The following is a 72,089-nucleotide window of genomic DNA, read 5'->3' as shown; positions in this document are numbered from 1 at the left end:
GCAGGTTTTATGCAAACACATAAAGGGTATTAAACTTTTGACATTAGTTTGTGTTTGGGAGACAGATAAAAATCTGTTTTGCTACAGAATCCGTCATAATATATCATTTTAAAATATTTTGGCTATAACATATATATATAGAGAGAGAGAGAGAGAGAGAGAGATTTATATTAAATGTGCTTGTAAGAGTAAATTATTTATTATATTATTTTATTAATATAATTGCTTTTTTTTTTTTTATGTTTTTTTTTTTTTTAAAAAAATTTAATGAAGAAAAACTTCTTTCTTTGCAGCTGATTGATTGAGGAAGAAACCTATGTACATGATGCCTTCTTGAGTTTTGCAAAAAAAAATTGAATTGGTATTGTGAAATATATTATAAAAATAGTATTGTACCACTGTAATTTTTATAATTTTTATTATGACGTAAAAGTTAAATTATAATGAATCCCAGGGGTCATTTTTGTTCCTCATGTCTTGCACAAGTGAGCTTCCCCCATATCTAGTTATGTTTTCTTACAAAAGATTTAAGAGCTCCTTTATTATTATTTTAGTCTGTCGTTATTGCTGGTTCTTGGGCTTTGGTGTTTCACCATTTTAGTCTTTGCTGTATCCAGGCATTTTGCCTAGAAATTGTTCAGTGCAATATATTCCTTTATGGGCTCTATGCCCAGAAAAGCAGTTTGCTTTTAATAGGTACTGTAAATGGGGTACTTAAGGCCTTTTGCTGAAGTAGCGCTGTTTACAAACTCCCTTCCCCACCGGCTGGCCTGCTACAAGTGTACTTAGAACCCATAGCCCACAAAGTACTACTTCTATGAGATTACTATCCTGAACCTAAATGGACAAGTTGTGACCCCATGCCAAACTGATTCAGCTAATGGCTCCTGGCTGCCTTGCCAGTTGTTTGACTACACTTGCGGTTCATTCTTTAAACTGTTCAAGAGACAAAATAACCCAACTCAGCCAAATGTATTGTCTGAAGACAAAGCAGTACAATATGAAAAGGAGACATACATACCCTCCTCTGGGAAGCAAATTCTCACAGTGAGTTCACCTTACACAGAAGGTGTGCTTCAAAGATCCACATTGAAGCTAGTAGTCTTTTTAGTGTGATTTTACAAATGACAAAGCTCTTTACATATCATTAAAATCAATCTCGCCAGTTTGTAACAGTTCCTTAACTTCTTGGTTTGTTTTGTACTTTTCTTATCTTTTGTTTTGGATATTACCTTCCAAACCATCTGGGCATAGATGTACATCCTAGTCTGTGCTGGACAGCGCATTTATGTACCTTGGTTTTGACAGGCTTCCTATTTTCTAATGTCAAGGCTGCCTTCAGCTTTGCAAAGTGTGGTGGGATATCCGACATGCGTGAACAGAATGGTGAAGAGAGTGTAATATGTTCAGTTAACATAGCTTCCAAACACTTACTTATATGTAGTGTATATTACATTAATACCATGCACATAATTCCCATTAATGTGATGTAAACTATACCTAATATAAATCTTTAGCAGTGACCTTTGGTGTTTTTTCCCCTTTCTCTGTAGCATGGGGTGCAGATCACTTGCCAGTTATCTGGGTATATCTTTCTTCATTATTTCCCTGCCACTTCAGGGGGCCTCAGACACTGATGTGCCTCAGTCTCTCCTGGTCTCTGCCTGTGGCACGTGGTAGTCTAGTCTCCTGTGTGCCGTAATACTTTCGTGTAATTTGGGTTGTTGGCTTTAGCATGCAGGTGCTGGATGGTGCTGATAGCCTGTGATATACAGGAGGTCAGACCAGGTGATCTGGTGGTCCCTTCTGGCCTTAAACTCTATGACTCTGTCTATATGTATTGGCTAATATGGCTGTTCACATGAATAGGCCCATTGATTTGAATGTGACAAGTAATGTGAGTGAGGGCTGCAGGACTGGCCCTAATCCAGCAATGTTACCAAATCTTAAAGCAGAAAATGATTTCTGCAGTCTAAAGAAAATTCCACTCTGGCTAATTTCCCTGGACATTTTAGAAATGCAGCTTTCCTGTGTAAGGTTTATATGGGGCAGGCAAGATTTTATCAGTAACTGGCATTTTATGAGAAAAATAATACATTCTCTGCTTCTGTCATCAGTTTTTTCTAAAGCTGATTCCTATTTTCTCGAAGTTACTTAAAAACAAATAAATCAAGGAGTCCAAGATTTAGTGTGTGTGAATATCCTTCAGCCTAGTTTGTGTGTTTCAGTCATGAAACTAGATCCGCCAGCATTGGGTTGTCATACCTTGTTCATTAATTCTTTTGGGGCTGGATTGGCACGTCACAATCCACCCTGAGTAAAGGGCAGTGTGTGGCTGAGCTGTTTCAGGAGCAGACCAGGAAACAGACTGTGCCTTTAACAAGGGAGAAGCAGGGATGGAGTGTTGCGGCTTTAACAGGCACAATTGCTCCATGGGATAAATAAGCTGCACCAGCCCTTTTCCTGGCACATTTTCTCCTAGCTCACAGGGCTCAGATGATTGGTTGGTTGACATGTTGTGGGGAAGGGTGAGCCATGGCTTCACCTGCTTCCTGTCCACCTGCATGGGAGAAGCAGTAGTGCCTCAAGGAAGGTTACTTTGTTACAGGACAGTTCTATCTCTGGGTATAAGTAACCAGTTAGTTATAGATAAGGTGTCAATAGATGACACTTGAAAATATGTAGTATTGTCTTAAGTTTGGTAAAATCAATAAACTTCTTGTTGTGCTCTACAGTTAGACCTCTGATGTCGGTAGCCCACACAGTGCAGTAAGAGGATGCCTCATGCCCCCTTACTTGCCAGCTCATGCATGTAAACAAGCTTACAATTGAGCCTTAAATCTTGTACTAAAATTCCAGGTCTTCAGGGCAGTCTCAGGGGAAATTGAATAAGATGGCTTACAGGACACAAAAAATGAAATTTTTGCAAAGGCCAGTATTCTGGATTCATCTGTCTTCTACAAAAATATCTCTACTTATTTTTAAGTCTTTAAATTTAAAACATTTGCTGCAGACTGGAATTGTGTTGTACCTACCAAACTTTTAAACAAGAGACAGAATTCAAGGTCCCTTGGCTTCTTATTAAGAAAGCACTTGCACTGATGGAGAGAAGTTGTTGTTTTATGTGATAATGAAGGGAAGGGCTTATTTTAGCAGTTACCTCTAAAGTGAAATCCTAAAATGTTTATCATTAATAAAAATCCCTACTGAAATCTGTCCCATGGACATTCATAGCATTGTAGTTGAGGAGAGTGGAGTGTTTCTCATGGCAATAGACAGGTTTTGGTTTTTCCTCAGGTCTTTTATTAGTACTACCAGTTGCAATCTCAATAGTTAACTCACCCATTGTGTTAGAAACTGCTGAGGTTTGAAGACAACAGGGTTAGCAGAGTCTCAGCATCTCTGAAGATCAGGTTCTAAGTTATTATTAGAGCTGGTGAAAAATATTTTGTGCAAAATTTTGTGTATACTTTGAGCCACTTTTCAACAAGTTCCAGGGCCGCCCAGAGGATTCCGGGGGCCCGGGGTCTTCGGCGGCGGGGGGCCCCGCTTCGGTGGTAAGTCGGCGGCGGGGGGTCCTTCCGTTCCGGGACCCGCCGCCAAAGTGCCCCAAAGACCCACGGCGGGGATCCCCCTTTGCTGAATTACTGCTGAAGTGGGACCCGCCGCCGAAGTGCAGCCCCCACCGCGGGTCTTCGGGGCACTTCGGCGGCGGGTCCCGGAACGGAAGGACTCCCCGCCGCCGAATTACCACCGAAGACCCGGCTGCACTCTGGCAGCGGGTCTCGCTTCGGCTGTAATTCGGCGGTGGGGGGGTCCTTCTATCCCCGAGAGGAAGGATCCCCCCGCCAGCGAAGACTGGGAGCGAAGAAGCTCCGGGGGCCTGGGCCCCATGAGAATTTTCTGGGGCCCCCGGAGTGAGTGAAGGACCCCGCTCTAGGGGCACCAAAAAACTCTCATGGGGGGGCCCCTGCTGGGCCCGGGGCCTGGGGCAAATTGCCCCACTTGCCCCCCACACCCCTCTGGGCGGCCCTGACAAGTTCTAGTTATGTTGAATAGCCTGGTAGTAGCCTGTGAAATTGCACAAGATTTTGCAGTTCTGTGGTTGGTTCGTTGGTCCTTTCCAGTTCTAGTGGAAATGGTATCAGATCACTGAAAATGGATTAATGCACTTGATTTAATTTTTTGAAGATCCTTATCCAGTGTTTGGCTTGCTGACATCTGTTTTCATGGGAACAGGAACTGAAGCTGTCAGCTCTATCAGTTTTCTTGTTAACTCCAGTGAATTTTATTGGCTACTGATGGAAAGATGTAAGTGCCATATGACACACAGTCCCTGCAGACATGGGGATTGATCTGGTCCCTAAATTCTCTAATGGTTTCACTTCAGGGGAAAAAGCATAATATTTTAAATTTAAAATATTTTAAAGAATTATTCTGATCTGTTTTATATCAAAATTTAAGAAAAATCAAATGTGTTAAAATATTTTTAATAAAAACTAATTAATAAAAACAAGAGCATACCTGAAGAACAGTTGTTTGAGGCAGTACCTCATTTTGCCAGTGACTGAAGGCCAAGAGCCTTCAGGAGCACACTCCATAATTTTCATGAGCTCCTCAGCTGGTAAACCGCAGTGAGTTATTATCACACAATAATAGTGAAATGACAGATGTCTACAGGTAAGGCCTTGCCTACATTGAGAATTTGCCCTGATTTCAGCCATCAGTTTATAGCCATTGATGTAGCTACACCAACCCCCTAGTGGAAAGAAGGTTAGTCATGCTTTGCATTGATGCAGTTTATCCCTGCTTGAAACAACTCTAGTGTAAAGTGCTTGCTTTGTCTGCATTTGGGGTTTAGACTGCTGCAGCTTGCATTAGTGGTTGGCCACTGAGAGGTTAAATCACCTATATCTAAGGCTTTGTCTATACTGGTATCTGTCTCGAACATGTTTTAAACTACTATGATGTCATTTCCTGTGCACCTCATAAGAATGGCCTGGGGATTGGGTGTCAGTGATCTTTCCTTAGGATTTGCCATGGTAGCTGAAGGTCAGCTGAGGGGTTTGAGCTAACAGTACTAAGATTTAAATTTGAGAGGGCTAATGGCAGAATGTTTTCTGTAGAGGATCCTTGATATGGTACATGGCCCATCTCTTCTCTCAGGCATTTGCCTTTGACGAATGGGATGGAGAAATTCCTTGGGCCAAACACACCAGCTAATGTAAAGTGCCATGGTGATACTGGAGTCAATGGAACTATACTGATTTATATCAGTTGAAAATTCTGGCCCTTTGTTTGTAGTAGGTTATTTTGTCCACCTCCGAAAAAAGATGCAGCTGTTAATTTAATAAACACAGATAAATAATGTACCTGAACCCTGACCGCAATAAGAAGGTGCATTAGATATATCAAATCAGTAAATAAATGAGAAACACTTTCCCTCTTTTCCCAATAATATGTTCCTCAGTTCCATTTACTCAGGTCTGACTTTTCTTCTCCATCTTCAGATCATTATCATTTATTATTTTGCAACACACAAGAATGAATGTAATAGGCACCTCACAGTACAAATTGATAGCCAGGTCTCTGCCTCAAACAATTTGCAATCTTTTATTAGACATGACACTGAGTGGGGGTGACAAACAGGGAGAGGAAATCAGGTTTACAGTCTGTCATTTCAAACGAATATTTTTGTGGTGGCAATTGACAGGTATTCAGCTTTTGGAAAGCTCAGTAGAGCCCCTCAGGAAAGATGCACAAACCAACCATCACCTGGAGAATTTGTGTTCCCTGTTCTCGATCAGAATTAAATACCTGCCAAAGTACATTAGGACTGCAGTGCTCCTGAGTTGCTCAGTACCATAATATTCAGAGCTGACTGAATCTTCCATGTATTGAGTGCCCTCACGCTCATAAGCTATGTGAACACAACAATGCCTTTATAGACTAGATGACCTTCTACTATCCTGCAGTCATGTTATAAAAGTATATTATGGGCCACTGTCACTTGTAAAGTTTGTTTTTGTAATAAATTATTTAAGTGTGTGTCAACACCCTAGACAGTTAAAAATGGGGGTGGGGGAAATATAAATGTAACTTACCCATTCACTCTTCCTTTGGTTTTCTTTTGTTCTCCTTTTAGGCTGGACAATGAAACTACACTATGTTTTCCATTCAGTGTCCGTTTCTAATTCTCCTGCACCTGGGACCCAATCCTGTGAGAGTATTGAGTCCCACTGAAGTCAATGGGGGTTGAAAGTGCTCATCACGTCAGAGGATCAGGCTCCAGCTGAGTGCTCCTGTCTCTGAGTTTCAAATACTACAGAGGGATGTTTAACCCCCCCCCGCCCCCCCCGCCCCGGAGCATGTTCAATATTGTTTGTCAGAAGTATTTTTACTTCTTTTTTAAAAAAAAGAAAACAAACTTTATTTTGTGCCTACATTAATTGACTGTATTGCTTTAGAGAATGAGGATCAACTGTATCTACTTGTGGGGGCCCTATTTTGCCTACTGTCCCACCACAATGAAATATCATTTATGGAAGTCTTGGCTTCATCTCAGTGCTAGACTGTTAGAAATCTCCAGTGGTGATCAATAAGGTAGAGGATATTAAAACTGCCTCAGCACAACCAGACAGGACTAAAAACTGTCATGTGAAAGCTGTCTCCCTGCTTGTGTTTTTTCAGGGAGTTCTGGTGATTGGTTACTTATTAGGCACTATAGATAGATTCATGATCTTCTAAAATATCTGAGGAGTACCAGAAAATACCCACTTTTGTTGATAATTCTGCTAAAAGATCCTCATCAGTTATTGCCTGAATGTCATGAGGATTTTGAAATGGTGTCAAGGTAAAACACATGATCCAGACTGGCTATAAGCACAATCAAACAATCAGATAAAAGCAGGGCTGCCCAGAGGATTTAGGGGGGCCTGGGGCAAAGCAATTTTGGGGGCTCCTTCCATTTAAAAAAAAGTTTCAAAACTATAGAATATTGTATTCTTGTGGGGGCCCCTGCAGGGCCTGGGGCAAATTGCCCCACTTGCTCCCCCCCCCAAGGTGGCCCTGGATAAAAGGGTTGCTTGGGGCCATACAGCAGCCTCACAACTCATACTTCTCCTCTGGCAGTGACAGAGGTCCCATGCTTTTGGATCCTTCTATAGTTTAAATCATTGGCACCTGATCCCTCCCTGCAGCAGTTAGTACTGTATTCTTTTGTGTGGCCCCAAGATAACTTTCTTACTTGGATTCCTACAAATGAGTGGCTGGTGTAATTAGTGTTCCCTCCAGCCACTTTGCCATGGCTAGATTAAAAATCCTGCCTGAAATGTAGTTGTGACTGCAGAAGGTTTCACCTCACTAGGATTACTTTTTTCTGTTCCTTATCTTTTCTGTCTCTCTTCTTACTTACCAGCCCTAGGCTGACAGGAATCTGCAAGAGCCACATAAGTAATCAAAAGAGAAGCAATTAGAGAGGCTGGACAATGTCTGACCTTCTCTAGAGACCACAGGGCAATTCACTATAAAGCATAGTTCTGGAGACACATACATTCAGTTTCTTCATATAATAAGGTACTTTATTTACATAATGTTCTGTTGAGGAATTAGGCTGATTTTGAATAGATGGAATTACTGGGAAGTATTTTTATTTACCTGGCTTTTGCAATGAAAAGATTCATTTGCATTGACTGGTAAGAAATAAAATGTTCTCTGCTGAGTGAGATAAATGTGCATGAACCACTAAAAGCCAGTGCTGGACTTGGACTCCTAAATCCCTCAGGTACTTTTGAAGATCTTCTCTGGACTGTTCATAGAAGTTGGCACTTGTGCATCTCAGGTTTGAATATGGCACCAATCACCAGAGTATTTAGGTGTGGTAAATATTTCTGGATGCAAATATTCATATACAATGAACTGCAGAGATTATTTGAACAATGTCTATTGAAAGTCAACGTTCCCCCAAGCCAGTGGCTCTTCAGGCTGGTACAGTTAAGGCACATCAGTTTCATAGCCAAAGGAAGTGTGGCCAGCATCAAATCCAGCCACCTTTGACTGCCTGGACCCAATGGATCAGGTGACTATGCTATGGCCTCTTCCCCTCATTTTAACAGCCTTTATAGGTCTGTTTGGGAATTACTTCAAAGGGGAAATCCTGCTGTAATAGAGTTGTGGCTCTGTTTGCAGTGGTTGCTTTTTTTTCTGCTATTTAAATGTCAGTAGATTTGGAAAGATGTAGTGCTCTAACACTGCTACAGTGAATACCACAATTTATAGATCTTAGAAGCAAAACTGTTTCATGGTGAATTTGGGGGTGTGGGAATCCCTGTTTTTCAAGTCCACTGTAGTACAAACGACACCATCACCATTGCGAAATGCTACTGTATCTGGCTTGCTGACAATGAGTGCACTGACCAGGAGATTCTACAGTGTGAGAAACAACTTTGAACACCAAGGGGTAAGAACAGAAATCTACAAAGTAGGCATTAATAAATAAATAGCGTTCTTTAGTCAAACTTCAACACCTTTCAATGAGGAGTAGGAAAGGATGTAACTAGAGGCAGGCCTGAGTCCTCCCCCTGAATGCTAACATACGTACTGTTGTATGTGTTTTTTGTCATGTTTATTCTTTTGCATAGATTGTTGTTTTAAATAATTGTTGGGGGCCTGCAGCCTTCAACAGGTGCCCCTTTATATTTAAATCCAAATAAGTAGTCTGCAGCCATACTAACAAAAGGCTGTGATGTTCTACATAACACTTTGGTAAGAGACACTACATCACCATATATAAAATCTCATAGAAAATCAGTGAGCTGCCATTTCCATTTCACAGGAGTAATAAGATAAGCAATAACCATGAATGATTATATACTTTTTATAGATTATGAGTACTGTGCCCTAGCAGACCAGAATACTGTACATTGAAAGAGGGGCCTGTAAGGAGCTTAAATTGTCATATTTACTCATCCCACAAATTGCAAACAGGTGTTGCAGGAACAAAAGTGGTATTATATATGAAATGGATCAGAGGAGGTTACTTTCCCTGATTTTAGTCCTACGACCCAAGCCAGAAGAAAATAACTATAAGGTACTCTAGGCAGCAGTTTATGGCAGAATATACCAGCCAGCGATAATGTTTCTAGCTAATTTGAAAGAAAGTAGACCTATTTTAACATGGGGAAGGCAATGGCGTTTATTCACCTCTAGGAGATTCTCAATCAGAGTTAGAAGGGAAATAGTTATGAATGAGAACTATAAACCTACAGAAATTCTCTGTACTATGTAGTTTGCCTTTTGAATGTGTTGAGCGTTTGTTTCACTTTTTCCTTCCATATTATATACTTGTGGTCATTCATAAGCAAAGCTTAGATAGTAGTCTTCCTTCTGCATTGTTAGAACTAAGAAAGCAGATGAATTAGATTGTTAAACTTAATGAGTTCCTGGCCCTTTTTTTTAACTCACTCTGATTACAGATAACTATGTAAACTGTGAAACTGCATCTATGAAACAATCAAACTGTAGACAACAAGCCCTCCCCTATTATATGCCGACCTCTTTCCTCATCTGTAGTACTGGTAGTTGTTGCTGCAATTATTTGTGGCTTAGGATGAGACGCTCAAGATCTCAATAATATAGACCAAAACTATTCTGCTGTGCTGTCCAAAGCATTTCCAATCAGCTAAGGAAACAGTCTTTAATTAGTTAGAGAGCTGGTGTGCTGTGACTATGGCTCATCATTCTAACCAGTATGAGTTCATTACTTCCTGGTGTCCGCCTGTCTGTCCTTCAACTCTTACTTAACTTGTAAGATCTTGGGGCAGAGATTCTTTGTTACCTGTTTATAGTTCCTAGCACAATGCTACCATTAAAAAAAATAATAATCAGGCTGGTGGTGTAGGCAGCAGAACCCTAGTGTATTGGGTTTTCTTGTTCCTGCTCACTATTCTTGTGGTCTGGAGGTTAGAGCCGGGGGATAGGGTGGGCTATGAGTCACAAGATATGGGTTTATAGATTCCAAGACCAGACTGGTCCATTATGATCATCTAATCTGACCTCCTGTATAACACAGGTTATAGAATTTCCTCAGAGTAATTCCCATAGCATAGACTTGAAATTAGACGAAGGTTTCTAACCATTAAAGGAGTGAAGTTCTGGAACAGCCTTCCAGGGGGAGTAGTGGGGGCAAAAGACATATCTGGCTTCCAGACTAAGCTTGATAAATTTATGGAGGGGATGGTATGATGGGATAGCCTAATTTTGGCAATTAAGTCATCTTTGATTATTAGCAGGTAAATATGCCCAATGCTCTGATGGGATGCTAGATTGGGTAGGAGCTGGGTTACTACAGAGAATTCTTTCCTGGGTGCTGGCTGGTGAGTCTTGCCCACATGCTCAGGGTTTAACTGATCGCCATATTTGGGATCAGAAAGGAATTTTCCTCCAGGGAAGATTGGCAGAGGCCCTGGAGGTTTTTCACCTTCCTCTGCAGCGTGGGGCACGGGTCACTTGCTGGAGGATTCTCTGCACCGTGAGGTTTTTAAACCATGATTTGAGGACTTCAATAACTCAGAAATAGGTTAGGGGTTTGTTACAGCAGTGGGTGGGCGAGATTCTGTGACCTGCATTGTGCAGGAGGTCAGACTAGATGATCATAATGAATGGTCCTTTCTGACCTTCAAGTCTATGACTCTATGTTAGAAAAATATCCACTCTTGACTTAAAAATTGCCAGTTGTGGAGAATCCACCACAAGCCTTGCTGAATTAATCCAATGGTTAATTACCCTTGTTAAAAATTTACACTTTATTCCCAGTCTGAATTTGTCCAGCTATTGGATCATGTTATACCTGTCTCTGCTTGATTGAAGAGACCTCTATCAAATATTTGTTTCCCATGTAGGTACTCAAAAACTGTTATCAAACCACCCCTTAACCTTCCATTTGTTAAGCTAAATAGATAGACTCAAGGAGCTCAATCACTATAAGTCCTGTTTTCTAATCTTGTCCTCATTCTTGTGGTTCTTCTCTAAACCCTCTCCACTTTATCAGCATCTTTCCTGAATTGTAGACACCAGAAGTGGACACAGTATTTCAGCAGCGGTTGCACCAGTGCCAAATCCAAAGGTAAAAATACTCTCTACACTCCTGGTCAAGATTCAACTCAGTCACTGGTCACTTTATTGGTTGTGCTTCCATTTTCCCATCTGTAAAATGGGGCTCATAATGCTTATCCATCTTTGTAAAGAGTCTTGAGATCTTTGGATGAAAAGCAAAGTGCAAAGAATTATTATTACTCCAGCTTCCCAGAAGTGGAGGGAAGCACTATATTGATGGCTAGTATCCCAGAGACCAGTGGCCTAGTTAATGCCTGCAACCTAAATTTTTCAGTTACGTGCTACTGTCAAAGCATGTGATAAATAGTCCTTCGTTGGAGCTACAGTATGGACAAGCAGATGAATGGGTTTAAACAGACTGCTGTGAAATACAGCATAAACTATGACCAATATGAAATGCCTTGACCAAATCTATACCTAGCATTTAAATACTTTGCTTTACTGTAGGATCTCCATTATTTTCCACAATATTATTCTACAATTTAAAAGGAAGTTTCTCCAAAGATCTGTCTCCCTCAAAGTTCTGACTAATATTACATTTAGTAAGGAATTCATATAGGAAGAAGTGATTAATTTTAATACCTCAATCCTGTGAGGTTGTGCTTGTGTGCTGTGCCTTAGCTAAAAGACTCCTAAATAAATGGAAAACAGATAAAACCTATTCATGTTCTAATTTTTTTTTTAAAAAGCTTGAGTAATTGAAAAATAAATCTTCTACTTTCATTAAACAGCATCCCTATAATCTTAGGTATGAAATCTTCTTTATTTTCAGAGCCTCCCCTAGCTGATAATATAATTGTCACAAATGTTGCATCCAGACTGAAACTTATTTTTATAACCCAGCTATCTGGACCATTTTGATATAATCAGCCAGTAGTTGTTTTGGCCTAAATCTTGATAAAATGTGTGAATGCACGAAGTGCTTTTGTGGTATGGCACAAGCAGTGGCAGGTCCTTGCATTCAGGAAATGCTCTCCTAGTTGTTCACAATCCTTCACAGTTTGAAATGAACTCCCATTGAGTTCTGGGAAATAATTAGCTCCTCTGCTTGAGACAGCAGAGACGAGATTGCAAACAGTGGGGAAAAATCTTAATTTGTCTGGCCAACAAAAGGGTATTTGGATTTTTAAAAGCCCACAGAGCTGAGCTTTCCAGCTTATAGATGTATGTCGTGAGGGTGGGGAGCCTAACAGGGTGCTGCAGGGATTGAATGTCATGTGTGGAAACTCTTGTGAGCTAATTTTTTTCAAATGATTAATTCTCAAAACTGAAGTGAAATCTGACTGAAGTAATAGATGGAAGGTGCACATCCTTTAGGTTCTGCAAAAAAACACTAATAATGGGCAGAAGCAAGGGAGTTGAGATTTCTTTATCTCCAGAGTCTGGTGTGAGTGACTCAGCCAACCCATTCCCCAGCTGAGACTGAAATCATGAGTAACCAGGAAAGCTCCCTGAAATTCTAGACAGAAGTGTGTCCAATCTGATCAGAGTGGCTATAACATCTGTGTAAATGAGACTGAAAAGCTTGACAACACGAACAGTTTTGACAAATGAATGGAAGGGCTGAAAGGACAACAGAGAGATGTGCAAATCAGCTGCAACCCCATGGTGTGGTTGTTGAGAAGAACAGTAACTTCTTTAGTCCTGACGTTACAAGTGTCAGAATATTGGAGAACATGCAGAGTCAAGTAAGAGTCAAGAATACCCATGTTTGACTCCTAGGAAGCCTGAATTTTAATACCAACCTTGAGCAGTCCAACATAGACATTCTTGAAGTAGGTATGTAGCATCGTCCAGCAGAATGAGCGCAGCAATGGGAGTCTCAAATTCTAATCCATCTCTCCTACTGGCTCACCATGTGACTTTCTGTAGCTCTCCGCCTCCGCTTGCCCACCTTTAAAACGGGCAATCATAGAGCTACCTGGCCCAGGTATCAATTCATTAATGTGCATACCAAGCTTTGAAAGTGTCATGTGCTAAATCTACTGACAGGAAATGCAGCTCAGAAACCCACTTTGGCTTTCAGATCTGGAGACAAATACAGCATTTACAAAGCTGCCAGACTGAAGTGTGCTTTGTCCTCAAAAGGACAGAAAACCTTGTCTCTTCCTCTCTTTTGTTTGGTTCTCTTTTGGGAAGTTAAAACAGACTTCTGGCATGAAGGAACAGATGCAGCTGTCCAGTAATAGCCAAGTGGTACTATATAGTGCCTAACAGCCAAAAGTCCTTCTATTCTGCAAGTCCAGTGCTACCAACTTTGTTTCTAAAATTAAAAAAAACCAAGCAGATGATTTGGATACTTAATTATAATACTGGCGGGCACAACAGCCCTTTTTCCTAAAAGACTTTAAATTATTTCGTGTGAGTACTGTGTATCTAAATACTCCTATGTGAAAAATGCTCATTATGTTGATTGTAAACTAACCTCTTTAAAATGTTCATTATAGGTAGACCTAAATATAATAGATGTGATTATTTTTATTTGCCTTTCAATAGACAGTAAAGGCCTGATTTTTAAAGGTATTTAAGTGCCTAACGATGCAGATAGGCCTTCGAGGACTTTTTGAAACCTGCCTAGCTGCATCTTCAGGTAACTAAACACCATTAAAAAAATCTGGCCCTGAGAGAGAGAAGCCTGCTTCCCCCTCTCAGTTACATTAGGTTTACACCACTGTAATTTCATGGATATCAACAGTTACTCCTGAGCTATACCACTGTAATGTAAAAAGGAATTAGGCCTCTGTCTGTATTTTGTTTTGTGGTGCTTGATACTCAGGTAGCTAAATGCCAAATCCACCCCTGGGGACTCACTGTATGGATTTATACAGAAAAAGTCTCTGAGGGAATTTTGAGTCCATAAAGCAATGAATGGATTACACTAAGCTGTATGTGCAGCATTTGTTTTCATGTTTGACAGATATAATACAGTTTTCACTGAATTACTAATCCAAGTGTGATTTAATGCAAATCACTAATATATTGGAAATATCTGCATTTTATTAGACTTTTACATAGAAGACATGACTATACAAGGCACAGGTCTATGGAGAATCAGGGTATGTCTACACTGTAATATAAGCCCAGGGCTAGTGGGACCCGAGTCAGCTCATGCAGGTTATAAAAACCTGGGCCTAGGCTGATTCTTAACCCGATGTTAAGATTTTTCTAACCAGGGCTCAAACCTGTGGCTCTGACATCCACATTTAAGCATGGAGTCAAGCTAACCAGATTCCCTAGCACCTCAGCCTTTCTGCAGCCCCTCAGCATGCCATTGTACCAATCTTATATCCCTCTGCTTCCAATATTGGACTTGCTTGACAGCCCTCCCAACCATAACTTCAAGGAAATGCTTCCTCTTGGAATGGTCCAGTTGGATTTCCAGCACAGGCCCCCTGCCAGACAGGGTCCAGGCTTCCAGCCCTACCAGCTGCACTCACCTCAGCTGTGGATCAGGGGTTCCAGCCACTGACCTTCTACCAGCCGGTTATCAGCTTATAACTCAGAAGCCTGTTTGCAGCTTAAAGTATCTAAATAGGTGGCACCAGACATCGAAAAACTCAGCAAGGAAAAGCAAGGGCAAGGATCATACTAAACTAATAAGATCTGAATTTTAATTTAATTGTAAATAAAGCTTCTGAAACATTTTGAACACCTTGTTTACTTTACATATAACAGTAATTTGGTTATATATTATAGACTTATAGAGAGACCTTCTAAAAAATGTTTAAATGTATTACCGGCACTCGAAGCCTTAAATTAGAGTGTATACATGAAGACTTGGCACACCACTGCTATAGATGCTCTCCAGATACATCCCATAGGTGTAGTTTGACTGCTATAGTTGAGGGACACGTGCATGCTGAGACCAGTTTCCTTGGCTCACTGGCTCTCTCCCCTCACCTGGAGTGGTAGCTGGGCCACGGGTGCTCAGGGTGCGGGGGGATGAGCCGGCTTAATGGGGGAGCCTGTTACTGCTGGCAGCCACTCTGGCACAGCCTGCTATGTCACTGTGCTGGTGCTGCTGCAGAGGGCACACCACAGGCTGGGCTCCGCTTCCTATTCCCATATCCCCTTCTCATGTCCCTGCCCTATCCCACTATTTTCTCCACCCCACTCTTCCCCCAACCCCATCCCATCCCCCTTGCTCTGCCCCCCATACCATGGGCACTCACCATGGTACAGGAAACAGGCAAGCACTAGGACCAAAAAGGCAGTGTCCAGCTGCCAAGGCAGCCATGCAGAGCGCAGAACAGCCGCCCCCTCCATTCCCTGTGAGTTGAAAGTTGTGTGTGGTGCAGGGAGCAGATGCAGCATGGGAAGGACAAAGCCCTCCTCCTCCTCCTCCACCCCCCCTCTTCCACTCTCTCCCCCAGAAGGCCCTAGCAGAGCAAACCCTGCAGGGAAGCTTGGACCCTCGGTCAGCATAATTTGTGTGTAGTCAGAAGCAGGGTTAGACTTGAGTGAGCCTGGGCTTACACTGAGTGAAGACATGCCCTCAGTTCCTATATTCTTATCCCCAGCCCTATACAGCTATGTAATTTTTTGTGCAGTTCTACAGCACCACAGAAAATGACACATCTGAAAAAGTACCATCAGCTTCTTGTGCATAACTGGTCCCCCTATTTTAATTGCATATAATGTCATAACTATTTTTTTTCAAATTCACACACTTAGGCCTTGTCTACACTACAGGACTATTTCGAATCTACTTAAGTCGAATTTGTGGATTCGACCTTAATAAGTCGAATTTGTGTATCCATACTAAATACACAAATTCGAACTTCTGAGTCCACATTCACGGGGCCAGCTTCGACTTTGGAAGCGGTGCACTGTGGGAAGCTATCCCACAGTTCCCGCACTCCCCGCTGCCCATTGAATTAGGGATTTCCCCAATGCATGCTGGGGGGAAAAATGTGTCGAGGGTGGTTTTGGGTAACTGTCGTCATTGAACCGTCAATCACGCCCTCCCTCTCTTCCTTGAGAGCGCCGGCGGGAAATCTGTTCGCGCCCTTGTCTGGTCGGTTACAGCGCGGACGCCACAGCACTGCGAGCATGGAGCCCGCTGCGATCATCGCTGCACTTATGGCCGTTGTCAACTCCTCGCACCTTATCGTCCACCTCTTCCACAGTCAGCTGCTGAGAAACCGGGCGAGGAGGCTCCGGCAGCGCGGTGAGGAGAGTGGCACAGACCTCTCAGAAACCAGGGTATGCCGGGCAGTGGAGATCATGGTGGCAATGGGTCACGTTCATGGTGTGGAACGGCGATTCTGGGCCCGGGAAACAAGTACAGACTGGTGGGACCGCATAGTGCTGCAGGTCTGGGATGACACAGAGTGGCTGCGAAACTTCAGGATGCGTAAGGGCACTTTCCTTGAACTCTGTGACTTGCTGGCCCCTGCCCTGAAGCGCCAGGACACAAGGATGCGAGCAACCCTGAGTGTGCAGAAGCGAGTGGCCATAGCCCTCTGGAAACTAGCCACGCCAGACAGCTACCGGTCAGTAGCGAACCACTTTGACGTGGGCAAATCTACCGTGGGGATTGCTGTCATTCAAGTAGCCCACGCAATCGTTGAGCAACTGCTCTCAAAGGTAGTGACTCTCGGAAATGTCCAGGTCATCATAGATGGCTTCGCCGCGATGGGATTCCCAAACTGCGGTGGGGCTATAGATGGGACTCACATCCCTATCCTGGCACCAGCCCACCAGGCCAGCGAGTACATTAACCGAAAGGGCTACTTTTCAATGGTGCTGCAAGCTGTGGTGGACCATAGGGGACGTTTTACCAACATCAACGTTGGGTGGGCGGGCAAGGTTCATGACGCGCGTGTGTTCAGGAACTGTGGTCTGTTTAGACGCCTCCAGGCAGGTACTTTCTTCCCGGACCACAAAATAACGGTTGGGGATGTGCAGTGATCCTCGGGGACCCGGCCTACCCGCTAATGCCCTGGCTCATGAAGCCCTATACAGGCGCCTTGGACAGTGAAAAGGAACTCTTCAACTACCGGCTGAGCAAGTGCAGAATGGTGGTGGAGTGTGCTTTCGGACATCTCAAGGGGAGATGGCGGACCTTACTGACTCGCTCGGACATCAGCGAAAAGAATATCCCCGTAGTTATTGCTGCTTGCTGTGTGCTCCACAATCTCTGTGAGAGCAAGGGCGAGACCTTTTTGGCCGCTTGGGAGGTTGAGGCAAATCGCCTGGCTGCTGTTTACGATCAGCCAGACACCCGTGCTGAGAGAATATCCCAGCGGGAAGCGATATGCATGAGGGAGGCTTTGAAAGCGAGTTTCCTCGCAGAGCAGGGTAACCTGTGACTGTCCACTTGATTTTAAGAGAGCCTGATCACAAACCAAGTTTCCCCCACTTCCAAAGGACGTTTTAAAACTAAGGACATGTTTTAGTAATTAATAATAAATCTTTCGTTGACTTTGCATTTCTGTTTCTTGGTTGAAACATGGAAGCATTCTGTGCTGGGTAAGGTGTGCACTGATGGGTGGGTTTGCAGGAAGGGGCGAGGGGTGCCGTCTTTGGATAGGGGTTAACATGACGGCTGTGGGTTTGGGCGTTGGAAAGGGTGAGGGGTATGGGGGAAGGGTGAGTATCTGCCCCTGGATGAGGTCTCTTTTTGGGGCTCAGGGCACCGGGGAGGATCGTGGCTACGGTCCAAGTGCATGTGAAGGGAAGCCTGCCTTTACATTCGGGGACGGCAGGCACCAGGACCCTGGACAAGCATACACATCAAGGAAAGACCCGGAGCAGCATACACCACACAGACTGTCCCTGGTGCCTAGTGACTGCAGTCTGTGTGTGCCCTGCAGTTGACCCTGCAGCCAAGTCTGTAGCATGGCACTGTGGGCTATGCACTGAAATTACAATTCCCCCCCCACACACACACCACAACAGAAAGTCTTCTGACACCAGAAACGTGACGGAAACAGTCAGTAACACCAAACCACTTTTAATAATGTAGTACACAGTGGGGGGTTTGAACTTGGAGTTGGGACTGGTTGATGCTGTAAGGAAAGAGCTTGTACAAATTTACAGTGCGAGAGTTGTCTCGAACATTATCGGTGTGCTGCGGTGCAGGGACAGTTCTCACGGCCCCTACCGCCCCTCCTTCTTGTAACTTTGGGTGAGGGGGGGACAGGACTTTCTGGCGTTGGAGGGCGGTTGCAGATGCACTGCAGGGGGGCTCTCTCCTCCTGCCTGCGGTCTTGCAGAACATCTACAAGGCGCCGGAGCGTGTCCGTTTGCTCCCTCATTAGACCAAGCAGCGTTTGAGTCGCCTGCTGGTCTTCCTGCCGCCACCTATCCTCCCGTTCCAGGTGTGTGCGATGCTGCTGACACAGGCTCTCCCTCGACTGTCTCTGCTCTGCCGCCTCCGCTCTGGAGCTGGCCATCAGTTCCTGGAACATGTCGTCCCTAGTCTTTTTCTTTCGGCGTCTAATCTGAGCCAGCCCCTGCGAGGGGGATGCGGGGGCAGTCCGGGAAGGAGCCGAAGCTGTGTGATGCGAAAAAGTAGGTGATTTCCTTGAACACATACATGTTTGCCAACAGTAAACACAGTCTAGTCAGTTTCAGTTAAGAAGACCAAAGAGGGAACCAAGTCTCAGGAGATCTCAGAACTAGTCCGAGATTTCGGAATACGCTCTCATTGGCGGCGCCAGCGCACTGGATAGCGCACAAGCGAGGAGAGACAGCTGCATCCCTCTTGCACAAAGTCCTGGTAAGCCTTACAGTACAGAGTGCTTATCAGTTAGTGCTTAGCTGTGCTCTCCTGCTGAAGGCAATGTGCAAAGCAGAAAAGATGACCGTTTTGCGGCCCCTCCCGCCAGTGCACGGGAAAGATCACTGTATGCTTTTCCTCTGTGGCCTCCAACACGTGGCTGTTAAGCGAGGGTCATTCTTATGCAAAGTAAAAGTCTGTTAAGCGAGGGTCATTCTTATGCAAAGTAAAACTCTGTTAAGCGAGGGTCATTCTTATGCAAAGTAAAAGTCTGTTAAGCGAGGGTCATTCTTATGCAAAGTAAAACTCTGTTAAGCGAGGGTCATTCTTATGCAAAGTAAAAGTCTACCATTCACAATAGTAACAGTACACTAATTCCACTAATTAGATGCAGCACTTCCACAACGACATCACCCTGAGGCGTGTCAGGCGGACTCAGAGAGAGCGGATGCTAACAGAAGCCCTGCACAGACCAGGACCATACGCTGCCATGCTCGTCGAGGCGATGGTCCCCCTTTACCTTAGGATGGCCTGGCGCGGAAGAGTGTGCTTCAACGGAGCACCCAACAAGGCACCTCTACCAAGGAACCTCCTGCTGAGGCTTTTCCAGCTGCTCTCTGAGAGCTTTTTTGAACTGTCCCCAGAGGACTATTGCTCCATTCCTATATGTGTAGACCTACTGTTTGTATAGTTTGATATTTAAAAATTTTTATATAGTATTTCTATTTTTTATATATATCCCTGTTTCTTAAAAAAATAAATGTTTCCCTGTTTGTAGCACTTACCGCCTGATCCTTCCCCTGATTCCGAGTCCGGGTTAACGGGCGGGGAGGATTGGTAGGGGATCTCTGTGAGGGTGATGAAGAGATCCTGGCTGTCAGGGAAAGCGGGAGTGGGTTCGATGTCGCCTGCGCCGTCCTCAAAAGACCCTTCCTCATCTTCCCCATCGGCGAACATGGAGGAGGAACTGTCCCGGTACACTATTCCGTCCTCGGAGTCCACCGTCACTGGTGGGGCACTGGTGGCAGACCCACCTAGAATGGCATGCAGTGCCTCGTAGAAGCGGCATGTCTGGGGCTGGGCTCCGGAGCGTCCGTTTGCCGCTCTGACTTTTTGATACCCTTGTCTTAGGTCCTTCACTTTCACGTGGCACTGCATCGCATCCCGGCTGTATCCTTTCTCTTTCATGGCTTTAGAGACCTTCTCGAAGGTCTTCGCGTTCCGCTTGTTGGAGCGCAGCTCCGAGAGCACAGACTCCTCGCCCCACACAGCGATCAGATCCTGGACTTCCCGGTCAGTCCATGCTGGGGACCTCTTTCTATTCTGGGATTGCCCGGACTCCTCTGCTGGAGAGCTCTGCATCGTTGCAGGTGCTGCGGAGCTCGCCCCGATGTGCAACCAGAACGTCAGATTCAAACCGCCCAGACAGGAAAATGAATTCAAATTTTCGCGGATCATTTCCTGTGTGGCTGGCCAGAGAATCCAAGCTCGGACTGCTGTCCAGAGCGTCAACAGAGTGGTGCACTGTGGGATAGCTCCCGGAGCTGCTAAGTTCGATTAGCATCCACACCAAGCCTAATTCGAGCTAGCCATGTCAAATTTAGCGTTACTCCACCTGCTGGGGTGGAGTACCAAATTCGAACTAAAGAGCCCTCTAGTTCGAATTAAATGGCTTCCTGGTGTGGACGGTTGAGCGGTTAGTTCGAATTAACGCTGATAAATTCGAATTAAAGTCCTAGTGTAGACCAGGCCTTAGTTCCTGTTCATTCATATTTTGGCTGAATGATATGGAGACTGCAGTTCTAGGTAAAAACTGTTTAATTCTCATTAATGCCAATCTCATTTACAATTCTGGTATTGGATTGTCCAGTGGTTAGAGCACTATCCTGGTACTTAGGAAACCCAGGTTTAAGTTCCTGCTCTACTAGAGACTTCTTGTGTGACGCTAGCAAGTCACTCAGGGCATATCTACATGTGCAGCGGCGCAGCTGTACCGATGCAGCTGCAGCACATCTGGTGAATACACTATGCTGAGAGAGCTTGCCCATCAGCATAACAAAATCACCTCCGCGAATGGCAAACGCTGTGTTGGCAGGAGAAGCTCTCCCACTGACATAGGGGTGTGCACACAAGTGCTTTTGTCAGAGTTACTTATGTCGCTTGGGGGGGGGTGGACTATTCACACCCGAATGACACAAGATATGCCGACAAAGGCTGTAGTGTAGAAATAGCCTTAGTCCCAGTCCCACTGAATGCAATGGGAGTTAGTCAAGTAGGTACTTTTGAGGATCTGGGTCTTAACCTCTCTCTTCCTCAGTTTCCCACCTATAAAATGAGAATAACAACACTTCACTATTTTACAGCTGTATTGTGAGAATATATACATTAAAAGATTTGAAATACTCAGATTTACAGTAAGTGGGGCCATAGAGAAGTACCATAGATAGATAATGCATCAGTAAATGAAAGATTAGGATGTCCCTTCTGAATTTGACATGAATGAAGCACATGATAAACAAAAATATGTACTTAGTTAAGTGTACAGGGTAAAAATTGCTCACATTTGGTAGATGCAGTTGGATCTACACAGAGAGACCTGCCAGAATAAATTGCAATAGATAAGGGATTGATCCTGAAATCCTCATATACTCATGAGTGGGAGCTTTAGATGCACCTGGAAAACAGGATTGGACTGATAGAAAATGTGCCATGGCCTTCCTATGGGAACAGAGCATTGTTGGGCAGATTCTTATTGACGCTACCAGATGCTTTACACCTCTCTGGTAAGGTAAAGGTGCTTTGAAACAGATGTCAATGTAATTTATACCCAGTTTGAGGCCCCTTCACCAGGTGATGTAAAGCAGCCATAATGTAACTGAAAATCGGGCCTTCAACTGTAATTTTAGCACAACACAGTAATAGTTACTTTAAAACTGTCTATATATAAAGCTCAAGAGATTTGAGTCAGAACATTTATCTAAAGAGTTGTGGGGCTGAAAGCTTTTTGGGGGCAGGATAAACATTTTAATGTGTTTTTCATAAAGAGCTCACACACTTGACTGTAAATGAATTATATTGCTGTCTATAATAATAATTATACATCATAGGATTGAAACTTCAGTAATCTCTCCCAGTAATTCCTTGCCTGTAATTTTTTTAACAGCGTGGGCTAACTACAAACATTTTGGGCACTGTTATCACTGAGACAAAAATTAATTTGGTGAAGCACGTGTAAAAGTGATGGATATCTTTCCTTACTTGAGTAAATGCCAGTTTAGTCCCTCTCTCTTGCCCCCTCCTTCTCTGATTGTGAAGATATACATCTGAATGATGTCACAGCAGTGTAAGAAACAAAGGCAGGTTACTGTATATATAAAGATGAATCTCCCCCCACAATAAAGATCTGTGATGTAATGACATCTCACACTAAAATACGAAATAGATCATATGTAAAAAAAGTTCACCAACAATTTAGAGGACCATGAGAAATAGAAAAATTAAGGAATTTGAGTGAAATTTAGCTATGGAAAATCTCTCTGAGAAGTGGAAAGTATCGCAGCTTGTTGGGGTTCCTCCTCCCACAAAGATAGGCAGCAAAATTATCTAGGAAAAAAGTGGTTGAAATTAGCTTGAACTCTTTAACTTTAATGAGTTCAGTGAGGCTAGACAAAGACACAGAAAAGTTGCACGTTGCCATATACAGTACAGTAAACAGAGTCAAGTTTTCTACCTGAACCAAAGAAATGTAACTAACTATTACTATAACATTCAGAGTTCACTGGTTAATATACATAAACTGAGCATACTGTTACTAGGTTACACTTCATTCAGATATTTTTAATCTTATAGAGGCTGATGATGGGAAAAGATCCAAGGCAGGATATGTGTGACATAAAACCACAAACACTGAAAAGCACATTAATATTTAGAGCCTTTCTAAAGTATCAAATTTTGTCCTACTTTATTATGTAGGAATAAAGCAGGAATAATTCAAAACCTGTAGAGTTAATGGTACTTCAGACACTGGAGCTGTGCCTAGTTGTTCAAACACTAGCGGTTCCCTCAACTTAAGAAGTGCTCACAAAAGACCTGAGTCTGCATTCACTACCTGCTCCAAATTCCCTTTTAAGTGTGCTGGCCTATTTAGTGATCTCTAATGCAAAATGAAAGCTCTAGGTATGTTGTGAATACAGGATCAGACCCCAAATTTGTGTTTTTCTCCTCAGCATAACTGTGGCTGAGTCATAAGGAATTAGTTATTACTCCACTTGTTTTAGCAGAAACCAGATTACAAATTAGATAGAAACTTTAACTTTCCTGACCTAAATGCTCTAGTAGTAGTAGCAGTTTGATTTTAGGAATTATTTTATGGTAACAATATTTATATTACTTAAATATGAAGCAAAAATGGTGGTATATCTTCTCCTTAAGGAAACCCTCATTTTGCAGAGTAGTTGCAGTGGGGAAGATATGGAAAGTATGAGCTTCTACACTGATCCCCAGCCTCACTCTTAGAGCATGCTTTAAGCTTCTGAAGGAGTCCCTATTTGCAGCCTACCATGTCCACACTACCAACTTCCAGTTTTGAGACTCTTGAGGAACAATTAATCTATTCACCCTCTTTAGGGCAAGAATGGCAAACACTTTTCTTGCCTTTGTCATTACTGCTGCCTTAGCAAAAGGTTGGGACAGAGACTTCTTTCCAACCACAATACAGACAGCCATACATGAAATATCTTTTATATTTCTTTGTAAATGTGTAATTGTATATGGTTGATGGCAACCAACTCTCTCTGGAATCATAGAACAGACACTTTAACTTGCTGATTTTCTTCCATCTTATATGATTAAAACTATGTATAAAAATGCATCTGTCAAAACAGATCTTTCTCTGGCCAGAGTGTATTCCTTTTTTCTTCTATGCCTGACATTCTTAGACATTGGTAGGGGTTCCCGTGCAATTATTCTTTTTTGCTTCCAAGTTCTTCTTGGCTTTGAATGCTCCTGATACCTCAGGGTGAATGGAATCCAGTCGCTGCTCACATTGGAAGGCTGCGAGGAAGGCTGTCCTGTAGTTGTTGTTCATCCAGCCATAGAGAAGGGGGTTAACAAAGGTTGAGCACATGGCAATGACATGAAACACTGTGTAGATTAGCTTGTACTCCTTCAGATCTAACACCTTACTGTCAATGTCACTGACAAGCTGGAAAGTGTGAAAGGGCAGCCAGCTTACAGCAAACACCACAACCACGCACACCAGCATCTTAGTGGTCTTCCGCCGCCGATGGTGGTAGTTGTCATTCCCAGCCCCAGGGCTGATATGGTTCTTTAGTTTGGTCCAGATACGGGCGTAGGCATAGGAGATGATTGCCAGAGGCAAAACGTATTGGATCAGGAGCATAGAGACACTGTAGATGGTGCCATAGTTGAGTTGCCCCTCACCAGGCCACTTCTCAGAGCAGACCACAATCTGGAAATCAGGAATGATCTCAATCAGAGAGTACTCACGGAAGATGGCTAGGGGACTAGCCAGTAGCGCACTGACGGCCCAGGCCACTCCAATGACCAGGAAGCTTATTCGCTTGGAGATTTTGCTCTCCAAGTGATAGACAATGCAGCGGTGCCGGTCCAGGGCAATCACAGTCAAGGTAACAGTAGACACATGCACTGCAAGGCCCTGGGCATAAGGCACCAGGTGGCACAGCACTGGGCCCAGCTTCCATTCTCCCAACAGTGTGTAGACTAAGGTAAAGGGCAGGCACAGCGTATTCACCAGCAGATCAGCTACAGCCAGGTTGGCAATGAAAAAGTTAGTCACGGTGCGCATGCTCTTGAACTTAATGACCACATGGATCACCAGGGAGTTGCCCATCACACCCAGCAGGATGATGAAGCAATAGGCAATGATGAGGACTATCTGCACCTCGACCAGGTTGGTACTGTCTTTCAGTTCTGGTTTGTGGTCAGATGCCAGCTCACTGGGTGGTGTGGTGAGGCCTGGCAAGTATAGCCTGGTGTACAGCTCCATTTTCACTTCATTTGTGCGGTTCTTTTCACCCAGTACTCCTATAGGGCCCATGGTTGCAGCTAACTGGACTACTCCAAAATAAACAGTGCAGCTGCCTCTGAAACACAGCAAAAAACACACAGCAAATTGGAATAAACCAAAGATTGTGTATGCAGACTTCATCGGAAACATACAAAAAATTAAAGTTAAATTACAATAAACTAAGTAGAGTTAGCAGTAGGATTTTTTTAGTTAATAAAGTCTAGTTTCAAAAGAAGGTTAGACTTTCAGATAAGTGACAGTATCATCTGAAGTAACAATAACTAAATTAAGACCACGAGAGATATGTGGTTAGGCTGTGGGGGAATAAATGCCACTGGCTGGGTTCAGCAAGAAGTTTCCCCAAAGTTACAGTATTTCCTTCCTCTGAGGCTGGGGGCATTGGTCACTACCAGAGGTAAGATACTGGACTTCAGAAGATGGGCCAATGATCTGTTCCAAGATACACTTGGTACGTCCACACTTTCTCACTCATTCATTTGAAGCCCAATCCTTTAATTTTTACTCAGACATAACTGGCATCCCTAGCTTCTGTTTGCCAGAAGCTGGATTGGGTGACAGGGCATGGATCACTTGACAATAACCTGTCTGTTCATTTCCTTTGGGGCACCTGCCATTGGCCACTGTCAGAAGACAGGATACTGGGCTTGATGGACCTTTGGTCTGACCCAGTATGGCCGTTCTTATGTTCCTGCTGAAAAATTGAGATACAGCTCTGTCATAGGTCTCACCCCCACTTGGAGCTGTTGGGTTCCAATGTGGGGACCTGCATGAATTTATCTAAACTTAAAAATCCTAGTTTAGATCTGGTTCTTGCTGCCACCAGTCAGTTTTTAAGTGTCTGACACACTCCCTGTTCACCCAAAAACTTCCCCTGGGGAACACAGATTCAAACACCTTGAATCTCATCAGAGAGAGAGAGAAACAGCCAGTTCCCCTCCCCACTTCCCTCTCTCCAGCCTGCTTTGGAGAGATTACACCGAGTCAAATCCTTGACTCAACACAAAGAGGGACTCACCTCCCCCTCCCCTTCCCTTGAATCTCCACAAAAGAAGGAATTAACCAAGTCCAAAGAAAAGAAAAGAATTTATTAAAGAATAAAAAGGAAGTAACTGTCTCTGTGATACCAAGCTGGAACAATACATAGGGTCTAAACTTATCAATCTCTGGAGAGAATTCCCCCTCCCCCTTTCTCAGTAAAAGCAATATCAGCAAACAGGAATAAAGAATTTCCTTTAGCAAACACACAATTGCAAATATAGAAAGCAACTCAAAAGACTAATCCGCCTTTCTAATTAATACTCACTATTAAATAGTAGTAACTACTCCAGGAGAACTTGGAGACATGACTGGCCTCTCTTAGATCCAAAGAGAGCTCTAAAAAAGAACACAGACAAAGGCTTCCCTCCACGGAGATTTGAAATTATGTTGTCTCTGATTGGTTCTCTGGTCAGGCGGTCATCAGGTACTGTATGTTAACCCTTTACAGGTAAAAGAGACCTTAACCCTTAACTATCTGTTTATTTATGACAAGCTCAAATGCAGTTTGAAGACAGTGGAGTATATACTTGAGCAAAGGAAGGATTTTGATCCTGCTGAGCAACACATCCTTTGTCATAAACTAATAACCCAAACCATTATTGAATTCTACAGGTGGATCTGTAGATCAATATAGCCCTATGTAAACACAATGATCTTCCAAACTTTCCTCAAAGTATTTTCAATATTCAAGTTTTTATTCAGATATTCTTAGCTAGTAAATACAAACCTGCTGCTCTAAACCATTAGGGCTAATTCCTGACATTTTTCTTTAAGAAAGCCAGTATCACAAGGCAGCTACAAACACCACTTTAACTGCACATCGCAATAAGAAGCAGAATAGCTGAAAAACATTACTAATGTTCTGGATTGTCTATGTAACCCATTAACTTCTAATTTAAACCAAGAAATAAAAAGTATGTAATGTTTATTTTATTATAGAAGAATACCACCATTCTTCTCAGAGGAAGTTGCCAACCAAGTTTCTGACTACAGTGAAAGAGAACAGCAGGTCATATCCTCCTCCCTTTGAGGATAATGGGACTTGTGGCACTGATATCAAAATCATATTGTTGGCTTCCTTGCACCTATTGAGCCAAATTCTACTCAGCTACACCAATGCAACCCTATGATTTCGACAAGCTTGCATGGATATAACTGAGTGCTCTGTATTTAAAGCATTTTAATGTTGGTGCTCTATATTTGGTGCTCTGTAATTAAAGCATTTTAGGGTTAACTTGTAACTTGCACTATAATACTGTGCAAAGTGAGTAAGGACAAGTAAGGGCCGTAAAGCTAATTCTGTGTGAGCTGCCCAGATCGATGAAAGAACAAGTGGGCACTATGCACCTGCTTACTCCTCCTCCTGGAGTAGGTAGGTAGTGTTGGATGGGGAATAAGCAGAGCCTTGGCTCTACTCTGCAATGCACTGGACAGCATAAGTGAACCAGTGTGGGGGTGTCAGAATTTGCTGCTGGTAGAGGCCAATTGCAAATTATTAATTCTTCCTCCCACTCCCACCCCCTACCTTTTCAGAGTTGGGGGAAGCAGAGAAGGAACTGTGCTTCATAGGGGATGTCTCTGAGAAACAATGCCTCCTGGGATTACTCCTTCACTCCTGGGATGGTGCAAATTATGCCCTACCCCTCAGTCAGGTCTATGCCTAAAGACATAATTTTGCTATTAATGTCTGAGATTTAATATTGCTTTTATTTACATAAGTTTTACTGTAGAAATATTTTTTTTTAATTTACAGGGGGAAAGTGTTTTAACATATAATTGTATGTCTTTGATGGGATTTCCTACACTAGTTGGATTGTCTTTACATTTGCAGTTGTTTCAGGTTATTGGGGTTTGGACACTATATCAGGCATCTACAATGAGTGTTGTCCCCTAACAGGCGACTAGGCCTTCTGTGCTATGGGTGCATCCCATACAATAGCACAAGCAAAATTTGAATGAAGGATCTTGTGGATTAAAAGCAACAGTTTGACTACATGAGCTGAAAAGTAACTTCCTTCAGGCTAAGCCAGTAAGAATTGTGTTATCCTCTACATACTGTGCAACAAAAGGAGGTTTAGGCCCGATCTACATGGCATTATTCAGACAGCAGCTCATTGGGCTTCATCCTGCAACTCTTATTTACATGATCAGTCCCAAGACTTCAGAGACCCTACTTCCTGAACAAGGGTGGCAGGGCTAGGTCCCTAATTACCGTATTTTTTGTCAATATTGTTGAAAAATACAGGTGATGTTTGTATAATCTACAAAGATAATGCTACACAAAACCTCGGAACTGCCTTTTCCTTCTCACTGTGTCCTGATAACTGAGAACGATCTGTATCTGTTATTACAGTGGAGATTTGATAAGAGTCCAATACTGCTAGACTCCCAAAGATCTCAGAATTATGCACTGGAGAACAGACTAGCTCATGTTTACAAACAACAGCAGGAGAATTACCGTTTGATGAGTGCAGGGTTCAAACCCTTTGTATTGTGAGACATTGGCCAGACCTTGGAGGAAAACATACACTATCAAATCATTTATCCTTCCTTTTCTCAAAATATTTCTCTCTATTTTTTTCTCTATTCCCCTCCCTTCACCTTCTTTTAAGCAAAAAAGCAATTAGCTTTCATCCTGCCACTTTTTTTCTTTGTTCCTGTACTGTGTGGAGTTTGCTCCTTTTGAAGGTAGTATTTCTTGTTAACACAGCACAGTTGGAAGAGGAGGTTTGAAACTCCAGCAGAGAAGAAATAATGTTCGGTTAACAAATGAGATAAATTGGACAAGTTCTACAATATTAACTTGCACAGCTGGTGACGAATCAAGCTCTCCCACAGTACTATAGAAACTACACGTTCCTCTGATCTATACTATCTACTGTGTCCCCTCTGCTCGAACCTATCTATTCTTTCCCACTGTAAGCTCTTCAGTTGTGATAGTGTGTTGATTGGCAAACTGTATCTATTGCACAGCATTGTGTGTTGTGATAAATATTTTTTAGAATATCTAATCACTCAGTTCCTTTAGAGCTCTGTACATAACTTTATATGAATGATGGAATGTAGAGGATTTACAGAAAAGTCATGAGAAAAGGAGAATCAAATGGGAATAATACATTACATTTATAAACAAACAATCTAATATATTATTAATATTATCATGCATTTGTAAAGCACTTGGAATTTGGCTGAGATGAACTTGGATATAAAAAAAATGTTTAATACATGCACCACATTCCCTAATCTTCATTACAAATCCTCTGTGCACTTTTCTAGGGATGCTGCCCCCTTACTAATTCATGACCGTCTTGTTCCTCCTGATTAACAGGATCTAAAAATTTGTACTGAAGTCAGAGCCATGCACTGGGTATGTAAGATTGTGCCTATGGAAGATTATAGACTAAAAGCCAGGGGTCCCTAGTGTGTATTTTTCTACAGCTGGTGAGGTGACATTAAAAGACTGGCGCTGAGCTTGTCACTTTCGCCTGCCCATTTTCAGTCACCCAGCACCTGAAGTTAAAGGCTTTGTTGAGGGGAGCAAGGGCTGCTTCCCCCGACTGGCGATGGGTGCTGAGGAGTAGCCAGCGTCAAGCAAGAGCCTCCTTGCTCCTTTGCCAGCCTCTACTGCAGGCTTGGGAAACCGGGGCTCAAAACAGGTCGCCGCTTTCCTGGTGCTGAGCAGCCCGTGCCCGAAGAGGGAAGGAAGGGGGCGAATCCGCCCTGCCACGGCCAAGTCCGGAGAACAAAAGGCTCAATAGGGGGAGGCGGTGACGGGCAGGAGTCTCCTACCTGCTGTAGCCCTAGCGCGGCTCTGTCCCCGGCCCCCTCCAGACTTACCCAGCCAGCTGCGAGCGGCGCCTCTCTCCGCCGAGCCGCGCCCGGGCAGCGATGCGCCGCTCTGGCGCGAGGCGAGCGGGCTCGCTCAAAGTTTGGCGCCGCCGCCCAGCGCCCGCATCTCCGGACTCCGCCTGCTCTGCTGGCGGCGGGGACTCGGGCGGGGCGGGAGAGCGGCTCACCTGGCAGCGCCGCGGGCGCCCCGGGCAGCGTGCCTGCAGCCAGCCCAGCTCGGGCGGCCTCCCGCGCGTGGGGAGGGGGCGGCTCCGCCCCAGCTCGCTCCGGGTCACGGGTTGTGGGGGCTGCGGGGATGCCGGAGCCGGCTACTGCAGGGGCGGGGCGCTGCGTAACAGCTGGAGTCCGTTGGGTTTGGGACTGAACCAAGCCCCGCAAGCAGCGCTACCCCACTGGGGGCACCTGCCTGGCTAGCGATGCTGTGTAGCGGGGCCCGCTACACCCTCGAAACTAGGGTCAGTCATGCCCCCTGCTACAAACACTCAGCTCCAGCGGGGGAGCCCTGGCAGAGCTTGTCACTGCCCCCAGAGGCGCTGGAACAGTTTGTACAGTGGGGGTGTGGAGAGCCACTGACCCACACTGTAAACCCTGGATATAAGGGAACCACTTCAAGCCACTGGGTGCTGCTGCACCCCTAGTTCCAACACCTATGCACACACCCCCACCCCCAGCAATCTTACCTCTAAAATAAATGTGGCTTCTCCTCACCTGCCAACAAAAGCCAGTCCCAGCTCCATGTGGGCGCTTTAGTGGCACTTGGCAGCCTGGAAGGGGAAAAAAGAGTAAGTCAGGCCCCAGATCCCCAAAGATACTGGGAGTTAAGCACCTACCTACCTTTGAGGAGTTGGGCCCAGGTGCTGGATGTAGGGTTGTGTGGGGCTGTTGCCTCAGAATTCATTGGCATCTGGAGTATGAGCCGCTAACCCTATTCTCTGTCCAGGCCCTGGGAACTGGGACCAAAAATCAGTTGAGGGGGGAGAATTCAGGTAGCCCAAGTGCCCCCTTGTCTCCTCTGAGGCAAGGGCGGCTCCATCACCAGCACGCCAAGCGCGTGCCTGGGGCAGCAAGCCACGGGGGGGGGGGGCACTCTGCCAGTTGCCGCAAGGGCGGCAGGCAGGTTGCCTTCGGCAGCATGCCTGCGGAGGGTCTGCTGGTCCCGCGGCTTCAGCGGACCTCCCGCAGGCTGCCGCCAAATTTGCGGGACCGGGGACCTCCCGCAGGCAAGTCGCCGAAGGCAGCCTGCCTGCCATGCTTGAGGCGGCAAAATACCTAGAGCCGCCCCTGCTCTGAGGGTCCGTCTCTGGTGGTTGGGAGGAGGGGGAGAGAGCCTGAAGGGAGGCCAGGACTGCCTCTCCTGGCAGTAGCACTTTGTTTACTCAGGAAACAAATGTTTTAGGATTTTTCTTGGCTGGGAATAAAAGGTGCATTATAAGAAATTGTTAGCTAATGTGCTAAATAACCCATTTTGACAGTCTAGTATAGACAACACAGAGTATGTATTTAACACGTGCTAGCTGGTCAAGTCAAAGCCTGGAGTTGTACAACATGCTGGAAAATGCACTAGCTAACACCTTCAACTAACAGACCTTTAAATCCCAGTCAAAACTAACCCTTAGGGCAACTTCGGGCTCCCTAATCCAACCTCCTTCTCCACCCCACCACCCTCCTCAATGTAGTGACAAGGAGGGAACAATACTACTCAATGGGAACAATAAATCTTTATGTGTAGCATGTCATCAGATTTAGTCAAAATGCAGCCAACATTGAGGGCAGGCGAAATATTAGACTGGATTTAATGGTCTAATCATTTACCTTTTTCAAGCTAATCAAATATGAGAAACAGTTATGAAACACAGGCCATGTAATTTAAATTAGCTTCTTCACTATTAATTGTTTTAGAATTAAAAGACATAGCAGTGTGTGTATAATAGGTGTATAATGAGCATAATGCTAACTGTTGCTCCCACATTGGTTTGATGATTTTCTCATCAACCAATGCAGATTTTCTCTTACACTGTACTACTTTTAGTAGGAAATGCATATGCTTTCAGGCACAACTAAAAATATATGTGGCAAAATTTTCCTATAAATAACAGGAAATATTATGGTCTGTTAGGGAGCTGCCTCAAAACTCCAGCACTGATAGCAGAGAGAGTCAGTAGCCTGGACCTGTTGCAGAACATACAATATCTACTGAGTCTCTGCCTATAAAACAGTCCTGAACACCTTTCTTTGTGAGTCCCTGACTTACAACCCATAAAACACCAGTGGTCCATTCTCATGATATAGATCACAATGGAACATGGATTGTCATATATGAAATAATGAGCTATTTGACATCTCAAGGCCTCATATTTAAGACAAAGAATGAGATGTAGCTATGGATATGTTAACTTCGCATCGTGTGAATGCAGTTTAAGAGGTCTGTTACTGAGCAAAAGAAGGCTAACATAGGCAAAGTCCATGAAGCTTGTTACAATGCAGACCATATTTACAGAAAAAGTGTTGGTAGATGTAGCTAAGCATGTCTCAAGTATACTTTGCAGTAGATCTGAGACCGCCAGAGCATGGAAACTTCAAAGACTATTTTATCTATAAACTGTTCAGTGTCGTTTTTTGTGAACTAGGGATTATATTATGGCTCCATGGGGGAGATTTACAAAGCTTTCTGCAGGAACTAAAATCACTGGGGGGAAGGGTCTCCCAGGCTGACTCACCCCTTTAAGGGGAAATGGGGTCAGCTTCACCTGTTGCATAATTAAATCCCAGCCTGAGGGGACGGGACTAATGGAATCAAGTTTAAGAGGGCCTGCAAACAAAGGCCCCAAACTGAATAAAGGGTCAGCCTGAACTGAGTTAGAGGCTTGCTCCAACACTTGATACGAAACTTTAACCAAAGGGGTAAACTCTGCTGGAAGGGTTTGAAGGACTTTAAAACCTACCATGGTCTCCATTTGGAAAATGGGTGGCACCTGGTAAGCTTAGTGTGTATGTAAACTGTTTCTTAGTTTATGCAGTGTTTTCTCTGTAATGCTTCTATCCCAAGTAAGTGTATTGTGCCTTGTGGAGACTGGCTGGTTGATGGTAAACCCTGTCATTGTCCATGAGCAGTAACAGGACAGCAAAGTCTGAAGTAACCTCAGACTTGCTAATGTGATCACAATGAAGAGTAAGAGGAACTACAGCCTAAATTCCTGGTCTGGAGGGAGAGTGATATGAAATCCTACCCTAAGAAAGGTAGTAGCTACAGTCTGAGACTGCAGTGGGCTGTCCTCAAGGAGCACACAAATGGCTCAGAGATGGAGTTACATCAGAACTGTGTGTGACAGAGTGTGAATACAGAAGTATGTTCTAACTCTATTGTAATATACTTTGTACAAAGTATGCCTTGTAAGGGATCATTTGAAAACTCATAATTTGCTGGTCAGTATTGTCCTGATAAAATGCGTGGCATGGCATATGGGATTACAAGATTCTCCTGCATGATGTTAAGCATGCATGTTCAGAACTGACATAGCACCAAACTGGTCAAACAGGCCTGTCTTGAGCGAAGACTGTATGTATGCCTTAATTTGCATTTTAAGAAGTAGATGGAGTCATCAAGCAGGAACCTGGCTGGAAGCATGTTGTGAGAAATTTTGCTTGGATCTAATGTTTTGTTAAGTTAAAGTACTTACTAATATGTATCTTTATTTGTGTTGTAATCATTTCTGACCCTTATGCCTCATTACAGGCAGTCCTCGGACTTACGACACAATTGGTTCCTGAAAATTGTGTTGTAAGTCGAAACGTCATAAGCCAGAACCACAAACCATTCCATTGTGGGACCTAGCATCGTAAAGTCAAAACCAATTGTCATAAGTCGAATCAGGTTGTCAATTCAGAAACGTTGGAAGTACCATTCACCGTAAGTCAAATGTCGTAAAATCAAGGGCTGCCTGTACTTGTTCTTACTTAAAATCACTTTGTAGTTAATACACTTTTTATTATTTTATGTAATCCAGTGGGTTTAAACTGAAGTGTCTAGGTAACTCCATTTAAGGCAATAAAATACCATATTATTCCCTTAAAGGAGTAACGGATTTAATATTTCTGAACGGTCCAGGAGAGGGCTGGGCCATACAGGACAATTTCAGGGGGGAAATCTGAGACTGGGGGTATGTTGGCATCATCCTGACGTACAATCAAGGCTGCCAAGAGCCAGGGTGTAACTGGCAGGCCTTCGTTACACACAGACACTCAGGCTATAGCTTGCATGCTGGAAGGCTGTTTGTGAATGGCCCAGGTGGGAGCTACTTCAGCAAGGCATTGCAAGGCACCCAGGATCTGTATTGCGTGCCAATATGTCACACTGTGCCGTACCTGTTTAATGACTCTCAGCTTTTAAAAAAAAAAGCTATCCCAGCAAACTCCATCCTGCCTCAGTTTTGCCTGAGGGAAAACCAGATGTTTCTGTAAATATCTCAGAAGTTCACTGTCCCACTGAAGCAAAGGAAAGTCCCTTGCATGCTTACAGTATTATCCAGGTTACTCTCATGGTGCAGCAGTTACTTGATAAGGCTCATTTTATTTGTGAATTCCTAGTATAAACAGTATTTCTGCACCAAGTAAATACTACCACTGCGATAGCACCAGATTCTGATCCTCTTACTCTTGCTGGGTACATCTTAATATCTGTGACTTCAATGACACTAATCATAGAGTAAGACTGGTCCTGAAAACCCAAAAACAATTGAAAGTGCACAAAAAAAGCCTGCATTTAAATAAACTATGTAATTATTCTCAGCCAGATCACAACACCCTTATTCTCATTGGCCAGCAGTAATTCACACAAATAGTCCCTCAGATATTACTGATGACAATGTTCACTCAAATAGGAATAACTGATGGCCAGCGTGAGGAAGGGTTTGGCCTCAATTTGGGGTGACGTATGAGACATGTATGAGCCATTGCTTTTGACTTCTGCACCCCTTGTATGTAGACTATATTTGTAAATGGGGTGTAGGTGCTTCTGAAAATTTTACCCATAATGCTTAAAATGGGATATCAAATTATAAAACTATTTAAATAAAGTATCATGAATTATCTCGCACCCTGGTTGCTAGATAACGGGCCCAATCCAGTTTTCACTCAGGCAAAATTCCCAAATGAAGATGGGGAGAATTTTGCCTGACTAAAAACTGCCAGATCAAGGCTACAAAATATTGTAAATTTTTTCAAGCATTTGACTGTACATTACCCCACCAGAAGGCAAAGCTAAGTCATGTGGAAACAGAAAATCGTTCTTAATAAATATACATTGCACTCTATTGTTAAGGCATTTTACAATATATTTAGATTTTAAAATTTTAGATAAAAATCACTCCAACTATACTGTATATCTGTGAGAGAGAGAGGGCTTGTCATGGCAGATTCCCCACTCTGGCACTCCAAGTGCAGAAGGTGGGGGCCCATAAGGATTCTAAAAATTAATACTTGCCAGTTTGGGCTTATATTAAACTCTCAAGGTTACTGCTTTTCTCTGACCTTGGATTTGTAGATGCTGCCACCACCCAGGAAGGTGCACTTGGGAATTCCTTCCTGTGGGGTACCCTTAAACCCATTCACACACACCCCATCTGGGGAAGAGCTGAGAAGAAAACAAAGGAAATTAGCTGTTGCACAACCTCTTAGGACACAAAAATCCAATTTTGGTCTTAAAAAAGGTAAATTTTATTAATAAAAAAGAAGAAAATACATCTGGGACTTAGGCATTTGCTAGATTAAAAAGAAAAATTACAAGAATTAAGCATCAAGAATAGCTCTCTTGAGGTCCAGCTTAAAGGTTACAAGCAAAACAAAAGCACCTGGGGTTAGCACAGTCAAATCCACAAGCCATAAAGAAATAAAAGGGATAAACCTAATCATGACTTCCTGATCTACATTTCCTGATCTACTTACATAGCTGGAGTTTTCGATCAGTAGTTCTAGGTATGGTACTGATATTTTTTTATACCTGGCCCAAGCTTCTTACAGCATAACTGCTTCCTATCTGCCTCTCCCCGAGAATGATAGACAGATAAAAGGGGAGTCTTGTTTTAATTTTAAAAAGTTCTAGCCTTCCCATTGGCTCTTTTGGCCAGGTGCCCACTTACTGCTATGCATAGGTAAAAGGAAGTGAGACTTTTTAACCCTTTACAGGTAGAGTAATTAGAGAACAGCTACTAAGAGGGATTTTATAGCTACTGGCTGGCTGAGTGTCCATAAAAGGGAGCTCCCCCCCCCTCCACCCATTCATCACAGGGCTTTACTGATTTTTTTGGTTAGATTAATTAAGGAGTGTAACATTTTTATAACCATTATATCTTTCAATGTTAATTTACAGGAGAACATAAAAGAAAGCAATTTAAGAGTACTTTAAATGTAAATGATTTATAAAGTTTACACTAACAGAGAGGTATTTTTAATGAGGAATTCAGCATGCAATGCAGTGGAAACCTTCAACAGATTACTTGAAATATGTTGCTTCAGAAATCAAAGAAGTGCATTCTGTTAATTTAAGTGATTTCATGCGTTAAATATTTACTATTGAAAGGAAACATAATATAGATGAGATTGTAAACTCTTTGTGGTATGGGCCATCTTTTTGTTCTGTTTGTAAATAATATTTTGTTCTGTGTTTGGAAAATTAATGTTACTTGTGGAGTGGCTTATATGAAATTACTTACATGAAATCAGTCCAGTTCCTATTGTTTTGTTTGTTTTTATTTATAATAATACCAAACTGTACTAGACACCAAAACAAAGAGTCTCTGCTGAAGACCTTTAAATAATTTGTCATGATATGACAAACGTCAACTAACAAAGGAGGAGGGCAGGATCAGGGCAACAATAATATGACCGTGCATTTACGTGGTGCGATATGCACCGTCCATCTCACAAACCACCAGAGTTGGCACAGCAATCTCAGTAAAGAGGCTAACGACAGAACCACCATGGCTGATTCAATCAGGTCTGCACTGAGCTAGTGTGGGAAAGTTTCAACATTTACTGCCCATTGCATTCTTACTGTACGGATAGAGAGAGGACTTCGCTTTCCAGTAATGATGGTCTTTGGAAGTCAGTGGAGTTTACCTGCTTATGTCAGCAGTGAATTTGGCCCCAGATTAAAATGCTAAAAAATGAATTTCGTAGTTTGTCCTTGGTTTCTGTGTATAGACCGTTGGTGTAAAATCACAGAAGTGAATGGAGTTACTGACAAATCAAATTCTGCTGTATCACAGAACCACCACAGTTGGCAGACTTTGTTCAGAAAATGCCCAGAATCAGATCATCAGGAGTGCAGGATCAGACCTGAGATACATTGGCAGAGATGAGTAAGGAAGTTTGCATAATGCCTGCTCCCACTGTGCTTTGTTCAAGCCAATTTTTTTCTTTCACTTACACTAAATTTACTTTGTGTGGGAAAACTATTACACCCATCAGAGCTGAGTGAAATTTTTTGACCACAAAAACTTTACAGCAAAAAATGCAAATTCAAGTCACCCAAAACACTGAGCAAATTCACGTCAATTTTGCCAAATTGTTTTTGGGCTGGAAAACTTTTTTTAAAATTAAAAAATCTGAAACATTTAATTTTGACATTTTCAAAATGAACCATTTCTATTTTTTCTTCCATTATATTAAAAGAAAAATAATCTAACACTCAAAAGCTGAATAAAACTTTTAGTTTAACCCAAAATGAATTTTTTCCAACTTTTGAATTGGCCAAATTTTTTTTGAAAAACTTTTTTTTCCTGCTCAACCCCAAAAATGTTTGGCTTAGGACTGCCAACAAACTGGAAAAGAAGAAAAAGGGGAGGGAAAAAAAATCTACCTTGGCACACTAACCTTTAAAAGTAAGGAGTGTTCTGTAGCATGCAAATTTGGTCCAAATCCCTCAAATTCTTATTCATACATGAGTGAGGGTTTGAAAATGGAGCTTTATATGTAACACTGGTAGACCTGTTTAAAACACACACACACGGCATTCCCTGAAAGTGTGACCTTAAGAAAACAAATTTGTCTTATCTAAGATTTCTCATATAGTGCCTGTCACCATGGTATCTAGTCACTGCACAAAATTTAAAGCCCAGAAAAAAGTTTTATGAGTAAAGTATCCAGTCACACTATTTTATTACAAATCTAAGTGTGTGTGTGTGTGTGTATAAACCCATTTTTTTTTGTATTTCCTCTTACGAGATTCAGTATGAAATATCTGATTCTCTATATATTTTTTTCAACCTAAAATAGGATATAACTTTAACTGTATGTACACACAGGTCAGGTATATTTGCCTTGGAAGATTATGAAGCGAATGGGAATAACTGGTAGACCTTCAAGGGTACCAATTTCAGATTGCTAAAAATACATAGAGATTCTAGCGAAAGCCCACCAGTTAATAATCACCAACCAGCTCAAAAACCACTCAGCTTGCTAAAGGCTTGATTCTGTAGCCTGTTTGTCTGCAAACTATGACAAAATTTAACAGGAGTTGAACACACTGAACAGCTGTGGAACTGAGCACTTTGTTTTCCAATACAGTCCTTTCAAAGTATAACATACAAAAATACTACATTCTAAGAATTCTAAGGTTGCAAAGTGAAGCACTCAAACGTTGGGCAACCTTAATTCAGGGATTTCCTATGTGACATTAATTCAACCTCCCTTGAGTATATGTATTAAGATAGGAAGAGATTATGTAAGTAAAGACTATTTTTTCCACAGGATCCCTGACTCATTCAGTGCACAGAATGGATAATGCTTAATTAATGGATAGCTTTTCAATATTTCTCTATCATTTGATGTGTGGCTTCATGCATTCTTTACCGCACACTATCCTAATCAACTTTCTAATTGTGCTCTAATTCTATCACTTTACAAACGTTAATAAATTTCTCTTCACAATGCCCCTGTGAGGTGCAGTTATAGGGTCGAGCCCCATTTTACTGTTGGGGAGCTAAGGACTTGTCTATGTGGTGGAATTGATTGAAATAATTTCTTGTGTGGACACACTTTTCTGGAATAAAAATAATTTCTTTGTGTAGACAAGTATTGAGGCACAGAGATTAAAGTCAAAAGTGTCCACTAACTTTGAAAATATCATATTTAGCACTCAGCGTATTCAGCATTTAATAACACTTTATGTTGCAAGCACAGCTCCCGTTGACCTCAGCTGCAGCTGAGAGTTCTCAGCATTTCTGCAAGTCAGATCCCAGACATCTCAAGTTGGGTACCCAGAAAACAAGGAACACACAGTGGCCAACTGTGAAAATGTTAGTTTACATGACTTGCCTAGCATCACACAGGAATTTTGTGCAGAGGCAGGGGTATAATCAAATTATCCAGAGTAGCATTCAACTGCCTTAGCCACATGATCAATTCTTTCTCTTCTTGCAGTTCCCTGCCTTATTCGCCACACACCTTCCAACTTCTGCAAAAAAAAAAAAAAAAGCAGGTGTCTCCTTCACAATTCATTCCCAGAGGATTATCTGTCCTGTGCAACACACAACCAACCTTAACTCTGGCATTTCCTAACTTTTGAGTGCTTGACTGTTCCAAATTAATGTTTGTTTGGGGGTTTTTTTGTAGGTTTTATTATGTAATTTCGTAAGTTTTAAAAAGAAACCTTAAACACTAGGAAAAAACAATTTCAGCATGTGGAACCATTTTTATCAGTCAGCAGCATGGCTAGTATCCTCTACCACTTGAGCTGATGGAGTACAGTAGAACCTCAGAGTTATGAACACCAGAGTTGTGAACTGACCAGTCAACCACACGCCTCATTTGGAACAGGAAGTACACAATCAGGCAGAAGCAGAGCCCCTCCCCCACCCCAAAAGGAAAGAAAGAAAGAAAATGTAGTACAGTACTGTGTTAAATGTAATATACTTAAAGGAAAAGCAGCATTTTTCTTCTTCATAGTAAAGTTTCAAAGCTCTATTAAGTCAATGTTCACTTGTAAACTTTTGAAAGAACAAACCTAATGTTTTGTTCAGAAGGCTGTTATTGTGTCTGCAAACCTGCCACTAGAGAGGGATAGAGATGCATACGCTGCCAGTAGATGTCAGTGCTGAGATTCAGGAATAAGGGGTTCAATTGCAGGTTTTGTAGGGGAGTGTGGTCGATTAGTTAGACCCTTCTGATTGTATTCCCCTCTTGCCCAACTCCTGCTCTGCCCCACCCCCACTGTCTCCTTCAATTCTATGTCCCCCTCCCTAGCTCCTGACCATGCCCTCCTCCAACGTCCCCCATTCCATGGCTCCTGCTCTCCCTCTCCCCCCCTCCCCCAGCTATTGCCCTCATTCCCACCTCTGTTTCTTCCTGCCCTCTCGTTCCTATTCAACCCTCTGTCTTCTGCCCCTGGCACTGTGCTGATCACTGAATTTTTGGTTTGCTGGCAGTTCTTGGAGTCGAGAGGGTAGGGGTTGGTTTGGGTCAAACTGAAACAACTTTTTTTTTCTTTTTCTTTTTTTTTTTTTGGTGAATTGAAAAAGTAGGAAAAATTTCCATTTGGGTCAAATGAAACATTTTGTTTCCTGTAATTTTTTTTAAAAAGGTAACAAAGGTCTCAATTCACAGCTGAGGCAGTAGGGTTTCTCCCTTAGCCCAGTGGTCAGGGCCTTGTCTTAGAATGTGGGAGACCCAAGTTTGAATTCCTGCTGTAGAGCAGAGACTGGAACCCAGGTCTCCTCCTTCCCAGGAGAGTGCTCCAACCATTGGTTATAGACATTTTCTCTACTGCTCTCTGTCTGGCCCAATGGCTATTCATGTATTTTTATGCAAAGTGAGACAGCTTCAAAAGGAAGGATTGAGAGACCCACCCCAGAATGGCCCATCAGAAGGTGGTAGGGTACACTCCTGGGATGTAGGAGAAGATAATTGTTCCAGTTGCTGCTCCAGAGCAGAAGTTTGAAGCAGAGTCTCCCACATATCAGGACCATGACCTAAGCACTGGGATAAAGACTGTGAGGGAGAACTCCCTCCCCCTAAAATTCCTTTGGCCAAATCTGCATTTTTTTGGCAAATAAACTGTTCACCTGAAAAAATTCACCTTGCTCTCACCCCATCTCAAAAAATATGTATTGGAATTGGAAAAGCTTCAGAAAAGGGCAACAAAATGATTAGGGGTATGGAATGGAGAGATTAATAAGACTGGGACATTTCAGTTTAGAAAAGATGACTAAGAGGGGATATGATAGAGGTCTATAAAGTCATGACTGATGTGGAGGAAGTAAATAAGGAAGTGTTATTTATTCCTCCTCATAACACAAGAACTAGGGGTCACCAAATGAAATTAATAGGCAGCATATTTAAGAACAAACAAAAGTAAGTATTTCTTCACACAACGCAGTCAACCTGTGGAACTCCTTGGCCTTCACAACATCCTCTGGCAAGATAACAGGGTTCAAAAAAGAACTAGATAAGTTCATGGAGGATAGGTCCATCGATGGCTATTAGGATGGGCAGGGATGGTGTCCCTAGCCTGTGTTTGCCAGAAGCCAGGAATGGGCGAGAGGGGATGGAATACTTGCTGATTACCTGTTCTGTTCATTCCCTCTGGGGTACCTGGCATTGGCCATTGTTGGAAGAAAGGATAGTGGGCTAGATAGACCTTTGTTCTGACCCAGTATGGCTGTTCTTATGCTTATGCTCCCTCCTGACTCATGCCTCTGCTATACAACCCCACAGTTCCTATCCCCTTCTGTCTGTGCTCCTGTTCTCCTTATTCTTGTTCAGCATGAGAACAGAAGAAAGTGACTTTTCCTGTGATTCCTTACCATTATCCCATCACAGTAAATAAGGGCAGAATTTGGAACTCTGCCTCTTCAGTTAGCTACTCAGAGCTGACGAATGACCAGGCAGTTTCACGTGGCCCTAATTTACTGGTAATAGTCTATGCAGTGCAAATGTATTATGGGCTGGTTAGTGGCAGAACAATGAATATCTGTAATAGGGATTTATAATGACTCATAATTTTGTTGGTTTGCTACCTCGTCTCAGGCCTTTATAATGAAATTGTAGGTTGTGCAAAAATCAATTGTCTAATTGTATTTACTTGGCAAAGAAATAAAACAGGAAAATCAAACAGACGAGCCTGCGGTGTTTATTCCTTCTCCCACAAAAATCCAGCACATTTTATCTGAAATTATACTGCTAGATGGTGTCTCTTTATACCAAACTTGCATGGTGTGGTTTTCAGAAGAACCTAAGGAAACTAAGTGCCCATCACCTATTAAAAGCTAACAGGAGTTGGGTGCATAACATGCTTAGTCTCCTTTAAAATGCCCAGCCATAAAGTTGTAAATCCATATACTGTATCCAAGCCATGCACGCATAAGTATTATTGCTGGCTATTCAGCAAGTAACATCTATGTCAAGGAATGAGTCAGAAAACCCAGAAAGCGCTATAGCTCAAGGGTTTGATTCATCACAGAAAATATTTAACTTTAGTAACTTGCATCATTTTCCTCAGATCTTATAAATAAAGTCAATTTATGATGTATTTGGGACACCTAGTATGAAAATAACCCAGGTATGGAATGCAGTTTGGTTAAAAATAATAAGCACTGTTCTTCCCAGCCCAGGAATAGGGGTGGGGAAGTAGACTGCAGTGGAGGTCTGATACCAGCTTTGTGCTCTATTTCCAGGGAAGGGTGTCACTGCATCCCCTAAAACTTCACAGAAAAACATTAAATAAAGCTAAGAAAGACATGTTTATTGGCCTGCACTTACTTGCCCTTTTGAGGTCATCTGAAGTTCTGAGGGATGGGGGCTGTACAGCTAACAAGGTTCCTTGAAGTGCCAGTTACTTCCTGGAAGCTGCTGAGCCACTCTCAACTCCCACTGCAATATATAGTAGTTAAAGACCACATCTTGCTCCCACTGAAGTTAGGGAGTAACACCTGCATTGACTTCAGTGGGAGAGGGATTCGGCTATTAGATTGTAAGTTCTCTTTGTCCAGGAACTTTGCTCAGGAGTTATTTGATTTTCTTTGTACTTCTCTGTAAAGCACTTAGCATGTTTCTGCCACTGTGTAACTATCCTAGGGTTTGATATATTGTAGGTACACCAGGAATATGTTGCTGCCCCTTTGCTGAGCAGTAGCAGCTGTTGAGGCCTTGCAGGAAACTTGCCAGTTGATCATTCAAGGAAAAATTGGTGACACAGCATTGGGGTATTTTCTTGGGGCAATTGGTTTATTTATAAAATGTACACCACTCATGATTTCTTGAACAGATGTGGTCACAAACTGCAAACAGGCAACTCCCTTTTGCAGAAGTCTCAAGCGGGACATTGCTATCTTATCACCAAGACACAGCAGTCTTTGGCCTCCAGACTCTCACAGTTTCAACATACTATTATATGTTCCTCCCTCAACCCCTGTGCTTTTCACCTGGGAATACCCCTAAACCAAAAGCAGGTCACTAGGACCAAAAAATGATCTTGGGCAACAAACATCCTTCTGTGCAGATGCTTTGAATAGGAACCTCAGAAAAGCTTTGACTGTCCAGACAAAGGACGCTTTACCCTGCACAATCCCCTTAACTGTTTAAGTGTGATGAATCTTGAATGTATATACAGCAGTGACTTTTAACATGTATGATATTGTCACCTGTTGCATTACTATGGGGCGAACTGAGTCGGCCACCTCAGGTGCCAGACTGGGGGGCAGGAAGAGGGATGCCACTAGGACCTAGAGTGTAGAAAATTGTCTGCTGCTTTTGCATATGTATTCTGTCTGCTCTAGATGCACAGAGATGGTGGAGTGCTGAGCTGGAGGAGGGAGCGCACAAGAGACATAACAGGCAGGCAGGCAGAAAAGGTGAGAGGGAATAACAGAAAGCAGCAGGAGCTGCAGGGAGAGAGAGGAGGAGGAGCCTCTTATGTACCTCTCTAGCATCCCCAGGAGCCTGGACTGATTAACACCAGCTTCTCAGGGAGCTTCCTGTTTCCTGCTGCTTCCATGAACCCACTTGAGGAGAACAGGCAGTCAACTGAAGTAGTAGGAGCCAGTTAGGCCTTTAAGATGCTGATATCTTCCCTCACTCAGGCCCTGCTACCAGCCTGCTTATTTATCCCTTTCAATCGAGTGTTGAGAGCCACTATAGCGGGCACAGAACAGCAGTAATGAATGAAAGAATAAAATGCCCCTCTGGGGCAGCATTCAGAGAAAGAAAGAAAGCAAAGGAAGCTTTTCTATCTAAGCAGGAAGGAGCTCTCCTGAGATACACAGACACAAATGTTCATGGTTAGCCTTCCGGCCCCAGTGAGGATGTGAGTGGTGAGGAGATGACTGATCTTCCAGTTAGTCAGAATTCAGGTGACGTGGCAGCTACTGCAGCATCCATATCTCCATCTCAAATGGATGTAACCATGCACATTCCTGAAGAAAAGTGTAGACCAGAGAAGAGTGTGGTGGAGGCGCAAGAAACAGCTGCTGCTGAGTTTAGTTCCTTAAGTCTAGATGATCCAGGACTATGGACCCACTTGAGCAGTAGCCTGAGGGACTTCCTTGTACTTGGCCACAGCAAGTGAAAAACTTCATGTTCCCCAAAGACAACATCCAACACATTACTCATGTGAAATCCCCAATGGTGACAAAGTGGAGAGGCCCTGGCTTATGTAATCAAGAACTCAGAATGCTGCATACTGTTTTTGTTGCAAACTCTTCCTGTCTAATGTTCCAGCCACATTGGGTTCTACAGGAACAAAGGACTGGAAAAAAGCTGGCTAGAAATCTGGCATGCCATGAGAAGGCAGCAAATCACCAGAGAGCATTTCATAGGTGGAAAGAGCTTGAGATGAGACTAAGGTTAAAGGCCACCATAGATGATCAGCATCAAGAGAAGATTGCATCAGAGTCTCTTTACTGGAAAAATGTTCTGAAAAGGCTCATTGCCATTGTGAGAGTGCTTGCTACCCAAAACCTAGCAGTGCCTGGCACTTCAGATCAGCTGTATGTGCCAAACAATGGAAACTTCCTTAAAATTGTGGAGCTGATGGCTGAGTTTGATGCTGTGCTCCAGGAGCATCTAAGAAGAGTCACCACTCAAGAAATGTACACACACCACTACCGTGGAAAAACAATTCAAAATGAGATCATATAGTTATTGCCAACAAAAGTCAAACAAAAAAGATTGTGGCAGATCTGAAGTCAGCAAGATATTACTGTTATTCTGGACTGCACACCTGTCATCAGCCACACAGAACAAATGACTTTAATGCTGTATTTTGTAACAACAACAACAGAACCTAGTGAAAATGTCCCTGCAGCGGTGACTGTCAGAGCATTTTCTAGAATTTATTGATATTGATGATACTACAGGAGCTGGTATGACAAATGTGCTTCTTAAAGCTGGAAGATATGGGAATTGCGATAGCTGACATGAGAGGTCAGGGCTACGATAATGGTGCCAACATGAGAGGAAAGAACAAAGGAGTGCGGACATGGATCCATGAGTTAAACCCTTGAGGATTTTTTTGTCCCGTGCAGTTCTCGTTCATTGAATTTGGTGGTCAGTGATGCAGCATCAGCTTGTAGTGAGGCTGCTGACTTTTTTAACGTAATTCAAAGCATCTATGTATTTTTCTCTGCATCAACTCATCGATGGCAAATTGTGAAACAACATCTGGGAAAATCCTCTCTGACACTGAAACCACTGAGTGCCACACGATGGGAAAAGTAGAGTGGGGAGGCGATAAAGCCTATCAAACACCAAATTGGGAAGACAGATGATGCCATAGTTGCCATCATGGAGGATAATGCTATGACAGGAACTGTTCGTGAGAGAACAGTGGCAGAGGGAAATGGAATCACCAGAAACATACATAACTTCAAATTTCTGTGTGGCTTAGTGTTGTGGCATGACATATTGTTTGAAATAAATGTTGTAAGCAAGAGACTCCAGGATGTTGACCTTGATATATCTGGAGCAATGGAACAACTGGACAAAGCAAAGTCTTACCTACAGTCTTACCGGTCAGATGAGGGATTTCAAAACGTTCTGAAGAGTGCACAGAAGTTGGCAGAGGAATTTCACACTGATGCTATTTTCCCATCCATTCAAGAATACAGGAGTCCCCAAAGAAGATGACATTTTGATTACGAGGCACGGACCCCAAACAACAATTCAAAGTTGAATTCTTTAACCGGGTGCTAGATTATGCAATACAGTCAGTTGAAGAACATTCCACGTAGCTCAAGGAACACAGCAGTATATTTGGGATGTTGTATGATATTCCAAAACGCCTCGCTATACCTGAAGAAGGCCTAAACCAGCAATGCAGAGCACTAGAGACAGTGACACATGACGATGTGCACGATATTGATGTGAGTGATTTAGGTGATGTACTGAAAGCCCTTTCAAGATACATTTCAGCAGAATCAACTCCAAAGGCTGTTCTGGAATATATGTGCACAAATAAGATGACCACCCTCTTTCCAACTGCTTTTGTTGCTCTGCGCATACTTCTAACACTTCCTGTAACAGTTGCCAGTGGAGAATGCAGCTTCTCCAAGCTGAAATTAATAAAACACACCTATGCTCCACAATGACACAGGAGAGGCTGGTCGGCCTTGCAACCATCTCAATAGAGCATGAACTGGCCCAGATCGTGGACCTTCAGGAAGTAATTCAAATCTTTGCAACCAAGAAGGCACGGAAAGCACCCCTTTGATTATTCAAACAGAAAAATGCCAGTGTTTACTATGCAGACAAGAAAAGTTACATTTGCTGTTCAGGCATTTGAAAGTTAAGTGTTACTTAACATTTTTGAACAAGGTATTTTAAGTTGTTAGTTCTCCTTTACTGGGGTAGGTAGCAGAGCAGTACCATGAGGGGAGTAGAACAGGAAGAAAGCAGAATTGAGACCTTTCAAAGGTTTTGGCCCGAGCAAGGGGGAATGTGGGCATCATTTGTGCTCCCAGCCTCAGGTGCCAAAATGTTGTGGGGCGGCTCTGTAAACATACACAGTGTAGGCAGTGAAAATTGAGTCACATGCTCTAATATAAACATGCTCACACTTAATTCTTTTAGTGACCTTTCCAGATTTGTTTAGTTTTCATTGTTAACAGGTTTAGTATTCAAGCCGGAGAGAACTAAACTCCTTTTTCAGCCTGCACAATGTTGAGAGGAACAACAGAGCATGGGTCACCATTTATACATAAGAAAAAAAAATGTTGGTTTAATAGAGAGGACACATTTAGAAGCATTGCACTCACCCCTTTCCTCTAGTAAACTCAGTAGAACTGGTGCATTAATGCCATGTTACTCATTTATGGCCAAGTGTCAGAGCATAAAGTGCTGAAACAATGTTCAAACATCTCCCATACTGAAGATTGCTTTTCTATGGAAGGCGTCCATTTGTACTGGAGGGGTCCATGTTAAAAAACAATCTTCAAATGAATTTAATACAAGCTTTTAAATTCAGCTCAATACAAGATTACTGCAAACCCTTAACAAGGCAGGTGGCAGCCTCATCTATGACATACTCCCAGTCATTTTGTCTTTATTCACAGCAGGGCTGATCCCATCCACCTATAGGACAAAGCTGGGGTTGTATAAACAATCACTAGAGAGCCTGCCATTCGTTGAACTTTTATTGATGCAGGAGCTGGCCCAAACTTTGTCAAAAGGTGAACAAAACAAGCTCATGATATCACTTCAAAGAGGTGATATTGTGGCAGGCCAAGTTAAAAACTGAGGGCCATATGCTTTGCTACCCTTACTCATGTTGTGTAGCAATTCACTCCAAGACTAGTCCCATTGGTTTGAATAAGATGCCATTCATTTCTCAAGTACTGCAATTATCAGCTCCTTATCCAGAACATGGCCCTGCCCTCCTCCAAGGAAGGAAGCCCTGTGCTGAGTCACATTGCATGAGCTTCCTTTTACCCAGTTTTCCCCAAATCATCCCAGAACCAATGGGGCAGGGCCAAAGTACCCTAGAAACTGTGTTGATTCTGGGATCTACAGCAGGTTCAGGCCACCCACTCAAAGGCCCTGTAGTGCCTCATCACTGGCTTGGAGAACACTGAACCACAAATCAGGGAATGAGGTCCATGTGGGAACTATGCTGCCAAGGTTTCCCACACTAGCAGCTGGCCCTGGAACTCATGATGAAGAAGATTTCCACAGTACAGAGTATGATCCACAGAAAAGATAATGTGACCTTTGGTTGTATTAGCTTTACTATGGATCCCCTACAGGGCTGGTGGGTGCATGTTCTATACTGTGCCCTGAAACTCTGACTACCTCCCTCCCCTGCATCCCAAACCCAGGGCAGGGGAATATAGTACCATGGAGGTAGCTGAAACACATTGCTACATGGGAAGGGCCAGATCCGTGCAAAAAGGGATGCTCCTCCCAGTGTTACTGATCTAAACTGGCTTCATAGCGCCAATCCTTGGAATAGCACTAAGTCATCTGAAGAGATTTTCTATGCTTTTTTTAAATATACATCTACACATAGCTGGATATGCACTGGTTGCCAGTGGACTGACAAACTAAGAAAAACTTACCAAGGACACATCCCATTCAAAAGCCTTGCCTTCTTCATGCAAAGATGGTGGCCTACACTCTATGACCTAGACCATTACTTTGCATAGTCTAATATAGCCTGGAAAGTGGAAGTCTCCTTGGTTAAAGCTTAAAGCAGCTATTTCAGGGTAATTTCCACTCACTTCTTTTTTTTATTGTATTTCAGCAGGCAGTTAATGGTGAAGGGTATTTCTTGACTAGAAGATCTGTTGTAATTACTAAGAACAGGTTTTGGTTGTTTGTTTTGATGGTGTCTTTTTTTTCCCCTAACAGAACTAGGGAAAATATGAATCTCTGCCAAAAAAAAAAAAGCAGCTTTAAATAGATTTCAGTCTTCATTTTAAATACATAGAATAAATGATATGATGGGGTGGGGGAGGGACAAATTAACATGTTGATCAGAAGGAACTGGTTCAACAACAAGGCTGGCACATACCCACAAGTACAACTCACCTACTGTATGGGCTTGGGTACCCTCACTCAAAAGGGACCAGATTGTGGCCTGGATTGTGCATCTTCATAAGGGAATAACAGGACATACCTGGGTCGCTACACACGGAAGGACAGCAGCTTTCACGGGCCACTGCGTGTCTGTCACCTAAGCATCCTGCACCTGAGGATTGGAATGGACACTAAAGGGAAGGGGATGGTTGGAACCTTAGTTCCACCCCCTCAACATGGCAGCCAGTACTGCACTGGTATGCTGGAACAGGTGTGGTGTGCCAGGCATGGCTGTAGCCCTGGCTCTGTTCCAGCCATAGAGTGGACAGGGCTTTTGAGAGATTGGATCCACTTCCTAGGAAGTGTCTTAGAACAGGCCTTATTAGGAAGAGCACAATCTAAACAAAGCATGTGGTTGGGATTGTCTTCCATTTTGGAGAGTTCATGGGAAGTGAGTGTAAGGTTTCTCTCTTCTCCCTATCTAATCTTTTCCATACCGCTTAGTTTTATTTCACTATTATCTAGTTCTAAATACCCAGTGGATCAGAATGCTCTTTTGCTCCTCCCCTCCCCCCATTCCCTTTCTCCTCTCAGAGAAGAGATTGCAAAGGTTGCTAATTTCACTACACCTCACCAGATGTTTTTAAAGATTGGGATGTGGGGGAGGGGAACCCAACACTATACTTGCCTTTAATATGCATTACTTTTTTTGAAAAAGATGCTTATGGCCACTCATTCATACTCATCAGGTGTCATACCAGACCCAGACAGTTCTCAGGCTTTGTTTTTAATGTCTATTTGCTGTGTCCTAATGCAGAGAAGAGGCATGTCAAATCATGTTGTCTGGGAATGTTACTGCTTCAACCTTTTGCTGAAATGTATTTTTCCTCCATGCTGGAGATTAGGAAAGCAAATAGCTAATCAAAGGGAAGAAAAGATCTGACAGCCTGGTTATCTGGGAGAAGCTGACATTTGAATTAATTTCTGGCTATCTGCTGTGCAAATAACTTACCATTCATATATCCCTATATATAATAGTAGTATTAAAAAAACAAAATCAATCACTTTCTTAATGCTGTTAGATTTGGTTTGCTTTAGATTGATTCAAGCTTGACTTTCCCTGGGGTTGTTATTTAACCTGCAGCACGTTGTTGTGCTGCCCAGAAGCAGACTTGGAGGGAGACCGTGACTACAAGCTTCACCTTTGCTCCAGGATGGAGGGGGAAGTAAACTGATCAGGTCTGTATCTGGCACAGCATATGTCCCTTGGAGCATCAGCACAACTATGCTATTCATGTACTTCGGAGACTGCACCAAGGCTACACCCATTTCCACACCTCTTACCATCTACTCAGCTCTACATGTATGGAAGGAATGTAGTCGTCTTGCAGAGGTTGTGCTCCCCACACTGCTGCTACCCACAGTATCAGTAGTTCACACAGCTCAGTAAGTGAGCACCTTACCCTCCTCACTCCCTTGCACAAGACCCAGGCCACAATTTGGCCCAAAGTGACAACAGCGTGTAATCTAAGGTGTGACAAATAAAAACTTATCATCCCAAGAGAGCACATGAGATCAGGCTGCTGAAGTTGCCATTGTTGCTTGTTTCTTTAGGTGAGCAAAAAAAACCCAACAGATACGGTATTTTAAAATGGTGTAATGACTCACCAGCAACATAAGCAGCAATCACTGTCCTTCGTAAGGTCTATGAATGGGAGAGGGAGGAGAGCCTGAATCATGATGCATCTTAAATATATATGTAGATCCTGATGGAAACTGCAGAGAAAAAAAAAAAGAGCAACTTTTTTAGTAAAAACCCATAAGTAAAGCCAGTCCTGATGTATGACCGTATACTACAAAAGATCAGAAACAAAGCAATGCAAAATTAGAAATACAGATATGTTCTTCTCTTCTATTTACATTGACATTAGATGGTTATGTTACACTTCCACATATTGCTGCCAGACTGGTGGGAAGGAGGAGTGGAAAAGCTGGTTTTGATGGAGATATTTACAGTGTTGTCTTTTTTTGTTGTTTTATTGGAAGTCTCGTTATTTTAAAATGTTTTTTCTTAAAGCCTCAGCTTCTGGAATCAGGAGACTGCAGAGGAATCCAAGCTTTTGTGGGTTTTTTTAAAAAGTCAGTTTTGAACCCTCACGATTGCTGGGGAAAGCTTGAAAATGTGACTCAAGAGCACCATAAAGGCAAAATACCAAAAGCAATATGAAAAGAACCCAACCATTATTTTTTAATCTCAATTTTTAAGACAATCTCATGATTTTGTGGGGTCAGACATGGTTTTTCAGAATCTGGGGTTGGCAACATTTCATACCATCACTTTGGCCCTGATTCAGGAAGACATCCCTACTCAAGACAGCATTTAACATGTACTTAATGCTGTCCTGCATAGGAATGGACTTAAGCATATACTTAAGTGCTTTCCTGAATCGGGGCCTTTGTTTCCAATCTGAGCAATTCCACTCCAGCCCTGATTTAGGATTGTATGAGAGCAGGGCCCCAAACACAAATTATTTGGAAAACTAAAAAGTTACATGCACAAAATTCACTCCACCACTGAGACTTTATCGGCCAAGTTTATGCCTAGAACAGATTTTTACAGCTGAATTAGAACAGCCTAAAATGGAGTTTAAAATGGAAATAGTGAGCCAGCCTCAATAATAGTAGTGACACTTTAATATAGCAATTCATCTTTCTTTTAATAACCTTTTATTGATCTGTAATACCTGTGTGATTGATTTGTTTCAGAAGAAAAGAAAATTAACATGTTTAATAGTTGTGGAACCATTATTACTGTGCAAAAGGACAGGATCTAGAATATGTCAATACAAAATTTCTGTTTTGCAAGCCATGTGCAAACTGTTCATTGATTGAAAAGAGCATGAGATTAAACCATCAGCCTGAATTATTGCAAAGTGCAGCTTTCATATTAAAACACAGTGATTACATCTTAGATAGTATAAAGAGTGCACCACAATGTATACCAGAACAAACTGTAAGAGCAGTTTGATACAGGTTGTCAGAGGGGCCCAGTCAATCTTTGTCAGGCTAGAATAACCATAAATTCCAGTAAATGCACCACTCTTTTCATATAGAAATATCCCTGTGAAGTAGTCAGGAGAGAGCTGCCAATCAAATACTATAGCTCAGAGCCTCCCCTACATAACTGTTCTCCTGTGGACAGGATGGGATGACATTAAACATTCAGTTGGGCTGTTTCACAGGGGTTTTTTTTCTCTCCAAGTGTCAGAGCTATTTATGAAATAAATCATTCTCTAAGCTGCCACTTAACTTATTAGTCTTCTTTCGAATGATAGTACCAGGAAGCCTACCCATCATGTTGTTTTCACAGGTATTTTAGTAGTCTTCATTCTGCTCTTATTTTTGGAAGCTTGACACTTGTCGTCGTTTCATTTAAACACAGACGTGCCTGATCCTGCACACTCTTCCGATCCCAGCTATTCTTACTCTTGCAATTAGTCCAAGTGAATCAATGGGATAATGCATATGTGAACAAGTGTTTGCAGGCTAACGGTCTGTGTCCATAGTTAATTTCAATGCTTGTCATACATATTAAAGGAAAGATCTCATATACTGGACCAAAATTCTGAAAGTGGAGCTACTTCAAACTTATATCTGTGTGGTTAACATCTGTCTCTAGCACACTATATATAAGTACTTGCCTCTCTTCAAAATATCAAGCTGAACATTTTTAAACATGCTCAAACTCTCTGCAGTCACAGCAGTTGGATATAAGAGGTTTGAGATTATTTCTCTTATATTTCTGTCTGATCTTCCAGCTGTTGCTCAATATTAGATTTACTGAATGAAATCCTCAACCTGTTGAGATCAATGGGAACACTTCCATTGATTTGAATAGGACTAGGATTTCACTCAATACTTGTATTTATTTTTATATAGGTATAATCAAAACAAGCCCTACAAAATGGAGGAAGAATTTCAAAAATTAGTCACAGGAAAACAATTGATTGATTGTACTTTATGATGTCCAAGCACAATGATTAAAAATCAATACTAAAATGATTCACAAAAGACTGAAGATAGATTTATTCATTTCCACGGAGGAAATGAATAAATCTATTAGTCGTCAGCATAACTTTCAAGGGCTCTGTCTAACAGTCTTTACTCAGGCAAAAACTCCATTGACTTAAATTGGATAAAGTTCACAGAATTAGCCCATAATTACAAAAACAAATCCTTAAGAAACCACACAAGGAACCAACAAAAATAGGTGACCTAACAGAGATGGTCTTTAACTAAAGGTCATACTGAAATGATTAGAAACTACAAAGGAATCTACTGAATTTCAAGCAAAAGTCAAGAGCAGTACTTATTTGATTCACAAGAATTTATAATTAAACTATATGTAACTGAACACAATGTTCATAAAATTAAAATGCTTTATTAAAAATAAAACCACATGATAGCTTTGTGCTGTATGTACTTGACTTCCCAGGGATGAAAAATATTATATAAATGCAAAGCACTATAATTTTTGTCTGAGTACAATAGCCCTGGATAGTTAGGTTTTGGTTTTTTTTAAATTATGTGAGTTTTTGAAAAGTTGCATTTAAAATTGGTAATTGATCTTAACATTTCACTGCTATAAGCAAAACCTATTCAGTGCACTGAAGTATTTGGTCCTTTCCTGGATTGGCTGTCAGCTGCTAACATAAGACTTCTATTAAGTATCTGGTTGCCTTCATGAAATCATGTTGAAGGGTTTGTTCAGGCCTGATCCAAAGCTCACTGAAGATAATGGAAATCTCTTCATTGACGTCAAAGGACTAAGGATCAGGTCCTTAATATATATATATATATATATATATATATATATATATATATATATATATATATATATATATATATATATATATATATTAAATTTTTCCTCTATTTTTGTTTCTTCAAAGTGGTTGCTTAAGAAAGCATCTAGTGCAAGTGGCTTTTTGGTGCAGTAGTTCACCTACATGCAATTGTTACTTTCCTTTTGGCTTAGACTACGGTATGCCTACACTTACTTAAAACGCTATAGGGGCACAGCTGCACTACAGGGCACTGTAGCACGTCAGTCTAGGCACTATCTATGCTGATTGGAGGGATTCTCTCATCGGTGTAGATAATCCATCTCCCTAAGTGGTGATAGCTAGGTTGATGGAACAATTCTTCCGTCGACCAAGTGCTGTCTATGTCGGGACTTGGGCAGGCTTAGCTACACCACTCAGGGGTGTGGATTTTTCACACCCTTGACTAACATAGTTATGCCTAATTTTCTAGTATAGACTAGGCCTACATATCTTGTGCCATGGTCATTTGTAGAAGCTGTAATGTCAGAGAGTTACTTAACATTCTCTTCCAAGGACCACCATGCCCTAAACTACCTCCAGCAGCACCACTTCATGACTTTACACAACACTCTTATAAAAGCCACACACAGCAAAGCCTCACTAATTCATCCTAATAGCTGGATACTGTGACACTAAAGTGCAATTATCTAGTATGAAAAATGGTAATTGCCCAAACCAGAACTCCAGATCCAAACACCCAGAATCTGAAACTAAGTTCCTGCACTGGCCATGCCCAACTCTTGCCCCTTGGCCCATCCTAACAGCTCAGTTTTGCTAGGGGGAAGATGTGGGTTTCAAGAAAGTTGCACTGAGCCACCATTTGGGGTGCTTAGCATGGTGCTTTGTTACTCACAATCCAATAAAGTAAAACAAGCAGAGGGAGAGAGAACTGTACTGTGTTCCTAGAACCTATCCCAAGACACTGAGCAACTGGCTGTGTAGCATACTATGTTCTGTATCTGTAAACCTTCAGGCACATTTATGGCTGATCCTGATCATTGCCCTTTTATCAGTTTCTTCTAGGTGCAGCTCTTAAATAGACTCCAGTGAGCCGCTGCTCCAAAAGCTTGATTCTCCCTCTAGAGGATATGAGTGACTTCCATTGACTTCAGTAGAATGCAACACACAACACAATTGCTAGGTATGTAATAAGTCATTACCTACACTTACTGCTCAGACCTGCAGGTTGTTGAGTGCTGCAGTAAGGAGTGCACAGAGCCAAAGTGCTAGCACTGAGCACTAAGGGACAGATTTTCAAAGATACTTACATGCCTACAGATGCAGAAAGCCCTTTTGAAAATCAAAAGGTCCTATCTGCATCTTTAGGCACCTAGATACCTTTCAAATTAGACTCTTCAGAGCCTGATCTGAAGCCCACTGTAGTAGGAGTCTTTCTATTCGGCTTTGGATCAGGCCCTTCACACTTACTCATCACTTATGCAGAAAACCTTTCTGCATAAAAAATATGCACATTGTTCGGCAACGTGATAAATCCCCTTTGTTTGCACTGAGTTGAGCACCAGTGTATAGTGGGAAAGTGGTAGGATATAGCCATGGCACAGCTAGTTAAGTTCTGTCAATCAATGCAATCATCATCCCTCCTGGACATATTTAAGATTTTCAGTAACTTCTACGGCTGCCACCCAGGGGCCTGAGTCTCACATGATAGGAATAAATGCCACTGATTCAATGATCATTAAATAACAACTAAGGGTTATTGTGTAACCTTTCCTCACAACGGTGAGCACTTTCTCACAGGAGACATCCCATTGAAGTCAGTGAGACCACTCCTGTGCTCACCAATATTGATTGAGGGTCACAATCAGGCTTATATGTTGTGCACTGGCATTTCTACTTTCTATGCTCCTGCCAGTAGCACTTGGTGGCCTGCATAACTGAGCCATAAATGAAGCTTATCACAGCGTTTTCAGCCTTGTACTTCTACTGCTACCATTGTTTGTCTTTGTAGCAATGACAGAGGAAAATAATGTTTAACAATTATATTCTCTAGAATTCTTACAGGGCAAATCCAATACTTGCCTCTTGCTCTGTCTGCCCTTTGTGACTATGTCTTCTGTCCACTGGAGACAAAGCTCTGATGATAAAAAGCAGTGTATTTATCAGAAATCTGTAATAATTGAGTTTTTAATTACTCCTTCAAAATGTAAAACATTCATCAGAATGAACCTTCCCCCCCATCCCCGATTAACATTCTGATTAACCATGTGTCCATGTAAATTTCAGATAAGAATGAGCATTCTTAGAAGTTAACGCATATCTCACCCTGGCAATCTCTTGCTCTCTTTCAAATGATTTCAGGGCTATCAAGTACAGGAATATATATCTCCATCCCTCTCTCCCTAGTGGAATAGGTTGCTGACTAGAAGGCGCTTTTTTTTTTTTTTTTTTTTTTTTTGAAGCTGCTCTAGAAAGATAGGTTCTGTGCTGGACCAAATGCAACATGATTACTCCCAATGTACAGTGTGTGTTAAGGACATGGAATAAATACAAGAGAATAAGTTAGTAGAAAACTGGGGTTAATAAAGGAGAAACTAGAAGGAAAATAGCATATAAAGAGACATAGCAGAAAATAGAGTTTTGTTGCTAGGGTCTATTGTGGCCTCACTAGAAATGAATAGATTGTGTCCATTTTTGAACTGCTAATTCCACTTCTCATAATGAGAGAGAACTAAACAATATCAAATTTGTAACACTTATGTCTGCACTCTAATGGAGTGCAAACAGCCATGACTTCTGAAAGAGCTTCAGCTAGTGAAATGACACCTTTACTAGGGATAATGTAATAAGTTCAGATCAGAGTAGAAATGTCATGGATGCTTAGAAGTAGTCTTAATCATAAAGTGGTTATTATATTTCCTAGTGTTATTGGTTTCCTGGCTATTCTTACTTAGGCTTTGAACTGTCTCTGCTTTTTATTCCAGTTCTGCCTTCTCTTTTGCTTCTCCTGAGTCAGAGAAATGGATCAGGAAATCAGCAGAAATCTTTTCTCTGTGGCTGATAAGTAAATTAAAAACAAGGGAGAAAAAACATAAGAAGCCCTGGGGAGGGGTGGGGCTGAAAGATTATTTTTGGTATTTGCCTGATATTGCTGAAAATATTTAAGAAACTGATTTAACACTATCAATTAGCCAGGACTGTATGGCTCTGAATATCAGTAATGGGCTGTATGCCATCCACCTCTGGGTTACAGGTTCAAATCTGGCTTAGGCTGGTAGTTAATGAAACTTGTTAGCACAACAGCAGTGCAATCAGTGTGAAATAAATTGGTGGTCTCAGTCCATTTCCTAGCAGATAACTGTTCACCAAAAAAGAAAAAAAAAGCCAATAGGCACAATTTGCAATCTCATCAAAGAGCTGTTATAAAGATACAAGCGTTACGTGTCTAGAGATGTCAATCTACCATCTTTCAGAAAACATTAAAAATATCCTTGGGCATCTTCTCACTCCAGTGTGTGTGCGTGTGCATGGGCACCCACACACACCTCTTGATGTACATTCCTCTCTGCTGCTGTTATAAAACTGGTCAAGTTTGCCAAGAGAAAAACGATGTTATGAACACCAGTTGTGTTGGAAAAATACAGTAAGTAGTAAAAATCAACAACAGTAATGAACAGTGTCATGTAAAATCCATTAATTAAGAGGCAGAAAATTAAAGGGGGTATAAACATGAAAGAATTTTACACCTGGAAAAAAGTAGTCTATTTAATTGTTACATCAGGCTTTAATTCTCTAAAAATGCTCTACATGACTGCAACACCATTCAAACACTGTCTTCCTAAAGTTGTGTGGGAAGCACATCACCTGAGGGAAACCGATAAAAGATTAATTTTGAGGCTGCATAAAAAAGGTTATAATGGTAATAAGTACCTTGGCCTAGGGCTTTTCCTAAAGAATTAACTACCAAATGAGGACTATCTACTCTCCCAGCCAGTCATTGATTTTAGGAAAATGTCTTACACCTTGATTAGTATTGCCAAACTAAAGAATGCAAGGTTATGTGGAAGTATAAAACAATACTGAGTAGCAGGGAAGATGTAGAAGTGGAACAGAAGAGAAAATAGTCAATTATTTCCTATGACCCATTTTTTTTTAAAAAAAGTTGCTTTAGCGGGTGTTTCATGTAAGTAAGGTTCAGCAAGTATGTTTTCTAAGACATTAAACTCATAAATGGTTATTTAAAACCTGTTGTGTGGAACTGATGAGTATTGGCACTAACTAGAAGTTCTTGTTTATGAAAAACACCCTTTTTCACAAAAAGACCATCTTCTGCCTAAACTTAGTTTTTTCAAAAGTGTTTCAGCTTTTCAAATGAAATCCAATAATTTTTGTTTTTTTTAAACTGAAAACTGTTTTGGTTTTCAGTTACTGGGATTTTCCCTCCTTTGTCTCGCTTCCCCCTCCCACTCACCACCAACTCCCTTCAGTGGAAAAATGCAAAAAGTGGAAGGGAGAAAATTAACTAATTTGGATTTGCTGTTGAGTTACATAAGGATCTGTTAATTCAGTAATAGCTAGACACCAGGCAGATACCATATTACCCTTTGGACTGACTAAGATCATTTCAATGAACAAATAATCCTTTCAGTAATAAAGTGGAGCTGAATATTTATTTACCAGTATTTTCTATAGACATTACTATATAGCTACTAATCAATCCTCCAGTCTCAGACTCACTCTCTTATTACCTCAGTCTTTAATAATGGTAACATATCCCTAAGTATCCTTGAAGTCTGATATCAAATTCATATACACTGGCTGCAGGCAAAAATAAGGCATCAACTATATCAAGCTTAGTTTTGTTACCAGCTTTGATGCTGGTTCCTGTCTGAAGCATTTCATCCTGTGATGTCAAAACATAAAGAAGCCAATGATCTTGACATTTCTTTTTAATAGTCTGGGTTTGTTTTGATCAAGCATGAACAAGCTGGATGTTGAGAGGGTCTGAACTTTCCCATGTTTTGAGAACACTGGAGTGGGGGGGGAAGAGAAAACAAATCTGTAACTACTAGAAAAAACAACACTATTGCACATATCACCTAATTTCAAAGAAACAGGCAAGAGGAAAACCTATTTTGTGTTCTGCTATTTGTAAACATGTAAATAATGCATAATGTAATCTAGGCCACTTTCTGGTTCATACAATTAACGTCATATCCCTAATTTCAGAAATAGTCACGCATCACAAATTCAGTGGTGCACTAGTTTAAATCCTCAAAAAGATAAAAATGTTATTAGGACAGTGTGAGAACACATAGCGTATGCAATAAATGAAATTAATGCATCTATCAGCTCAGCTCAGGAATTGAAAACATAGTATTAAACATGCAGAAAAGACAAAATGAGCTTTTCTAAATGTAAGTTCTTTCATTAGTTTAGTATCCAGATAATACTAACTGAATTTCAGTTAATTTTATTATCAGAATAAAGTTTTGTTATCAAAATATATTAAGACTAAACCTCTCATTTGACTTTCACAAACAACTCACCACTAGCCAATGTTTAAACAGTATTCACAATTCAAGTCCTTTAAAATAACATTTAATCACTTGACTACCTTTTGCATAATCATTTGTCATTTTGACTTCAATCGGATCTCATGATAATTAACATCACTGAAACTCATATGATAAACAACTTCTGCTTAAAATGATAAGATGCCAAACATGAACATTTTATTAGTTTGATTATAACAACTGGTGTAAAATACAAACAGCATTTAAGATAAAAATTGATTGAATCCCCAACTGCAGCCAAACTCAGTGCTGTAAAAGGCTACAGAGGAGGCTACGTGCTACCTTCACAGCTCATTGATCTGGGGGAGGAGGGAGTACTTTGGGCTCCAGCAATAATCAGAGTATCCTCAGAACAACACCCTGTTTTCCTTCTCACCCGCAGGACATTCCTACTACTCTGAAGGCTGGAAAAGGGTGGCTAAGAGCCACTGCAATGTTTCACTTGGGGATTCACCAAAACTGGGGGAACTTCCAACCAGTTTGTTAAACTGTCTTTCTCTCTGCTTTGCACTGATGGCATGGCACAAAGGAGCCAGATGACAGGCGGAATTTGGTCCAATGTGTCAACTGGTCCATTCCTGCACTTAAATATTTTTGGGCTTAATACTGTACAAAGGGGAAAATCCTACTTATTACAGCAGCTGCCCCAAATTAATATTTATATATCTAGCTACTAGAGGGCTTTTTGGGTGCTCTAGGTGATGTTACACCATTGAATTTAATAGGAATCTTGCCAAGGAATTTGGGAGAAAGATTAGGATCAGGCATTTAGTGACCAAGGGATCATGATGCTCCCAAATGTGACACACAAGTGCCAACCTCAGGGCAGACTGTTAAAAACCAGGGCACTAACATCGAATCGATTGTGAGTTCTAAACTTAGATTTCACCAACTAACTGCACCAACCAAAAACTCCTCAGGCACTTTAACAGCCTTAACATGGAGTCACAGGCAGTCCCCTTGGGTACTCCAGTCTGTCATGTCATCCAGGTGAGCAGATCACAGTGACAGATGGCCCCTTACACCACAAATCACAGCAATATTCAGGTTACTCCTAGTCTCAAAAGGACCATTCACTTACCCTAGGTCAATTGTGCTTTAGGTCTCTCAACGACAGCGCTTGTAGCTAGTCCTATAGTAAGTTATATGAAGATTTATTAAGTAGGCAAAGTAGAGTTATTTACAAGGTTAAAGCAAACAAACATGAACAAGTTACCTTCTTCTTCGAGATGTGTTGCTCCTATCCATTCCATGTAGGTGTGCGCGCGCGCGTGAACAGCTCTTTTTCTTTTTTTAGCCTAGCAACTCCGCGGGGCGCGGGCGCTGGCGCGGCGGGCGCGCGCGATGGCGTATATATAACCCCGGCCGGCCCGCCGCTCCTTCAGTTCCTTCTTTCCGCCGGTAGGAACAGTGTAGTGCTAGTGGTGCTCTCTCCTCCCACAGCTAAGCGTTCTCCGTTAGTTTATATATAGTGTATATCGTTGTTTTTGTTTTTAGTTTTGTAGTTAGTTTTATAGTTAGTATATACTAGGTTAGGAGGTTAGAGGTGGGCCCTCTTCTCTTCTTCTTGCGAACATGCGGACGGCGGGAGCCAACGCTGCAAGCCAGCGCGCGGCGCGCGTGACGTGCCTGCCCATGGTGACGCCCCGCTGTCTTGCCTGGGCTCACTGTCGGACAGGAGTGCCCCCGTCGCTCCGCACTTCCGCGCGCTTGCAGCGACTCCTCGCACGAAGCAACTCCTCGCTCGCGGTCCTCAACAACTCGCGCCTCGGCGGCGGCGGCCCCTCACCAGCGAGCAGGCGCGCCTCAACTACTGCCGCAGCCGCCCCTCTGCCGCGGAGGCAGCAGCCCGGCGGCACCGGCACCGGGCACCCGGCACCGAGCTCCGCGCCCCGGAGAAGGCGCGAAGCCGCCAGAAGGATAAGCAAAAAGCAGAAGGCCCAGCCACCTCCGACTGTAGCTGTGCAGCAACTGCACCGCGGCACCGGCGCGTGCCGCGCGCCGTGCGGCGCCGCGAGCCCGCTCCCCGCTGCCCACCCCAGTCCGGTAGGCTGCGCTGCCCGGCCGAGGCCGGCGCTCGCGACGCAAAGACATTTATCGCGCGCTACGCAAGACAGCGCGCCAGCTTACGGTGCCCGTGCGCGCGCCTCAAGCGGCTTGGGAAGCATCCGAAGCCACTTCCCGGCGCCGCCTAAGCCGGATCGCGCCACCGCGCCAGGTCGGCGGTCTCGCGGTCCACGCCACCTCACCGCCGCCGCTCGCGCCACGCACCGCTCATGTCATCCATGTCTCCCGTCCCTCCTCCGTCTCGCGGTCCGCGCGGTCTCGCTCCCTCGCGCGGTGCGGGCGCTCCAGCCTCCGTTCGCGTCGCGCCCGCGCTCGCGCCGGTGCCGTAACAGGCAGGCGGAGAGGGCCGGCGAGGCGCGAGGTCGCTCCGCAGCGCGTGGCGCCACGCGCGCGTCCGCCATCCCGCCGCGCCGGTCCGCCGCGGCGGCCCGACCGCCGCGCGGCGCCCTCCGCGCCCGCGAGCGCGAGCGCGACGACCCACGCCGCGTCCCGCGGCGCGCCGCCAGGCAAGCGACGCGACGCCTGACTCCGGCGCGGGCACGGCCTCCCGGCACCCCGGCCCGGCGCCGCCCCCGCACCGCCGCCCTCCCTGGCCACCAAGAGCCTCCCTCTCCTCCCCTGGGGGGTGGCGCACTCGCCCCGGGGCGAGTCCCCTCCCAAGAACATGGACCGCAGCAATGGGATTTTGGGTCCCCCGGGCGAACACATGAACAGGCCCCCCCACATGCGAACAGCCGGCTCGATGCCCGCCGGCCACCGGTAGCCACTGTCAGCAGGCACCTCCGTCCCCCCACCTCACCGCCCCGCTCCACACGCCGCAGGCCTGAAGCACGGCGCACGGAAGCAGGCACAAGAGACACGGAGAGTCCCTTCCTCATCCTCCTCCCCGGCCCTCTCCCCCCTCCCCCGGAGATCGGGCGGTGGCGTCGACCCAGACCGACTCAGAAGGGAGACTCACTCAGGTAGCTCAAGCCAGGGGGGGAAGAAGGTGCAAGGGCAAGAGAGACTACCCGTGGAAGAAGTGGAGGGGGGGACGGATGTGGTGGGGAGGAGGACGCCCCTGGTGGGTTCAACAAATGCCGCTGCGCATCCTCAAAAAAATGCCCCTCTCCTCCGCCCCACCTCCAGCGCGACCAGTACGCGCGGAGTGGAGGGAAGTACAGAATACCGGTATGCCCCGACGGCTCCGGAGCCTGTATTCGGGACCGACTCTCTAGTTGTGTTGCAATCTGTCGGCGCTGTGGCCAGCCAGTCCGCGCAGCCGCCGAAGAGCCAAGCCAGGAAGGAGTAGGCGCGCCTCGGCGCCTCCTCGCTAACGCTCGCCAACCGCCTCAACTCCTACTTGCCAACCAATTCAACATGCAACAAAGATATACATAGAACATCTTGGGCTGCCTTGGGAAATTCACAGCTGCGGCTCAGAGGAAGCTGGAAGCTCTGGCTTCTTCCTTTAAGAAAGGAAGGAAAGCCAGCGTGGCAGCGGGACGGGCGGGACCGGGGCGCCGAGGGTAACCCAGGAGGGCCATGCACGCATTATTCATCACTTCCGCCTGCAGGGGCCGCCAGAGGACCTTCCTTCCCAGAGGGGTCCTTTACGCGGAAAGTCTTTTTTTGTACAATAAAAACTTTTCAAAGAAAACCAGAGGGCGGAGTGCAGATCCGCGATGCGCACGCTGCCGCCCAGCGCATAAGGGCAGGCCAACAACCTTATTCAACTTCATTCAACGCCTCCAACCTTATCGCCAACAATCGCCCCCTTCGCCGCCGCCCATCGGGCGAGCGCCGCCGGCCGCAGAATACGGGGCGGATCATCCCAGGCCCCCAGTCGGCCTTTTGAGGGACGCGAGGGCTCTCCAAGTCGACTGGCACGACCTCCAGGGCCCATCCATTCTTCAATCAGATCAGGCGTGGTCATCTGTAACCCTTTTCGCTGGTCTCCTCCCGGTCCTCCGCCTCATCCCGCCTCCAGCTCAGCACCCCCCGAGTCAGCCATTTCTCCTCCCCACCCGCACCCCCTCCTCCCTCCCTCCCCTCCTCTCCTCTTCCCTCCTCCCTCTCCTCCCCCCTCCTCTGCCCTCGAGCCTCAGTCAGGAGGCTCAGGTCGTGGGGAGCAGGGGAGGAATCGAGCTATTCTCATCCCAAGGCAAAGGCATATCCTCCAGGCAATCCCCTCATCCGCCTCCGGCCAGCAGCTGTCAGAGCTTCCAGCACAGAGATGGTGACCTTTGGGGTTCCTTCCCCTTCCTTGGATCCTGGGACTGTTTTTGCTGCCTCCTCGACCTACTCTTGCCTTCCGCTGGCCCAATCTACCCGAGCTGCCCTGTGAGGGATGATCTCTGGTCCTCGGGCCACCCGTTCCCCACCTGGTCTCGCCTCTCCCCGCGGTACTCAGTGCATGCTTGGCCTCATGCGCCCCTCGCCGCCGCCCAGCCGGCCTCCCTCGCTCCGCATCCCTCTCACCCCCGTCATCGCCATCCGTCCCGCCGCTCCCAGCGTCTGCGGCGAAGGCTCACTCCGAGGTTCTGTGGCGACCAAAGGCTTCGAGCGGAATCCCTCCCCGTTCTCCTCCCTCTCCCCTCTCTGTTCCAGAGTCCTGTGAGGGTTCTCCTGAGTCTGCGCTCCATCGGGCAGCTCATCAGGCGTTGGCCCCCTTCCCGGGCCAGCGAGCGTTTGGGCACCTTTTCCGTGCCTCCCTCCTGGGCTCCTCACGGCACAGCATCCATCCCTGGGTCCACCATGCGCGCCGCCGACTCTTTCCTCCGGCCATTCCGCCCTGGCCTGCGCAGGCCATTCCAAATGTCTCTGGCTCATCCCGATCCATGCTGGCGTTGGCCCAAAGCCGGCCTCGTCGCGTCGGACCCGCCCCCCCCCTCATGTGGGTGCTCTGGGCTGAGCCCGTTCCGCCTGCCCCGCCGCGCCCGACCCTCCGCGTGGCTGCCCGGGTCTCTCACTGGCCTCTCCGCTGGCCCAAACCACCCGCGGGGGGGTCAACCCCCCTGGGGCTCCCTCCATATCAACTGCACCGCACAGGCGATCCCCCCAGCCAGGCTTGTCTCGCCTCACGATCTCCCGCACCCAGATCTGCTGTGCCGCGAGCTACCCGGTGCCATGTTTTATGTCAACAGCTAGGGGTCTAGCTGGACAACACCGCAGCCATGTCACCTTCCTCTGGGCTTGCGCGCGAGGTCAACACTTTGCGGCAACGAGGCATTGCCTCAGAACTTTTCTCGCCGACCGCCTCAGCAGAACTCGTCGCCCTTGCGAGCGCACCTTCACGCCAGAGCCGGCGTCTCAGCGCGTCCAGAGGTCCTTTCCAGAGTGACCTCTCCTTCTCCCTGGCTTATTCCATCTTCCAGCCAGTGGGCTTCTCCAGAGATAGACCTCTCTGCTTCTCTCCCTCCTTCAAATGCTTTCTCCTCTTCTCTCAAGCCAAGCTCTCCTCCTCGCTCCCTCAGAGCTCTTCCGCTCTCATTCCCCTCAGAGCCTCTTCTCCGTCGTCCCTCCCAAGATCGGCAGAGCAAACCGAGCTCAAGATCGAGCCTGCTGCCGCTCCGCACTGATCTCTGGGCATGCCTCCCAGCCTGCTGCTGACTTCACCGGAGTTCCCCTCGCTGCTGCGAGCCCATCTGCCTCGAGGCTGCCTGGTGAACCTGTCGCGGTCTGGAGCCCGGCAGCCTCGTCACAGCATCCTGCGGTGCAGGCAGTGCTGCTCAAAGCAGCTGACCTCGAACCGGGTTGGTAGTTCTGGTGCAGCAAGGCAACATCAACACCGCAGCGCACCACTAACTCAGCCAAGCAGCCTGCCCTGCGCGACCTGAGAGAGGCCTCACTCCTTTCTCGCCCCCATCCAGACTGTCCTCCTCGCTCTTGGTACCTACTGGGTCGGGTCTGCAATCTCGTCTCCCCAAGGAGGCACCCTTCACTCTGCCCAGCATTCATGGGCGACTTGGTCCATTGCTTCGATCTTCAGCTCCACCTGGCAGCACTGTCCCCATTGGTGTCATGATTCCGTCTCCACCCGCGAGTGCTCTCTCCCTCCTCCACCTTTGATTGCTCTCTGTCTCGCCTCCTCTGTAAGGCGGCCCTTCCTCCTGCTCCTTGCCCAGATCTCCTCTCTCTCCTAGCTCCGCCCTGGCCCCTTGCTTCACTTCCATCATTACCTTCTTCCTCAGAGCTCTTCGCCCTGCGGGGCCCCCTTACCGTCTTTCACCCCAGACAGTCGGGTCCAGCGGGGACAAGGTGCAGCTTCTTCCTCCCCGGCCCTCCCTCCTCAAATGCCGCTGCTTCTCCCGGGCTTCCTTCCGTCCTCGCATGCTTCCTTTCCCTTCCGCGCATGCCTCCGCCTCCGCGGCGTCCTACCTCGCCGCGGCGATGCCGACGGCCGCCCAGAAGCGCGACTCTCGCTCGCCCAGCTGTTCGCACGTCCTGCATGACTGCGCAAGCCAGTGCCCTGAAAGCGCGCACCTTCCTCGCTGACGTCCTGCCGCAGACCGTGTTCTGAGCGAGCTTTCCAGTTCCCCGGCCCGACTCACCCCCCATCCACATCCCCACCATCCATCAGCTCTTTCCTGGCCCATCAGCCTATCCAGGCAGCATGTCCACGGCCTGGCTGGGTACGCAGCATCATCCTTCAGCCCCACTTCAGTCTTCCCAGCGACGTAGAGCCACGCAGCTGCCAGTTCAGAGACGACGCAGCTTCCAGGTCTGACTCATTCCACCCGCCCACTCTGCGTGGCTTGGGACCTAACTGTTGTGAATCACCACAATCAACTACCAGAAGAAAAGACGGAACTCACTCCAAGAAAAGAACTGAGGAACTGAGTTTGGACTGGCCGTGGTTGTCCCCCTCCCCTCCTTCCCGGGCCACGGAATGCCGGCAGAAATGCCGCCGAAGGCCGGCCGGCTAGGGGGTATGAGCGCCACGTGAGGGCCGCCATTTTTGAAACCTAAGCCTAATATAGGCTTTTGTAATCAGCTAGCTTCATCTGTCCTTTAGGGCTAGCCCAGGCTAAGCAGCTGGGGATGTCTTGCTTATGCCTAGAAACAAACACCTCAGTTCCCCTCCCCCAAGAGTCCAAGTAGCATAGAGATCCTTAGTTCCTCTGTTTTGGGGTTTTTGTACATTTCCTGCAATGTACTATGAGCTGCAAACTCAGCTGATGGAAGGAGTCCACTCACATGACTCATCTTCACTGGGAGAAGAGTAGAACAACAAGAGTTTTTTGATGACGGTTTCTCAATCCAGATATAGGGAGTATCTAGTTGTAAGATCCAACCATAGCCTGTCTGGTATTAATGCATCCTGGAGGTCAATGCCTGGCTGCACAGATGGTGTCACCAGAAGGGCTTTGACGTCCTTGACCACAGAATGTTGTTCCATGAAGGAGAACTGCTGAGCAAAGATAGGGTCCATCTATCAAGGAAGGGGAAGAGTATCTTTGGATACAAACTGGCTGATCTAATGAGGAGGGCTTTAACCTAGATTTGATGGGGCAGAAAATTTAGGTAAGTCAAAAACATGGAGACCTGGGAGAAGGGTTGGAATCCGGGCAAAAGCATGGGTAATTATAGCAGGGATAAAGGAGAGATAAGAGGGAACACAGAGAAAAATCAAATCTATAGCTTAGACGTCTCTATACTCATGGGCTCGAGGAGGCTAGCCCCTGGTCCGGCCTGCCCCTTCTGCTCGGGGCCCTGCCATTCCTGCCAAAGCCAAGAGGACCACCCCCCACCCCCCAGGCCACCTGTGTGCCCCCCCCTCCAGTGCACCAGGCCGGAGGCGTGCCCCTGCTCAGCCCCAGAGTGCCAGGCAGTTGGGCAGGTGGTGCACTTCCCCTGCCCAGTGCGCCAGGCGAGCGCCATGACCCCTCTCAGCCTCGGAGAACCAGGTGGGCAGGCAACCTAAGAGCACAGGCTGGCCTGCATTAGCCCCAGCCCCAGGCTGGGGCCCCAGCCTTGGAGTGGGGGGGGGGAGTCCCCCCTCCCCACAGCACAGCACTGGGAAGTATGGGGAATAAGAGGAAGAAATAGAAATACTAGTGAATAAACACAGCTATGACATAGTTGGCATCACAGAACTTGGTGGGATAATACACATGACTGGAATATTGGTATAGAAGGGTACAGCTTGCTCAGGAAGGACAGGCAGGGGAAAAAAAGGAGGAGTGTTGCCTTCTATATCAAATACGTGTACTTTGGATGAAGTTGGATCAAAATAGGAGAGACTTGTTGAAAGTCAGGGTAAGGATAAAAGGGGTAAAAAGCAAGTGTGATGTCATGGTGGAGGTCTAATATAGATCACCAAACCAGGAAGAGGTGGATGAAGCTTTTTTTAAACAACTAACAAAGTCATCCAAAGCACAGGACTTGGTGGTGATGAGGGACTTCAACTACCCAGACATCTATTGGGAAAATACACAGCAGGAAACAGACATATGCGGTATGTGAGTCTTCCATTTAGGGAAGGGTGGGGGCGCACGCTGGCACCTGGACCATGGCCCCTCCCTTCGAAGCCCGCCCCCACTCTGCCTCCTCCCCCTGAGACCCTTTGCCCACTCCTCTCCACCTCCTCCCAAGGCCTTGCTGCTCATTCCTCTCCACCACAGGAAGAGGTCACTCGGGGCTGGGGCCTCAGGCCACAATCTGGACACTGGTGCCCCCCCGCCTCTCCCCACACACTTTTAGGGAGCTTCACTTCCAGCGCTCCAAAGGCAATGGGCCAGCATGCATCAAAGGGAGGTGACCTATGCTGCATCCGCGGCATTTTCCCTCTGCATGGCTAGCCTTTTTTGAGGAGGCTTAGCCTCCCCTAGCCTCTTGTACGCACCGCTCATGAGCACAGATTATCCAACAAATTACTGGAATATATCAGATACAGTTTTTTATTTCAGAAAGTGGAGAATGCAACTAGGAGAGAGGCTATTCTAGATTTGATTTTGACAAATAGAGAGGAACTGTTGGAGAATCTGAAAGTGGAAGGCAGCTTGGGTGAAAGTGATCATAAAATGGTAGAGTTCATGATTCCAAGGAATGGAAGGAGGGAAAACAGCACAATAACGACAAGGCAGACTTTAGCACACTCAGGGAGTTGGTAGGTAGGATCCCATGGGAAGCAAGTCTAAGGGGAAAACAGTTCAAGCATTGGCAGTTTTTTCAGAGAGACATTATTAAGGGCACAAGAGCAAACTGTCCAACTGCATAGAAAAGATAAGAAGTATGGCAAGGGACCACACTGGCTTAACCAGGAGATCTTCAATTATCTGAAACTCAAAAAAAAATGCTACAAAAAGTGGAAACTAGGTCAAATTATGAATGATGACAATAAAAAAAAATCCTATAAGCAGGTAGGGACAACATTAAAAAGGCCAAGGCACAAAATGAAATTAAACTAGGTAGAGTCATATAAAGGGTAACAAGAAAACATTTTACAAACATATTAGAAGCAAGAGGAAGATCAAGGACAAGGTAGGCCCATTACTCAAGAGGGGCAATAATAGAAAATATGGAAATGGCAGAAGTACTAACTGACTTTTTTGTTTAAGTTTTCACCAAAGAGGTTAGTAGTTAGCACGTTTTTCCTAAACACTGGAATAAGTTGCTTAGGGAGGTTTGCAATCTCCATCATTGTCTAATCTGTTCTTAAAAACCCCAAACACCAGTCAGGAATGAGCTAGGTCAGAGGTTCTCAAACTTATTTGATTGGGCCCCCACTTCTTTGTGTCTGTAGTAATTTATGCCCTATCCCCCCCGAGTACATATACTGCCACCCAGCTCTGAAGGCCAACTGGAGAGCAGCAGTTGCTGACTGGGCACCCAGCTTTGAAGGCAGCACCCCATCAGCAGCAGAACAAAAGTAAAGGTGGCAATGTGAAAAGTGATATTTGTCAATATCATTTTTCACAGCAGACTTAGCGCGCCATTTCCACCCTTACGTTGGTTCTGCTGCTGCCCAGGGGTGCTGGAATAGGGGGATCTAGGGCACCATGGCATCATCACCCTCCCACGTTTTACCAGCCAAAGGGAGAGCAGGGGGAGAGGCAGAGAGGAGTGAACAGAAGGCAGGGCCTTTGTGGGTAGAAGTAGTGGTGTGAGGGGTGTGGCCATGGCTTGAACACCAATAGCCCTCCCACTTTTAGGGAGCTTCTGTCACTCCTGCTGCTGCCACACCAGGGCTGACAGCCAGAGCCCCACCACCTCCAAGTGAGGGATTGGGTGGGGAGGGGGAAGGAGAGCCGCAACCTGGGTTTTGGGGCCCTTCTGCATGAGCCCCAGCCACCTGGGGCTGACAGCCAGAGCTCACGCCTCCCTTGACACATTCCCATGTCTCCCTTGGGAGGCCCGCCCTATAGTTTGAGAACAGCTAGTCTGGGTTATTACTTAGTCCTGCTATTGAGGTCCCTTCCTGTCCAACGCTTCTCTGATGGGTCTCTTTTCAGGAGGGGTAAAGCAATTTCAGTAGAAGAGCAGCTCTTCACACTAATGTCCCTCATCTGTATAGCAATTCACACAGTCAGAGACTCACATTACAGCTACACAAATACTACATTACAGTATGGAACACAGATATTACAAGTAAGATTAATGCACACAGCAACTCAGAAGCATTCAATAGGTCTAAATACTTTCTTATCATTCTAATACCTATTACAGATTCCAGACAGATTCCAGTTACATATCTGCCAGTGTTCTGTTGAGAAATGGGGACCTTGGCATGAGCTGGCCCCTGGCCTGCCAGCATCACAGGGAGAAGCACAGCAAGGGCTCAGTCCTGCAAAGTACTGAGAAATCCTGCAAGATCCTGAGCACCACAGGAGATGAGGATATTCGACACCATGTAGGACCGAGCCCTAGGACCATGATCTAATTCCCATCAAAATCTACAGGAGTCTTTCTATTGGCTTCCAGACAAGATGTATCAGGGCTTAACCCAGCACGGGATGCTGGTATTTTGATAATGTTGATGCTCATTTGTGCATGCTCTTATGAGCTTGCATCCTGATCTGTGCACTTTTACAAACATTTCTCTTCTCACTTAAATAGTACAGGCTGTCAAATTTTCTTTAAACGCTAAAATTATACAGATGAAATGACTCAAATTTCACCAAGGTTTCATGAAAGGTTTTGGAAAATACTAGAAGTTTTGCAAAACCCTAAACCCAGCTGGGTTCTTCCATTAAGTATGGTGACTTGACCAAATATTTTAATGAAGATATAGAAACATCAGAAAGCAGACAGGTATGAATAGGAAATGAATATAAAATGTTTATTTTTCAAGTTTGTAAAGCAAGTATGTTACCAAAAACAATATCAGTTACAGTCCACTCCACTAACAGGAAATAAGGCACCCAACTCCAATTGAAATGAAAAGCCCAAGCTTTGGATCCAGTTTACAAGACACTGGGAAGAGAGGAGCATTAGGCAAGGAGGTAAATAAACCCTTAGGTTGAAAAAGTAAAGGTCAGTTGTAGCAGCATTTCAAGGCATGGTTGTGCCATGCTTTCTTCTAGACTGATTCAAGATAATTCAGAAGTGCTATGTGTGATAAAGTTCCTGTTCTGCCTTGGTGGCTCCTGCACTTATTGGCAGATTTTGCTAGCCTCAGAGATCTTCCTGTGTTGGATCAGGAGTTGGGAGGTTTTTGGGGGGAAACCCGGGCCCACCCTCTACCCTAGGTTCCAGCCCAGGGCCCTGTGGACTGCAGCTGTCTAGAGTGCCTTCTGGAACAGCTACACAACAGCTACAATTCCCTGGGCTACTTCCCCATGGCCTCCTCCCAACACCTTCTTTGTTCTCACCACAGGACCTTCCTCCTGATGTCTGTTAACATTTGTACTCCTCATTCCTCCAGCAGCATGTCCTCTTACTCCCAGCTCCTTATGCACACCTCACTAACTGGAGTGAGAGCCTTTTTATACCAGGTGTCCTGATTAGCCTTATTTAATTCTAGTAACTTCCCAATTGGCTACAGGTGTCCTAATTAGCCTGCCTGCCTTAATTAGTTCTAGAAAGTTCCTGAGTGTTCTGCAATAGTCCCTGTTATCTTACCCAGGGAAAAGGGACCTGTTTAACCTGGAGCTAATGTATCTACCTTCAACCACTGTCTTGTAGTCATCTGGCCTGATCCTGTCACATATGTTTGACTATTTGCAGGATAACGGCATATTTTATCTAAATGTGACTATTACATTTAATAATGGAGCACATTGGTAATGTTTCAGAATGCCAGCTGGCGTACTACTGGAAGAGGAATCACAGTATCCAACTATTATACTGCCTTAAACACAAAGGGCAAGATTCTGTACTGAGCCTCAAAGAGACGCAGCATAGAGCTTGCAGTCCAGGTGGTGGTGGGGTGATAAAGTGGCCTAACTTATGGCAGCCTATCCCTGGCTGCTGTGGGCAGCTGTGCTTCCCCAAAATCCCTTCAGTCATATTTGCTGTTTCCAACCTTTCCTGCCCCCCAATGGGCCCCTCCAACCCCAGCCTCTCCTTGGCATGCCCCCTGTGCTAGAGTTTGTGAGGGGAAAATTCACCCATGGTTTTGAGCCCCTCTGTGCCACCCCAGTTCCTTTACTGGCTGTACAGGGGCCAGAATGGGAGTGAGAATTTAATTCAAAGAATTTAATTAAATTCAGTTTAATTTCTGTTCAGTTATACTCTATTCATGCAACTCCACTGAATACCAGGGAGTTGCATGAGTGTAACAGAATAGATCCTAACCACAAGAGGCTTAGAACTACATTAGTTTTCAGAAATCAGTCAGAGTCTGTGCTTTAAAACAGTACATCCATGATGCCCTTGCCATC

General features: G+C 44.3%; 1 protein-coding gene across 8 annotated transcripts; it reads right to left on the bottom strand.

Moving 5' to 3' along the window:
- Positions 1–22,462: 22,462 nt before the first annotated feature.
- NPY2R (neuropeptide Y receptor Y2) lies at positions 22,463–71,149 on the bottom strand. Of its 8 annotated transcripts, XR_005599667.1 has the most exons (4): positions 71,079–71,149; positions 50,466–50,573; positions 42,549–42,659; positions 38,392–39,246 (listed from the first exon to the last, which is right to left on the bottom strand). XR_005599667.1 is itself a non-coding variant. In XM_039542171.1 (3 exons), exon 3 carries the CDS (start codon positions 24,915–24,917, stop codon positions 23,772–23,774), a length of 1,146 nt encoding a protein of 381 aa, XP_039398105.1. In that variant the 5' UTR covers positions 24,918–24,963; positions 50,466–50,573; positions 71,079–71,149; the 3' UTR covers positions 22,463–23,771. The 8 variants fall into 8 exon arrangements, 5 of the variants coding, with proteins under 5 accessions (XP_039398105.1, XP_039398104.1, XP_039398103.1 ...); XM_039542171.1 differs by lacking the exons at positions 38,392–39,246; positions 42,549–42,659 and adding an exon at positions 22,463–24,963; XR_005599669.1 differs by lacking the exons at positions 38,392–39,246; positions 42,549–42,659 and adding an exon at positions 35,369–35,424.
- Positions 71,150–72,089: the final 940 nt, after the last annotated feature.

Source organism: Mauremys reevesii, linkage group 5, assembly GCF_016161935.1.
Source record: "Mauremys reevesii isolate NIE-2019 linkage group 5, ASM1616193v1, whole genome shotgun sequence".
NCBI lineage: Eukaryota > Metazoa > Chordata > Testudines > Geoemydidae > Mauremys > Mauremys reevesii.
The sequence above is the reverse complement of the archived record's forward strand: the minus strand, read 5'-3'. Positions and strand labels throughout refer to the sequence as shown.

Excerpts from the sequence above, each read along its gene's own strand:
- NPY2R (XM_039542171.1), bottom strand. The coding sequence starts at position 24,917 with ATGGGCCCTATAGGAGTACTGGGTGAAAAGAACCGCACAAATGAAGTG.